The 71,701-nt window shown below is 39.3% G+C and overlaps 5 protein-coding genes across 13 annotated transcripts in view; 4 read left to right on the forward strand and 1 right to left on the reverse strand.

Annotated features, from left to right (window-relative positions):
• Positions 1-1,217: 1,217 nt before the first annotated feature.
• Positions 1,218-5,869, forward strand: slc35c1 (solute carrier family 35 member C1). 4 transcript variants are annotated; one of them, XM_031290113.1, is made up of 3 exons: positions 1,218-1,311; positions 2,128-2,639; positions 4,848-5,869. In XM_031290113.1, the coding sequence occupies exons 2-3, from the start codon at positions 2,159-2,161 to the stop codon at positions 5,429-5,431; spliced, it is 1,065 nt and encodes a 354-aa protein (XP_031145973.1). In that variant the 5' UTR covers positions 1,218-1,311; positions 2,128-2,158; the 3' UTR covers positions 5,432-5,869. The 4 variants fall into 4 exon arrangements, with proteins under 4 accessions (XP_031145973.1, XP_031145974.1, XP_031145975.1 ...); XM_031290114.1 differs by lacking the exon at positions 1,218-1,311 and adding an exon at positions 1,500-1,540; XM_031290115.2 differs by lacking the exon at positions 1,218-1,311 and adding an exon at positions 1,503-1,520.
• A 5,442-nt stretch (positions 5,870-11,311) lies between these two features.
• si:ch211-102l7.3 (inactive serine protease PAMR1) lies at positions 11,312-25,299 on the forward strand. Of its 3 annotated transcripts, none has more exons than XM_031290140.2 (11): positions 11,312-12,568; positions 13,165-13,326; positions 13,602-13,727; positions 15,079-15,193; positions 16,006-16,223; positions 18,789-18,980; positions 19,103-19,297; positions 19,731-19,797; positions 20,392-20,618; positions 22,534-22,874; positions 24,156-25,299. In XM_031290140.2, exons 1-11 carry the CDS (start codon positions 12,463-12,465, stop codon positions 24,726-24,728), a joined length of 2,322 nt encoding a protein of 773 aa, XP_031146000.1. In that variant the 5' UTR covers positions 11,312-12,462; the 3' UTR covers positions 24,729-25,299. The 3 variants fall into 3 exon arrangements, with proteins under 3 accessions (XP_031146000.1, XP_031145999.1, XP_031146001.1); XM_031290139.2 differs by having other exon boundaries at positions 11,313-12,568; positions 20,356-20,618; XM_031290141.2 differs by lacking the exon at positions 19,103-19,297 and having other exon boundaries at positions 11,315-12,568; positions 20,356-20,618.
• Positions 25,300-26,025: 726 nt separating this feature from the next.
• On the forward strand, positions 26,026-53,705 carry slc1a2a (solute carrier family 1 member 2a). 3 transcript variants are annotated; one of them, XM_031290094.2, is made up of 11 exons: positions 26,026-26,224; positions 43,192-43,331; positions 43,963-44,115; positions 45,499-45,749; positions 45,833-45,941; positions 46,271-46,397; positions 46,621-46,854; positions 47,582-47,776; positions 48,880-49,014; positions 49,834-50,041; positions 51,111-53,705. In XM_031290094.2, the coding sequence occupies exons 2-11, from the start codon at positions 43,202-43,204 to the stop codon at positions 51,207-51,209; spliced, it is 1,641 nt and encodes a 546-aa protein (XP_031145954.1). In that variant the 5' UTR covers positions 26,026-26,224; positions 43,192-43,201; the 3' UTR covers positions 51,210-53,705. The 3 variants fall into 3 exon arrangements, with proteins under 3 accessions (XP_031145954.1, XP_031145955.1, XP_035855630.1); XM_031290095.2 differs by lacking the exon at positions 26,026-26,224 and adding an exon at positions 37,742-38,016; XM_035999737.1 differs by lacking the exon at positions 26,026-26,224 and adding an exon at positions 37,743-38,016 and having other exon boundaries at positions 51,138-53,705.
• Positions 53,706-53,822: 117 nt separating this feature from the next.
• On the reverse strand, positions 53,823-57,748 carry LOC116043436 (cell wall protein DAN4-like). Its single transcript, XM_031290097.2, has 5 exons — positions 57,575-57,748; positions 55,024-55,740; positions 54,834-54,905; positions 54,651-54,729; positions 53,823-54,556 (listed from the first exon to the last, which is right to left on the reverse strand). Exons 1-5 carry the CDS (start codon positions 57,669-57,671, stop codon positions 54,379-54,381), a joined length of 1,143 nt encoding a protein of 380 aa, XP_031145957.1. The 5' UTR covers positions 57,672-57,748; the 3' UTR covers positions 53,823-54,378.
• Positions 57,749-70,916: 13,168 nt separating this feature from the next.
• Positions 70,917-71,701, forward strand: part of LOC116043434 (APAF1 interacting protein) — a 23,353-nt gene continuing 22,568 nt past the window's right edge. The window contains exon 1 of one of the 2 annotated variants that reach the window (XM_031290090.2): positions 70,917-71,081. The gene's annotated coding sequence lies outside the window, so the exon portion shown is untranslated. The remainder of the gene's footprint in view (positions 71,082-71,701) is intronic. The other variant, XM_031290092.2, reaches the window with a different exon arrangement.

Here is a 71,701-nt window from a genome sequence, read left to right on the forward strand (position 1 = left end):
GGTCATGTTGTGCTAATGAAGATATTTATTTATTTATATTTATACTTGTTGCAGCTCATACCTTAGTACCAGATTCAGGTTCAGGTTACTTTATTTGTACCCTTAGGTAAATTTGTTGCAGGGCATCCATGAAACACAGTTTCAGACACCACGGACAACATACAATGGGACAATAAATAACAATACAATGGGACAATAAATACAACAGTTAAAATGCTCCCCTGCTAATCAAGATGCTACAATATCTAATAAATACCGATACTAAATATAATGAATACTAACCACACTGCACTACTGTGATGGGTTTAAAGCGATGCAAACAACCCAGAGATCAGCCTCTGCAAAGCATACAGATTTGTTCCAAACCTTTTTTCAAAAACTTTAGATTTTTGACTCTGCTATATGCACTTTATTTGAATCAACTCAGATCTGTTAGTGCACTCAGGTTTTGGTGCACTCATTTCCTGTAGAAATGTAATGTTTGTATCTTGCTGTTTTGTTCTTATGAAATGTCATATTACTGGTTACCCTACTTCTGTCAGGGAGTGATTTGTTCTTTGGGTGAGGTGCAGGGAGTATTTGCTTGAACAAATTATGGTGTGCCAATGCTAAAACACAAATGTCAGATGCTTTGTGACAAACAACTTAATGATATACTATTTACCACTCTTGTGGTTGTCCTTTGTGTTGCTCTCTAGTTTTCTAATATATCACTTCTACTGCACACTCCTTTGATTAAAGTCTGATTAAATTCAGAGTGTGATGTGATAATGTGGTTAAACTAGAACTGGCTTGAATGATGATTGATTGTGAATTGGTTTAAAGAAATTCATACAACCCACAGCGATGTGGAGTAAGGTCTGCCAATGCAAGACTATGCACATACTGAACTGTAGAATACGCCTGTATGAGCAAATAAATAGTCTTATCTAAAATAACTGATCCAAACAAATGCAAATAGACCTCCACTGCATGTTCCTGTCTTTATTAAGCTAGAGTGCACTCTGAGACCTTCAGGTACCCTCCTCCTGACAGAATTTCTGAAATGTTAGCATAAAAGATAAATGGGCCAAACCCTTTAATGTATTGTACTGTATTGTATTATTGATATATAATATAATATTCTCCCATGGTTTGTCCCATGCACCTGTTCTCTGACAGGGCAAATTGTGCATACCAGGAAATGCATGTCAAACAAGCCTGTGCTGTTCCCTAATGGGAGGGGACAAACAGAGGTAAAAAGACAAGACATTTCCTTGTAGACATTCTCCATGCTGGACTCAAATATAGAGCAACCTCCGACAACATAAGGTATGACACCTTTTTAACCATACATCATACCCATCGAGAAAATAATTAATATTTTTTGGCAAAACGACAAATAGATTAGTTACTAGATAAAAAAAGGGGGAAATGCAACAGTTAAATTATAGCTCACAATCTGCAGGCTGAAACATGTAGGCTAGATCTGAGAACTAGTCTGAATAATGCTAGCTTGGGTGTCTACCTTCAAGATAAAAGTGAGGAGGCAATTAAAAACGTTTTATTTATTTTTATTTGAGTTCAACAACCATTTAGTGAAAGAAATGGTTTATCATTGTTGTGGAGTATACCGATGAAATTATATTGAAATATGTGTGGTGTTTTAACTGTTACAGTCAGAGTAAAGATTAGACAAATTAATGGGCAAAAAATGGATCTATTCATTTTGACCACGACCCTGTCAACATAATTCGCCTTGCTAGGCCTACTGCTGAACTGCCCCAGTGAGTACACGTACACTCGTATGTGCCATAGAGTGGAAGGGCAGAGTAGCATGCGTTTTTACTTAAATTTGGTGCAATAAGTGTACGCTTGGCCTCGCTTTATATATACCCTAGTTTAATATATTGCAATGTTGCATTTAGCTGTGGAATGACATTGATTTAGACTTAGATTTGTGGAGATTAGATTTTATTCTGAAAGAACAGATCGGAAGTCGTATTGTTATTGCCGTAAGCGGAACACAGTCGTCATGTTTGTATCGTATAGGTAGCATCATTGCTGGTCTGTAGCTACATATTAGCTCGTGTAAATGCTGCGCGTTTTTTACACAGGCTGTTCTTCTTTCTCTGTAATCATGAACAGGACACAACTGAAGCGGTCCAGTATATTGAGGATGGCTCTAGCCGGTTCGGAAACAATGGACCAGGACGGACATGAAAAGACTTTCATATTCCGTGCTGTCAGAATAGGAGCTGTGGTTGCACTGTACTGGTTCATTTCAATAACTATGGTGTTCCTTAATAATTATCTGCTGGACAACCGAGACCTGGACGCCCCGTTATTTGTTACTTTCTATCAGTGTTTGGTGACTGTTGGACTGTGCTGGCTCATGCAGCTGCTGTCCAAATTGTGCCCGGGACTCATCGACTTCCCCTCGGTCAAACTCGACTTGAAGACGTCACGAGAGGTCCTGCCGCTGTCCATTGTGTTCATTGCCATGATCACCTTCAACAACCTGTGCCTGAAACATGTCGGAGTGGCTTTCTACACGGTCGGTCGTTCACTCAGCACAGTGTTTAATGTGCTGTTATCGTACGTTATCCTAAAACAAACCACATCATACCAAGCCATACTGTGCTGTGGGATCATTCTAGGTATGTTAACTTTTCTTTCTGTCTGGATGTGAATTGTAAAGCAGCATTTTCTCTTATACAAATTGTAAATTATTTGTCAGACTTGCATTTCAAAGTATTCTTACATTTGCTGAAATAGGTCTATAGGTAAAAATAAATCCTCCACTCATATCACATCAATTCAATTCTCAACTAATATAAGCATGCCAAAAGAGCAAGTTTCAACCTATCTCTACATTTTGCAGTGAAATGCTTTGTTGCCCCCTCCAGTACCGTGTGTGCTTGACATAATAAATACCAAAAATACAATGTATACATAAAAAGATAATATAATATGTAATACATTAATAATGTTAAATATTGTGCAAATATGAAATGGATGCTGGGGAAGAGTGAAGGCAATAAACAACAACATTAGATGTGTAGTCTATCAGGAGCCCTGGCAGTGTCCCTCATTAAGGATTTGGATGGCCTGAGGGAAGTAGCTCCTCTTTAGCCTCTCTGTTTGGGCCTTATGACATTACACCCATGTGATCCATGAACACCTTATTTCAAAACCATGGACATTAATATAGTGCTATAAAAGCTTCCTCTCCTTTGGAACATGGCTCCCATTCAGCCACAACAGCATTAGTGTGGTGGAACACTAATGTTGGGGCGATAAGGCCTGGCTAGCAGTGACCATTCCTGTTCATCCTAAATGTGTTGAGATGGTGTGTGCAGGATAGTCAAGTTCTTCTACACCAAACTCAGAAAACAGTTTTTTGTAATGAATCTGGCTTTGTGTCATTTTCATGTTGTAAATAGGAAAGGGCCTTCCCCAAACCTTTGCAACAAAGTTGAAGGGCCCTATCTTGCACCCGGCGCAGCGCAGCACAAACATGCAAAAGATTACAAATAAAAATATTATGGTGCAAATCCACCATCATAATAACAATGCACCAAGGTCCAAACGTGGCCAGCTTTTAAAGGGAATAGGATATGCCACTCCGATTGGTTTATTGCATGTTACGCCCAAAACACACCTATGAATGAATGAAGACACTAAGCACTTAACTCTTTTGAACCATGCGCCCGGCGCACGGACCCTTTTTTCCGTCGTCAAACTAGCAAAAGTGGATTTGGACACGCCCTAAACATGCCTGTGCCACGGGCTTCACGCCGTGCGCTTAGATTGTTAAAATAGGGCCCGAAGTGTGCTCTTGTCTTAACTATCATTGTATGCTGTAGCATCAAACTCTCCCTTAATTAACTTTCAACTTCAACTTTCAACTTTATTATCCCGAAGGAAATTTGATCTGGGCATCAAATCACATCAAGGACCATGACAAACAAAATATACCACTGAAATGTAAACAATATTTATTGGAGCCAAAATTAATTGGAGCCAAGGGGAACAATGAAATGCAGACCCAAAACAAAAGAACACAGGATTGTGTGGACAGAGTTCACTTATTTCTGGCAATATAAGGTATATTGTTTACATTTCAGTGATCAACTCATTCAAAACCTAATATACCTGCATACCAGGAAATAAATAAGCCAAAACCCATTACCACTTGTATAATTTCCCAAAATGTCCTTTGTTATGAAGTCATAATTAATTAAACTATTTTTTGTGAATACATAATTTTATTTTTGTGAATACAATAAAGAGTACCTGATGTATTAATTATGTTGCCACATCCCATCTCTAACATAATTTGACTTTCACGTAGTTTAGAAAGTTTATATATGTATGTTGAGATATGACATATATATATATATATATATATATATATATATATATATATATATATATATATATATATATATATATATATATGATATAATTTAGTGCTGAACAGATCTGTCTGCGAACAACAATGTTTAGTAATTTATCAACCAAACATTTGTCGGTTTTAATTTCACTAATTTACACTGTAACAACTTGCCGATTTCCTCTGTTTTACTTCATTTGCAATAGGGGTGCACCGATCCAATATTAAGATCTCTGGATTTCTGGAGCCCTAGTTTCAAACAATATTTCAATTCTTGGCTTAAAATCTGAAATAAATTTAGAGAAATATAACAGATATTTATTTGCATGACTTTGAAAATACCAGTAGAAAGATACTGAATCATGTCAGTGCTGAAATTCAGCTGACAGCAGCTTGGCTGCTCTATTGTCAGAAATCCTTTGTTGTGTACTGTAATATCACAGTCCTGCAATGTGTCCATGCTTCTCAGGTGGATTCTGGCTTGGTGTGGACCAGGAAGGCGTGGCAGGGTCCCTCTCCTGGTCAGGTGTCTTCTTTGGGGTGGTGGCCAGCGCTTGTGTCTCTCTAAACGCCATCTACACCAAGAAGGTGATGCCAGCGGTGGATGGAAACATCTGGAAACTGTCCTACTACAACAACATTAATGCCTGCGTCCTCTTCCTCCCGCTCATTCTCGTGTTTGGAGAGTTGGGCCAGCTCGCCCGCTTCAGCCTCCTGACTGACCTCAGGTTTTGGGGCATGATGACACTCGGAGGAGTGTTTGGTTTCGCCATTGGCTACGTCACAGGCCTCCAGATCAAGTATACCAGTCCACTCACACACAATGTCTCAGGGACAGCAAAGGCCTGTGCACAGACTGTTATTGCGGTTGTGTACAACTCTTACAGTAAAAGCCTGTTGTGGTGGACCAGTAACCTGTTGGTTCTTTGTGGCTCGTCAGCCTACACTTGGGTCAAAAGTCTAGAAATGAAGAAGCCTTCACCTCACAGAGACCCTCTGGACTCAGCCAAGGAGAAACTGCTGCCAGAGGAAAAAGGCAACTTGGGAGTGTAACAATTGTAACTAGGTTGAGAAACTTTCATTTTTTTTATACACGTGTGGTGAGAGTATGAAATAATGTAACCTTTAGAACATGACTGATTCATGTTTGAGGTGACTATGCACACATGGAGTCAGTGATTTTGGTTGGGTTTAATAATCTTTGGGTTTTATACAGTTGGACTTGAAGCCTGAAGAAATTTATATATATATATTTTATTTAAAGCTTTTCACATGCATTTGGGGCAGTTTAACAATTATTTTAAAATCAAATGACTAAGTAATATAATAATGTGTATCTTATGGTCCAGTCTACAAGTGAAGAAAACAAAATCATGTTTTTATTCATAGGCAGGGTTTTTCCAGCATAGAGACATTTTTGGGCCCAGGTCCCTAATGAAAAATAACCCTTACTATATTATATTCCATTGTATTTCATTATATTTTGAATTGTCACCACCCTCCTGAGTTTTGTGTTTTCCTTTAGATAAATAAAGACAGTTCCACCATAAATTGGTGCATAAAAATGTATCAGAATCCAGTAAATGAAGTGTATGGCGCTCAATATTTGCTGGGGAGGACCCTCGGACCACAGCTTGATATGTGTCCCCCCCAAAGGTCCATTCTGAGCCAGGAAAAACCCCTGATATGGAGGGTATATTTACTCCGATTGAGGGTATTGGTGTCACAGCGAAATAGAAACTTTTTTTTTTTACACAGTATGTTTTAGTTATGTATTTAATTATATCAATATGAAAAGTGCATTAGCGGGGGGGTGAAACATACAAGTGTATGTCACTATCGTGTTAAGGTTTTTAAGGTAGTCCCTGGCTGAGAACATGTCTGCTTTCTCAAATATGAACAAAGCCAAGACAGAAGGATCTGTAATATCCTATAGTTAGGTAACTTAGGTAACCTAACCTACTGTAGGTAATCAGAAACCTCGTGTCAGTGGGACTGACATACGATAGGCCTTTTTATCTCCAAAGAAAGAACTCCTTAAGCATTTTTACAGTCATACACTTGTACATCGTTTGCTACAGCGCAATATGTTTCTGAGCTGGTCACATTTTAAATTGTAAACCCAGGCGATGGCATAAGGTCTATGAAAATATTTTTGCATTTCAAAACAAAAGTGAAACAAACTAAAGAAGAGCCCTATGGAATATCTACTAATAGGTCTCTCATGTCTCACGTGTTGTTCGTACATTTACATGTGTCAGTATATTTACATGTCAGCAATGTAAAATCGCACCACAAGTGAGAAGCCTTTGTTTGCTCTCGTCATTCACTCTTAACATTTGGCAGTTCATACCAGGTACCTCTTTACCAGCCTGAAAATGCCATTGTGTTTCTTCAAAACTAGCTTTTCTATATGTCCTTGGATTGCTGTAAGATTTTAATTGAACAAAAACACAGCCAGGGTGCTTATATAACAGAAAACATTAAAGGTGGTGTACAATTGAACCGTTTCCAAGCTTTCTTATTAAAAGGGAACATTATGGTTTCACTGTTAAACAATGACATAGGGGGTTATTTGTATTTATAAGTGTGATAGGTTGGCATTCCTGTCAAATACAATATGGATGGCTTATATACTGCACATATTTTGTGTCAATCTACATTCTCTAAATGCAGTTTAAAATTTAGAGACTGTATTATATCTTCAAATGTAATCTCATGATAACTCAGAACCAGAACAAATGTAGCAAAGTCTGAGTGTTGACACCATTATCTGTCTTATACTTATGTGTGAGGGTTTGTGAGAAGTTAATGAAGCTGGTGGTTGTTATTTTTGGCATGCTGGGAGTTGAAAATAGACAATAGGCGATAGGCGACACTGAATACGAGAGCAGGCGGCAGCAGCAGGGGGGCAGTGACAAAAATCCGCAGTCAGGTCAGACAGTTTCCAGCCAATTCCAGCAGCCTTCAGGCTGAACAGGAAGTCACAGAAACACTGTGGTCCGATTCCAATTTAATAAAATGTTATCAGACCCATATATCAGCTTGTACACAGTCTCCAGTTGTTTTAATTATGACAGAGTAGCTGTCAAAATGCTCTACATGTGATCTGTTGCTGATGTTAATAAACAACACACTGTGGATGATCTGTAATCTGAACGGATTTGGTCTCTCTGACTTCTAAACATAACTATCAGCCACACAACATGTGTTCTGTACAGAATAAGCCTTTAAATCAGACAAATAGCAGTTAAAATCCCTCCAATTCAAAATCAATAAGCAGTCGGTGAAAAGCAACTGCGCTGCCTGCGTCTCAGAACTGCGGCCGCCTTGATCTCGTGAGGTTATCGTTGCCCACGTGTGCATGACGTCCGAGCAAGTCAGGATCAAGTCGGACACAAATCTAACCGGCATGCATTGGGCGGCGATCGCCGGTGATCGATTCTGCACAGACCTGGCTCATTTCGAACGAGCCTATTGACACACAATGCAGTCGTATGTGGTCTTGATAGGGCAATACTGTGTTAAGTAGTCTGCTTCAAGCGCAAAATCACGAAGCATCTCCACACACACAGTTATTCAGGCGACCAATGCTTGGCGCATGGAACAGTTGACCATACAATGTCTCTAATAAGTGAGCGTATGTGAATATTTTCACACCTGAAGTTGATGTTTGATATGAAGGCGGAAGAATAAAGTAATGACTCCTAAATGAGAGCATTGTTAATGTGTTTATGACCTCCATTATTCAGAGCATTAAGCAAGGTCAATAGCCTTAGACCTGCTGAAATAAATACATAATGTATTAACAAAATAAATAGACATACTTCTAAGTTACTCTATGTAAATCATCCCATTTTTAGGTCACCAGTAGCACAAGGAACAAAACTAGTACATTGTTGGGGATGGCTGTAACTTGTGCTATCTACCAGCAAACTACTAATACTAGTGTTTGAATCACGCAGCAACATCCTCCAGCAAGTCAATGGGATAATAAAGAAAACAAGAAACATAATTTTACCTTTTAATTGTTCGAGAATAAAATCCAAAGAGTTTGTACGATATACTGTATGTGTGTTCCTTTTACTCGGACACTATCAAAATAAACATAAATAGATAATTACTGTATAAAAGCAGTATGATAAAAAATGACAAACGTTAAAATGGAATCATATATTCTTATGATTAAAAATTGTTTTATTACAAAACGTATTCTTTAGTTATTTAATGGAGGTAAGGAGGGTTAGTGGATGTTGGAGCCGGGTTGGATGAAAGTCTCTGGGCTCCAACTGGAATATTTCTCTGAGCAACAGGGGTTGCTAAAAATAGCTGACAGAGCACCATGGGCAATTACATGTACCAAAAAACACTGGTCTCTGATGTCAAGAACTCATTTCAACAGTGAATGTGGCCTTGTGACACCAATGAAAGTTTTATAACTTGTGATAATATGGAACACATAATCCTCCGCCCGGCATCTTTCTCTCTCATGTCTGGTCTGGTCAGGTTCAACGTGACAGGACGAGGCAAAATCTTCAGTAGTGATTGACAGTTCAAAGGCTGCAAGTATAGTTAGTAGTCACTTATGTTTCTTTATACTGTATCTGTCAGCTCAAAGTGATGGTTGAAATGTGGTTGTTGATGCAAGAGTTTATTACTACTGGGATATTTTTAGTTAAAAATAATGACTGCAGTATCTTCTTGCTGTGTGTAGAAACACATTCTCGATGCAAATGCAATTATAGTGGCATACTTTGGACCCTATCTGGCACCCAGCGCGGCGCAAAGCCAGACGCAAGTGTCTTTGCTATTTTAAGACCGTCCAGCTCCCACGTCGTTTAAATAGCAAATGCACGTCCGCCCATCTTTGCGCCCATGGGCGTGCTGGTCTTACAGGGAGGTATGTCCAGGTAAATTCTTGACGTATTGCTATCTTGAGGCAGCAGGAAGTGATTGCCCCATTGACCAACAAAAACCTGGTCTAAAGTCAATAGCACAGCATTTCATTGTTGTTTTAACACCGCATTAGTAAAATGTGCCTAGGCTTATGCAGAGTGCGCACACACTATGCTTGTTAAACAAACAAGGTGAGCCAGCAGCACACAAACATGCAAAATATTACAAATAAAAATAATAAGGTGCAAATCTGCCATCATAATAGCAATGCTCCAAGGTCCAAACGTGCCTGGCTTTTAAATGGAATGGGAGATGACACTCTGATTGGTTTATTGCATGTTACGCCCAAAACACACCTATGAATTATTGAAGACACTAAGTACACCTTTTGAACCATGCGCCCGGCGCACGGACCCTTTTTTCTGCCATCAAATTAGCAAAAGTGGAAACGAACATGCGCTACATGCGGTGCGCTTAGATCGTTAAAATAGGGCCCTTTATGTTTCTAATGGCATCTTAAGCCTGCATCCACTGATTATTTTTTGGCCACTTCAGGGCAGCAGAACAAGCAAACACTACCCTGATACAATATCACCTTATAAAGTTGATATGGCAAACGCGTCAGCAAACAGTTGCTTATATGGAGCAACATTAGCATTTATTTAGAGTTGTGTTTCTGGCCACAAGACGACTCTAAGTACAATACTCACTCTCTTTCTAGCTCTGCTTTAGTCTCCACCAACTCCTGAGAAAAATGTCTTGTCTCTTTAGCTGCTAAATTATGTCCATCAGTTCTTTAGATTAGGAGTTGTTGGAGGATTATTAGTCTCGCATTGCCAGACCTACCTCCACAGCACTGCGGAGGAGGGTCTGGCTAGTCCACACAGCATTGTGGGATGGGAGAAAAACATGCTCTGGCATTTCTTTAAACCAATCACAGTCGTCATGGGCGGCGCTAAGCTCCGCATGGAGCCACTGCAAAATAGCCTCGGGAAGGAACTTGTTTTGGTGGAACGTGTACTTTCAAAAGTTGTTTTAGTCGTGCGAGAAAAAACTCAGATTGGACAGATAGTCTAGCGAGTTGTCTCAATTTACCATGCAGAGCTCTGAGGAGCAGTTAACGATAGTCCTCATAAATCAACTGGAGTTTAAAAATCCAACACAAAGCAGGCGGAAGGAAACATCGGCGAGAAGACATGCATCCGGCAGAATTTCCTGCAGCACCGGAGCAATCCCAGAAGTGGAACGTTGTGGATATAGACTAGAGGTTTTTGACCTGAAACATGTTCGTTATGCAACAAAATATCAAGGGCCAAAGTTGGGTATCCACAATTTTGTTTTGCTTGACCATGTACTCTTTAATATGATTCAAAATTAGATTTTAGTTTGTCAGCCACATACTGTATGTACAGGGAGGAAATTATTTATGTTGACTTGTGGATACTATGGGACATGTCAACATGAAAGAAAACATCTACTGTAAGTCTGTACTTAATTCTTCGAGCACCTTTGGCACTAATTAGAGATTCAATTTATTTGACAAATCTGCAATTTTCATATACTGTATTCTCCCCCATCCCTCCTGCGTGTTTGCTCACACTCAGTCAATCATGACATATTTTCACACCTGCTGCAAACCATAAAACAGCATACAGATTAAGATGAAGAAAGCTTGTATAGAAAACGCAAACATCTAGCAAGCTAATGACCACATTTTCTTTAGTGAATATTCTACTTTTTGTTGTCTCATGTCTGCTAGATGTGTTAAGAGGCAATGCTTTGCTGATATATCGGCTTTAACAACATAGCGAGATTACGTAATGTCAAGGTTATGTTACCATACAATTATTTTTATTTTTTCTTTCACAAATCTTTCAAAGAAAAGTCTAACACAGAAGCTTTTGGTTATTGCTCTAGGCCTGGGGCTGATCAACAATGAAAACACACACACACACACACACACACACACACACACACACATAAAAACCATGTATCTCCAAAGCGTCACATTTTCCTGAGCTAATAAAAACAACCCTGATATCAGCTTTGTGATAATTATTCTTTTCAGATAATCCAATAGGTATATGGTTTATTTAGTCTAAGAGGTAGGAGATATTTCTAAACTCACAAAGGAACACAAAGTTATCCTTTATGTTTTAAAGTTTCTGAAAAATTCATCCTCACCAGATTTGGATAGATCACTGGACATCGATGATATGTAAGATATGTAAGATCTACATGATGTCGATCACTATTAATACCTATGTATTGTACAATGATATGACCAGATTATATACACATTTCTACAGTAATTAGCAAACATATCTGACAAATTTACATTTTAAAATCCACACTCATCTTTAATAATATCAGCATAAAATACCAGATAGTGATTTCATCAAATATCACAAAACGTAACAACAGCCTTTATAAACAGCAAACAACAGTTGAAGTCATTTAAACGGATCAGACTCATATTTGCTTACAACCTGCTGTAATCTAGAAAATGAGAACAGATATGGAAACATGGAAACTCCTACAGTAGGGAACGGCTTAGGTAATGGAAAAGCAACCTTGGGCATGCAACTGGTTGTGACGATCCTGTCAGCCTCGTTGCTCCTGGCAAATCTGTGGAGCCTGACATCATAAACATGCCATTTCATAGAGAGGACATCTGTTATCTGTCTTCTAAGAAGTTGTGAAATTGTCATGTCCTGCATGACAGCTGGTGTATGATGAAGCATCAGTAAACACATTTGGCGTGATACACCTGCAGATAGGCTTTTTTTTTTATTAAGTATTTGGAAAAAAGAATGTTTTTAACTTGCTGCTAAAGAAGGATTCACGTCTGTTCTTTCCTTGAAACCTCTCTCAGTAAACTGACAGATGGATTCTTTTTCCCTTTGGACTTCCTTCATCACCCTTCACTGTTTTCCTCATTAGCATGTTTTTATTCCCCTCAAATGCACTTTCCACTTCCTTTGCCAACAAGTATTTTACCCTGTTACTATTCAGCACGCAGCACTCATTCCAACCCGGACTCACAACGAGAGCAGATAAACAGGAATTATTTGGAGACCTAGCACTGATTTGAGCTGAACAATTTCAAAGCAAATAAATAATACTAAGCTAGTGCTACTTTCTTAGGACGTCTTTGGAAGTGTATTGCTGTGAGATTGGCAGCCAACATGCTCACTTTCCCCAGAAGGAAAGTGCCCAAGTCAACTATTCTGGACCCCAAACTCTACTACCTCCTCCTAAATCTCTTTTTTAGTGTAACAGCTTGGCCACATGGTAAGTAAAAGGCATTTGTTGTTGTTTTTACTGAATGTTGTTCTTACAGTACATAATATTGGAGAGTCTTTATATCACATGGCTTTCTTTGTGAAAAAGATCTTTACATGTAACAAGAAATAAACCTATTGACTTAATTGCTGACTAACTGTGGAGTTATTTTATGACGATGAGTCACTTCTGCCGCTAAGACTTGTCTCAGTTCATGTTACAAACTCTATGTGCCTCAGTGAAATAATGACACATAACTTATCCTGGTATAGCTCGTATACAGCCCCTGCCAATTAATATAGATATTGGACACATTAGTGAGGGTTCAATATCTGGGAGGCTTTTACATTTTATTTAGCACAGAAATCCATAACTATTGAGGGGTAGAAGACCTGGGATGATGACAATTTGTACAAGATTACATAATAGAAACGTACTCTAAAGGGACATGTTTGTACCTCTGCTTTGTTCACTACATTTGTAGAAATGCTGTAATCTTTCACGTTATCGTGTCTACTTTCTTAGAACCATAAAAGGTTCTAAGGTCTTAGGTTTCAGTAGGGGCATATCAAGTTTGATGCCACTGTCCTTTGTTTTAGTAACAGGGGATAACTGCCCAAGCTCTGAGTGGAGCGTCATGTGCCGTCCATGTTGTGAGTACCACCTGATCCAGTGTCGGTGTCCCTCAAAAGGGTCAAGGGTCGGCTACACTGTCCCCTGCTGCCGCAATGTTCTGGATCAGTGTGACCCCTGTATCATTCACCCAGGTACACTGTCATTGTCGCTTCTAGATATTCTTTTATCTGTAATAATCTGCAAGGTGCTTATTTTGTCTCTTGTTCTGCCATCGCTACTCGACATAAACTACTTAACTTCCTGTATATTAGATAATATTTCCTAGGAAAAAAACTACCAGACCCTGGGTGTTTGAAACATTATGGTTTTATTCAGCTGTGACTAAAAGTTGCATATTGACTTTACAATGTTTGGGATGATTGCTTTAATGTTAGTTCTAACTACTTTCTGCTTCTGTCCTTGCAAGGCTGCAGTCTGTTTGAGAACTGTAAAACCTGCCACAATGGAACATGGAAAGCCAATGACGACTTCTTTGTCAATGGAAAGTATTGTACAGAGTGTCGCCGAGGCTGGAGTGGAGGGGACTGTAGAAGTGAGTTGGATTGTTGTAATGCAGTATTGATGTAAGGCCTTACTCTGCCACAGAATTGGCCGAATATTCGGAATCTAATTACTGACATGAGAAAACATGGGACACACGGTGCATACAGTACGTTTCAGAAATACTCAATTATACAATTAGTGTAGATGTGTGCGGATGTGTTCTTCTATACTATTTACAGTATATAACTCTTTGAATGCTTGGTTTTCTTTTTAGATTACCTACAGTAGAGAATATAGCGTTATCTGGCTAGTCAACGTATGAATAATAACTTAAGTGTCATACGCGAGGTCCTCATTCCACAATGATTGACAGAGCTCCTAAAGATTGACAAATAAACCTGTTTAGTTTCTATGACTATACGGAAATACACAATTAATTGATGGAACACAACATGTTAGCCTGTAATCATAATCAACTCTGTGGTCCACTGTTTTCAGATTACTGTACCCAAATTTGTAATACGCCATAAGGACACTTGGTGGCAGCAACGCTTTTTTGTTTGGTTTTATACAAGATACAAATAGTCAGCTGTTAGTATCTAGTTGTAGTTTACATTCACTAAAATACTGAAATATTGCTAAAGATTGAAATCATAATTATCAGCATTGTGCTACAGCAGCTACCATACCCAAAAAAGTTCAAATGTGCACTGATACATCCCACAGCAACATGCTGCTATTAATAGAGAAAAGTTACATGCTTGCCAATCCCATATTCTCTCATGATATTTTTCCATTGCTGTTTTTTCATGGCCCTGGGGAAATTGCCACTTGGATGCCAGTCTGTCACGTACTTTAAGTTTGACATGCACAAAGGAAGGCATGGAGCCATTGTGCAACTTCTGTTGTCCTACATAACCTGTTTAGAGTCTGTATAGGGCCAAGTGGCAAAGCATTCCAATGAAATATGCTGCATGATTTCAGTAATGCTTTCCTGTGGGGTGTGTACAAAAATGTTTGTGAACATTAAAATATTTCAAAACCTTTGGATATTATATGCCAACTCAAACGCTAATTTCAATTTCCTCAGCTGGTCCATCGAGGAATGGCAGCAATCAATTTGTAAAGTTAAACATCTTGTTTTGATTTTTTATTCCTCTGATGTACACACATGCCAGCATGACTACCAGCATGATGTTAACAATCATGGTTTTTGAAGTGGCTGGTTGGAACCCGTCATCTCATACATTTTTTGGAAGTGATCTGCCCTCCTACACAGCATGTCACGTTACTGATCCTGCTTGCAACAGTAAAAATGTTCAGTGCTACTGTGATGTACACACATTTGATGAGACTGTGAATGCACTAAGTGAAAGTGATTGCAGTTCTCTTGTGGGTAGTATGTGGAGGCATCATTCAGCGGGCCCAGGGTGTCATAGCCATGGAGAGTTACCCAATAAACGCCCGGTGTGAATGGACAGTGCAAGTGGAGAGGGACAGCACCATCGAGCTGAGGTGGGTCACTATTTTCAAAGCTTGAAAAAAAAAAAAAAACGTGCATGGGACAATCAATGTCTGAAACAGAAGAAAATGGTCTTTATTTGTGATGGGACCACAAGTCATATTGTTATTAAAGGGACTTCAGGCGATAAATAGTGAGAAAAGCGATTTTACTTTCTGTGCGAGGAGTAATGAACTGAGAATTGAGAATAGTTTACAGGTAGGATTTGTATTGGGCTAAAGTCAGGGCAATATTTACAAAACTTTATAATGCTACTTCTTTCATCTGGTGTTACTGTATGCCTGGGTGCAATAAAAAAAAGTCTCCATGGCACATTATTTATGTTATACACAGTGTCTCACAAAAACAGCTAAAGGATTTAGCTGGATTAGTATGATGAGGATAACCTGACATAAGAAGATGTGTGACTGCACTGATGTTTTATCCAGTGCAGTTAACTCACAATCCTGCTTTTTGAAACAGGCCAACAGGCTTTATTTATGTGCGCTGGATACTACTTCAGCTCAGGTCAGCTGAAGTTGAAGCAAAAGGGTTTGCACCTTTAAATCTAGGCTTTTCAAGAAATAGTTCTGGTGCGTGTAGCCAAAATTAAACTGTTGCATCTCATAGGAAAATTCCATACAAACAGTTAAATATGCAAAAAGTCATTCAGTCATAGAACCACCATCAGCACAACTCAGCTGATGGTAAAAGCAGAGTGGGTAGATAGCCATGCATGAGCCCACATAATAGAAGACTGATGCTAGGTCTTTTGAATTGGATTGAAAAATATGTTAAACATAATTTCTGTTTGTTTATGATGCAGGTTTTCACTGCTCAGTCTGGAGTCTGACCATAACTGTCGTTCTGACTATGTTGAGGTGCGTGACGGCAGCGACCTGAGCTCCCCTGTGATTGGCCGGTTTTGTGGGGATCAGCTGCCCTCTCCAATAAAAAGCTCTGGGAACCTCTTGCACATCCTGTTCACCTCAGATGGCTACAGCAACTTTGATGGCTTTGTTCTTACTTTTCAGGAAAGTTCAGGCAGGTACAATTATTGTTACTAATGTGAATGCTACTTACATAAGACACTATAACAGAAACACTCACCAGTATAATGCAATCTAATGCGACTGCCTAAAAAATAAATACTCCCTTTTAAAAGCTCAAGGTGTGATACTCTGCTCTCCCTCCATTCGTGCAGCACCTCTCTTCGATTGCATACACCATATTTGCTCCAGGAGCTTTTTCTTTCCTATGCTGTGTGAGCAGCAGCGATGTGAGACAGACAGTCAGCGACACAGATTAATCAGACTCATCCCTCTCCATTTGCCCTCTTTGAAGCAAATTATGCATCTAACTTGCATCCCATTTATCCAGTCTTTCACCTCGAGGATATTAAAGGTCCAATATGTAATGCTGACAGCTAGTGTTTGAAATAGTTACTGCAGTACAAATTCAAAACACTGGAGAGAGTCGTCTCCCCCGCCCCCTCCTCCCCAGACTCGAAGTTCACGTTGGTTGCCAGGCTGAGACCACAGCATTCAACAATGTTAGACAGCGGAGTAGCTAACGTTAGATGCTGGCTATATTGACAGTCATAAAAGCCCGTGGTCACGCGGAGCTCTGTACCCAACTGACAGGCACACTTTTTCAGCTTAGAATTACAGTAGGAACCGTTAAAAACCCGACAACCTCGCCGTCCTCTCCACACGCCAGACAGGCCCACTTCCTCTAGCTATATAATTCAATGTGAGTACACTAATGTTTAAATTACATAAAATTCCCATCCATTGTAGCTGTGATAAAGTAGCCTGAAGCTAATGCTTACCTGTACAGGAGTAAATTAACCAACTCGGCGTCCTTTTGGGCTCTAAGCTGTCTCCATCTTTCAAATACATCTCCAATATTTACCCGGGGTTTGTTACTTCTCTGGTCACGCAACTGTTAAAAACATGCCATTTTTTTTAATGTCATGTAGAATCTATCTCCATTGATCCCGTTCGTTTGTTTGCTGCTTTCATGGCTGTACTAACGTTACAGCTGTAGCTCACTGGGTTTACGTTTTTACAGGTAACGTTATATCTGGCAACCCGGCCTGGCTGTCAAACTGGGCAGTTGATAACAACACACAGGCCAAAACACAAACAGAAATTCCGTCACGGAACGGAAATTTCAAAAGGAGAAAATACTGGCATTAGCAATGATGTCAGAAAAGATAGTATTTCAACTTAGCATGTTTCCTTAATATCTGATGACATATCGGGGTCATTTTTGGATTTATTACAGCAATATATATTGCATATTGGACATTTAACTCTTTCTAGTTAACCTGAACATATCATAGGGGTACTGTAACCCACTTGGTACTGCCACAATTGTTGGAACTGTTTGGGTGCTCCTTAGCAATATTTCTGTCAAGATTACTTCAATAAATCAAAGAGGGATTAAATTATTTTAGCGTACAATGAATTATGTGGAGTGGGGGGGTGGGTGCACCTCCGATTCCAAAAGGTTAATGTTATTGGTTTACTCTCCAGTGAACAACAAACTACTTGTGGGGTCTACGAGGGCAGTGTCATAGGGCCATTATTGTGTGAATGCTGATTCAGCAAATGCTTTCTGGTGCTCACGGTGAGGTCATTTTATTGATACCGCATATTGTTTAGGCTTTTTTCAGGCTTCTTCAATGGAAAGTTTACCAGGGCTATTTCAGTTAATCTCAGATAGATGTACAATACTTTGACTTTTTTATCACTTTTTTCGACATACTATACTATGACTGTTTTATCAATTGTTTTCAACATTCTATACTATGACTTTTTTCAACAAACTTTACTATGACTGTTTAATCACTTTTCTCAACATTGTTTAGTGTGACTTTTATATGACTGTTTTCGAAATACTATACTTTGACTTTTTCCGACATACTATGACTTTTTTTCAACATTCTATATTATGACTTTTTATCACTTTTTCAACATTCTATACTATGACATTTTTTATCACTTTTTCGACATACTATACTATGACTTTTTTATCACTTTTTTTCTACATGCTATGCTGTCACTTTTTTCAACATGTTGTACTATGACTTTTTTCGACATACTATACTATAACTTTTTATCACTTTTTTTCTACACGCTATAGTGTCACTTTTTTTAACATGCTATACTATGACTTTTTCGACATGCTATACTATGACCTTTTATAAAAAAAATCTACATGCTGTAGTGTGACTTTTTTCAACATACTATATTATGACTTTTTTATCACTTTTTCGACATTCTATACTATGACATGTTTATCACTTTTTTTCAACATACTATACTATGCCTTTTTATCACTTTTTCTACATGCTGTACTGTGACTTTTTTCAACATACTTTACAAATACTTTTTTTATCACTTTTTTCGACAAACTATACTTTGACTTTATTATCATTTTTTTTTATAAACTATACTATGACTTTTCCATTACTTTATTCAACATACTATGACTTTTCAAAATGCAAACTATGACTTTTCTTTTTTTCTCTATATTAAGTTTTGCATTGCAGTGGAGGTTTGTCTTTGATTTATCACCAGTAAAATGTCTCCACAATTTCAGCCATCAAGAATCCAGTGTGTGCACCTCCAGAACAACCGGTGAATGGATATTTTCTGCCTGTATATGGACCAAAGCAGGAGCTTGTAGCTGCAAACTACCGGTGTCATCCACCTTTTACACTGATCGGCTCCCAGCAGAGGATTTGCCTGCATAATAGCATGTGGAGTGGCACAGTTCCCACATGTATTAAAGGTATTTTTCCTACCTTACTAGCTTCTGGTCTTTATTTATAAGGTTTGTACAGTATAAAACCCACATACTACATGTCTTGTGGGAGTTTGTTTCTTTTCTCTTTCAAAAACATACTCATACAGGCCAAACAAGCAGAGCCCGGTGTTCCCCTCCACCCAAATTGCTCAATGGCTACCACAGACCTGCTCCTGACACAACTGGGGGTGCAAAGGCCATTGGGTTTTTCTGTAAAAATTCCTTCATTCTGACTGGAAACCATCAGAGTACCTGCCTCTCTAATGGATCCTGGAGTAGCAGGCCACCCCAGTGTGTGAAAGGTAGCTGTTTTCAAAAAAACATTTGGTTTGGGAACACACGGTTACACACACAAAGTGGGCTATTTCCCACATTGTTACTATGTGAGGACGTTACTATGTGAGGACGGTACTATTTACTATTTGTTTATCCCACAGCCCAATTTACATATCCTCACAAAAAGTAACAATTTATCAATAAGAGCACTATGATTAATGTATAGTTAACATGGCCATTTGTTTGTAAAGATGAAGCAGTAATGTTTTTGATTTTTTCTTTATAATGAATAGGTTTGTCCCTGATATTTTATGCATGTACATTTTCCTATTTACTCAGAATAACTTAACCTTCTGCTCACAATTATTTATGTTACTGAAGTCGAATTGTGTACGCAATGGAGGCTCCGGAAGTGATTATTGTGCACTAAGTAGTCACCTGCTTGATTTGCCCCCACAGCATGTCGAGAGCCCAGCGTTTCTGGACTTGTCCGACAAAGTGTTCTGAAGCCCCATCTGATATCAAGGTAGCCACTAAGATACCGTGGTGTGTGTATTTACATGAAAGCTACCATGTGTAGACTTGTCATGCAAGCAGCATTTTAGTTTGTATTCTGATCCCTTAATTTTCCATCTAGCACCATCAAGTTTAACTGTGCAATACAGGTCGATGTTGAAGCAATTTATAAGCATTAAACTGAACAAGTGACAAGCCCACAATTTCCTGTGATGAGTTTGTATTGTTCTCTAAAATAAAATCAGGCACCACAAGATCCACCTACAGGAAATTGGAAATGGAGTTTGCTCCCTCCGCTTATGAAGGTGACAAAATGTGGTTGAAAGCTCTGATGAAATTCCAGTAAGTGGACCTTGAGTGGACCTTGCCTTTAAAGCAACACTACTTAACTTTTCCCTCTTCGGTCCCCCTACAGGTTGTCTCATTGGAACTACAGCTCTCGCGGCTGTAGTTCCAATAAGACAACCTGTAGGGGGACCGAAGAGGGAAAAGTTACATAGTGTTGCTTTATGTATGCATTGCTAATGTTTTAAAAGTGCTATTAAGACAGTGTTTTTCTTTTCCACAGAGAGAATCCAGATCAAAGAAACCATCTCTCATCCAGGTACAGCATGGAAGATTTGTCGTCAGCTGGTTTTATTCCACTCATATTGGATAAACAGTCAAAAAAAGACAACACCGCCTTTGGGGAGCTTCCTCGTGGCCTCCACCCAGTCCACACAAGCATTGACTACAAGTGTGCTTCACCACTCTACCGCCACACAGGAAGCTCCCGACGCACCTGTCTGAAGTCTGGCAGGTGGAGTGGACGCCATGTTTCCTGCTCACCAGGTAAGAGCAGCAGCAACAGCATAGACCCAGCTTATGAAGTGAAACCTGAGTTTCTTAAAGACAAAAACCAACAGATACTTATGTTCTACTTAAAAAAAAAGGTAAATAATTATATATAAACAGCCGCACTTGTTCTGGTTTGGCCAATACCTAATGTTAGCAAATGTTAGCAAATTTTAGAGAGAGATTGCTCTATAGGTTAACTAAAGGCCCTGACACACCAAGCCGACAGTCTCAACCACTAACCGTCGGCCTAGTCTGTGAAGTGTGTCCCGCACGGCCTGTTTTTGGGGCCGCCAGCGGTTGTCGGCGTCGGCTGAACAGCCAATTCATCTGATTGGCTGTTTAGCTTGGAAACAATAGTGAGGAAAACAATCAAATGCCTGTGACAGGCACACACAAGGCTGCTTTTATTTTTCATCTCATCTGATCAATCCAATACACATAAGAGCTGTCAAAACGGGTCAAAGATTACATTTGAATGTTCCTTCTAAAAACACACAGGTTCGAACTATTGGAATAACTTTTTTTGCACATGTCCCTAAGATGGCAAACGTAGCATACAACAAGATATAAATAAGTACTTGCTTAGGCATATTTATTTCAACATAACATGTCTTTTAAAGGATCTCTACATACATATTACAAAACACATTACAAAATAAACTAACGTTTAATAAACTAATATCCTACAGCGTGATATTTAATATAAAGACCTAAACAATTAGCCTCATAGCAAGCAAGCTAGCTTACCAGCCAGCCGGCCAGCCTCTAAATTAGTGAAATGTAAGAACTTAATGTTTAATTCACACGCTCTTGTCAAATCTAAGGAAAGCACATTGCTATCGCTAGATGAGTGACATGTTTGTTTGGCTTATTTTACAGTAACCAGTGTATAATGAAGGCATGTTGGATGGAGGAAATTAGCAAGCTAACGTTAGCTATCAAGCCAGTAGCGGGTCATTCGGTCTCTCCGCTCCGCTCCCACTGTAGGGAGACTTCTTTGCCGAGAGAATGGATGACAGCCCGGGAGAGGCACAGTTCAGTTAGCCATCTCCCGGTATCGCTGTCTTCCCGGCGGGGAGTGAAACAGAGGGGCCGTAGGCTCTGTTCGGTTCTGCCGCTGCTGGCTAGAGCAAACTCTGTTTTGTTGTGGGTATATCATAGCAAAGGTATCCGGTTTCCCTTGTGTTGTTAAATGATGAATAGATTACCGCCGCCTGCTGGTATGGGGAGTTATTTCATTGCACGCATGCACAAAACAAACATGGTACTTGGTAGTTGGCTGTAGTCTGTGCCGTTCTCTTAATACATCCATGAGTCTGTGCGGTGTGTTCCAGTGCTAATTTTTGGCACAGACAAAGGCGACGAGTGGTAGTTGGTGGCCGTTTGGATTGGTGTGTCAGGGCCTTAATGTTAAATTGGTGATTTCAAGACTCTTGAGTGTGAATGTTCATTCTTGATCTTGGAAATTGTAGAATGACCAAAATATCTTAATTCAGTTGCAGTTCTTAGCCAATCTCAATGAAAAGATTGATACCACTCTCATGTCTGCATGTTAAATAAGAAGCTATCAGCAACCAGCTATCTTAGCTTAGCATGAAGACTGGAAACGGGGAAACAGCTATAGCCTTAGTAAGCCGCTGTCCAAAGGTAGGCCTAATCTACTCATTTTACTCTTGGCAAGACAACTAATAAGCTTATTTCCCAAAATGCAGGACCTTTAATACTTCAGAATGTTTTCCATGTAAAGGAAAATGCAGAAGAAATATGTTTACCTTTACCTGAGTAATATATCTTGAATTTATATGAAAGGTTTTAACCAATATTGTGCAGCCCTTTTTTCTAGCAGTTTGTTATGAAATTAAATTTTTTGACACACTCTTTCACCTCTCTGACTGTTACATTCCAACAGTTTGTGGCAAATTAGACACTTCCAGTCGACACAACCTCACAGACACACTGTGGCCTTGGCATGCAGCCGTCTATATCCGGTCACCTCCTGATCATACTGCCAGCACCTACAGGCCCCGTGGAGTAACCATGTCTATCCAGCAGGGGGACTCAGAGGAATCCACATTCTGGCACCTTGCCTGCAGTGGGGCTCTGCTCACCCAGCGTGGCGTCCTGGTGGCAGCTCAGTGTGTGGTAGACAAGGACAAGCAGCAGACCCTTCACCCAGCACATGTGAAGGTTGTCATAGGCATGCAGTACCAGACATCTAAGAACCGGCTGAAAAGGCTGCACCACCACAGGGTACAATGTAGTCGTCTACTAGTCAGAAAACACAAGTGAAAATCCATCAGACATTTTATATTGTTTGCTTTTATTAGATGAGAGTGTAAAAAACTGGGCTAAATTAGTTTAAAGGCTAAGGCATTTCTTATATTTTTTTCTTAGAATGTGTAAGGTCCTAACTGCCAGTTGAATTAATAATTTAAATGTTGGTAAACATTGGCTGAAGTATAGATGTCTAAAACACTTTTCAACCACAGTTGTCCCATTTTTGACCTTGCGATTACCAAAACCAATGTTTATTATGGTCTTTTTATTTTAAGGTTATACAGTGCACAAAAGTTTCCCATGACTGCAAAATCTACTAAACAGCAGATGCAGTGATACAGTATTAAAGTGCCCATATTATGCTCATTTTCAGGTTCATAATTGTATTTTGAGGTTGTACCAGAATAGGTTTACATGGTTTAATTTTCAAAAAACACCATATTTTGTTGTAATGCACATTGCTGCAGCTCCTCTTTTCACCCTGTGTGTTCAGGTCTCGGTTTTAGCTACAGAGTAAGACATCTCACTTCTGTACCATCTTTGTTGGGAGTCGCACATAGGTAAGGATCACATCAGCTAGCTAGCTGTTTCTCTAACTTCAGTCAGTACAAGGCAGGATTAGCCGGGAGACTTCTTCTAAACAAGGGCGCACTTCCAACTTTGCGTGGAATACCTGCAGAACAGGGACATGTAAGTAGTTCTTTTGTAGATTATGGTGAACTCGTGTGTGTTGTAGCAGTGTTTTGCCATTGAGAACGAGGGGGCTAACCGCTAGCATGCTAGCGCTAGCCCCCTCGTTTCGGCTAGTGACGTAGAAAGCCCTGCAGGGTACATTCAGAAACCCGTATCTCACTCAAAACAGCATGGATGTTTTTTTTTCCAAGTTTGTATACGTGTGGAAGCACCAGACACAAAATAACACCGCAAATGCCAGAAAAAGTGATTTTTTCATAATATGGGCACTTTAAGCAAGGCCTATTCCTTAAATAAATACAATCTTCTGGATAGGTTATTGTTTGTAAATGGAACAGGAAGAAATCCTTTGGCATTTCGATGTGCACTTAAAGTTTTACCGGGATACAACAATATTTGATTTGGATTTGAAATCTTTGCGCATCTTGACGCGTATTATCTAATCTTCCAAAAACAACAAATGTTGGCACTTTTTTTTATTGACATCAGGCTTTCTTAGGTATTCTAGCTTCTTATTTTCATCCATTTTCACAGACTCTCTCTCTCTGCCTGCCCCAACAGGTTTCAGACATTTTAGTCCATCCAGATTTTTACTCCGCCCCCGACTCCAATGTGGCTGTGCTCAAGCTAAAAGACAAGGTCAAGATCAATGAGCATGTGTTGCCAGTGTGTCTACCCAGAGTGCAAGGTGGAGAGGTGACCGCACAGGAGGCTTACACTGCAAGGTGGATTTTACCAAACGATCACAGGCACCTGAGCCGCTACACTCCCCCGAGCCAGACGAGACTTGTTGAGTTGGGTGATGTCGTTCAGTGCGAAAGAGAATTTGCTCAAGGAGGAGTGCATACTACAGTGATCAGTGACAATACACTGTGTGTCATTAGGAAGCCGTCCAGTCCTCAACGCCCTTGTCCTAATGTGATTCCAGGGATCACAACCATGCCAGCTGTGTTTGTTTCCACAAGTGGTGTCTTGTTGGGTCGCGAGGAGACTCAGGGAGCCGCCAGCTCAGGCTGGCAGCTTCTTGGTTTAGAGAGCTTCAGCTATATGGAAGAGAACTGCCACCAACAGACTTACACAGTTCAGACACGAATAGCCAACTTCCGAGACTGGATAGAGAAAAACATGCAGTAGATTTTTTTTTTTTGTTCAGTATATCATGAGAAGGTGATTTTCTCAGCTTAAATCTGAAATTCTTTTATTTCCAGTTTGATAAATCTCCCAGTGGAAATGGTGGAGATAGAGCAGATAGTAATAACATAACATTTGCGGTGATAATTCTGTACCTGCTATCTGTGTTAATATCATGTAAGAACTGTTTTCCTGGCTCTACTTGGATCTCGTATGTGTGCATGTTATTGTTCTGTATTTGGGCCACCTCCACTTCAAACAACTCAACGTGAGCTGGTTAAGAAATACACCCACATACTCATGAGCTTTGAATGTTACCTTATCATTGTGAGGTGTATTTTTCACAATCTTGAAGATAAAGACTGCTCTATAAAAAAAAATAAAGAAATCCACCAGATGCCATTTTGAGTCTTTGATGAACTGCAATCCACCCAGCTGGAACTATTTTAAATTGAGTTAATGACGTTATCACTGGCAAGATAGAATTCTATACGTCTAGATCCAAGCTTAAAACCCAAAGTTGTTTTTATTTTCTCATTTAATTTCTGCTTCAGTCCTTTACTTTTGCGTTATTATGTCCTTATGTCCTGGTTTGTAGTTACTATTGCTATCATGAGTATAATATGGCATAATATAATATAATAAAAAACTTAAAATATATTCAAAAGCAAGTTTCATATTCAAAAATTGCTTAGTAGCCAAGTTCTTGTGTCCATCCTGCTGTTTGATGAATGTGGAGCACAGTACCTGTGTGTCTGCACCGTGTTTGCATGTGAGGCTATGCATCCCGAGTATCTATGCAGACTGTCCAACGTACTGTCATTGAAAAACACACTGAGAGGATTTGCTAAACTTAGCTCTTACTCCTGAGACGCAGGCACCCGCTTTGCTCTCTTCGGCTTTGCGCAGGATACCTTTTAAGCCCAGCCAATTAAACAATGAGTAGCTCAGTCGGTCTCTGCAACTTGCAAACTGTTTGCAACATAGCAGTTGATGATTTTATTTATACTATAAACCAGATGATAGATCAAATACAGAAGTCAAGAAAATGCATTTGACTGCAATTGTAAACCCATTAGTGACTCTACTGCACATCCCAACATGCTTGGGCCTTAATGTTTTGCACTAGCAGAGGTAGGTCTCCATCTTACTGTATGGGGTCATGATGCTTAAAATGGGGTGAAAGTCTGCTAATTTATTGCTATTTAACTGAGAGAACACCCCACTCACACCTTAGAGGAGGAACCGACCTCCCATCTCAAACCCCCACCCTTCTGTCTGTGCATCAGTGTGCATGTGCAGTGCGTTTGTTGCAAGAGGGAGGTGCAAGCATTTCCATACATCAGAGCAGCAGAGGAGGAACCTGCTGCAACACCTGTATGATTTCTCTCCAAAAACTCTGCAAATCTTAATGCTGCTTTAATTGTACCAACACTTGAAGGAAATTAACATTAACTCCAATCAGGAAAGCCAACAAATTTAAGACAAGACATCCACAGGTGAGCATTTTCCATTTAAAGATGCTAGACAATTATACTATAATTTTCTTATAAGAACGGTTGTACCTGTATCTAACTGGAAAACAGGTAATTACAAGTAATAAAAATGTAAAGCAAAACAATTTGGCCTGTGATTTCCCTCAAGGAGACCCAAACTCCATCCTCTGTAGCGTCATTCCTCGTACTTAAGATGGTTGCTTGGTTAGACATACACTGTATAGTAGGCTGTGAAGCTATTAGGGAGGAGTTGTTACAATGTTGCTAGTGCTGTGACCGAGTTCTACGCATACCTGAATGTAATGGTTGGTGTTGCCTTTTATCGTTGTTATCAGCCTAAAATACTAGAAACCCATAAACTGTTAGTGAATTTAAATATTAATGACTCCACATCTCAGGACATGAACAAGTCAACCCGTGCATTTAATGGAAGTGACAGTGTTTCTTAAAGCAATGCAAAGCCGCTGGCCTTGGGCCACATGTGCATCATTAGAGATATGGTGTTCTGTGAGATTCACTCCCACTACACCCCCCAACACGACACAAGGCTAAAAGAGGATGAAGTTCAAAAGAATAGCCCGAAGAGTTATACTGTAAATCCTAAGTAAAATTCGCTAGATGGGTTGCATATCAGACAGTTTCTTATTTTTGTATGCTTGTTGTTAGGGAACTTGACTACAGACATAATCAAATCCACATAGCATAAACGTAATAATGATTTTAGAAAATTTCAATTTGCAGCATAAATTATTTTTCAGTAAGCATGAATATGTAACAAATCAGAGAGAAGTCCTGTAAAAAAGATGTTGAAGGAAAAGGGTCCCTCGTATTCAATTGTGCATCAAAGAAACTTTCAAGCATCACATCAACGAAATCACTGAGGAGAAATAGCCTTCCATGAGCTCCCCAGAAAATCTCATTTGAGAAATGTAGGGGGAGCTCGAATATCCTATATTTTGGTGCCACTGTTTTTTTTTCTGTGTGGATATGTTTTTCTGTATATTTAGGTTCCTGAAATAAATAATAGGCTAATAGTAAAGCAGTTGTCAACATACGTGTTTATTGATGCATAACAATTTCCGATAATTGGTTCATTCCTGCTGTAGCCATCCATGCGTTGGGGCATACTCACGTTGCCTACTGTTTGATGGTGTATTTGCTTTGCTGCGTTACCTACGGAATGTTTTACTGTGCGGCGAGCATTGGGTGTTGTGTTTAGAGAAGCAGTTGGAAAGGCTATCTTGCTATGTTTGGTTAGACCAACATTTGAGACTGTGGGTTCATAATTGTCATGCAGTGCAGCCTAGGTCTGGTCTGTTTAACAAAGTAACACAAACCATTGCCTGTCCACTGTGCGTTGGCATTTAATTGTTTCTTGGCGGAGAGAATATAATTATTATAATTATATATATATATATATATATTATTGTATATTATAATTATACATTGCAACGGTGAATATGTTTTCTGTTTCTTTGTGGTCCCAGGCTAAATATTCTCTATTAAAATGTGTTGATAGTATATTTTTGCACGTAGGCAGTCGCATTCATGTACGCATGTACATGTGTTTATACCCTCTCAACCCCTATCCCCAACCCCGAAAGCCACGGTGGAACACTGGATAGCATGCAGCAACTCAGAGGTCCTGTCCCAAAAGTTGCCAGCTTGCCAAACTTTCCAAACTTTCCAAACTTTAAACAAACCTGGATGTATTAAGGATACAACATGCAAACACGATTTTGGCGCTGTTTAAAGATGGATTTTTCTTTTTTTGGGTGAATGGTAGCTGGTTCCCATTGCTTCCAGCTAAGCTAAGCTAATGACTTTCTGGAACAATGGTTTGAATGCACAGAGATGGAAATTGATATCAATCTTCTCACCTAACTCCCTGTAAGACAGCCACCTAACATATCACCCATCAATTCATCTCTGATTTGCCTTACTCTGTAACGAAGGACAAGGAGACTTTGTGAAGGGAGTCTGAGTGGAAACGGCATTTCCTTTTCAACTTCATTCCCAAGTGGAGGGCATGATGGCAGAGCAAGTCAAGAGCTCCTTATCCATCCGAAAAATTTTTAATTGTACATTTCCTGCATCAGTAAGAGCAGTTAACTCTCATAATCAGGAGCTGGTGCTCAGCTCTGGCTTAGATCCAACTGAAATATCTGCTCTTACAAGACAGATGTAATTAAAATCATCAGTGAATCAGGATGATCAGCCGTACATCATGCCTCTATGACCCAAAAAAGGGTTGCCATTAGTGGCAACACTCACTGCATAGCCTTCCCTGATATGTGCATCCACTGCGTTGCATTTTTGCATGTATTTTATACTGTTGAAATACAGTATTATTATAATTGTTATTTATATTCTTATTATCTTTATTTACAGCCTGAGCCACCTACTAAAAACAGTATACATTTTCCCTAAAGTTTCCCATATTTCCAACATTTCCAACAAGATTGATTTCTTTAATGTGATTTAAACATGTTAATTCGTATATAAATTCCTAATTTAGTACAGTTGAATGTTTACCCCTATCCCCTCGGCCTGGCATCAATGGATATCAATTGATGTTTTCTTTCAGAGTATTCTAGAGAGTGTTTATGATTCATTCATTCATTTATTTATTGATTCATCCAGTGAGGTTGATGTCTGGTGAGTGTAGGAATGGAAACACTCCTTAAAGATTCTCATCTGTGATTTGTAGACATGTTGTAACTATTCTGCTGTGTTCATGGGCAGCAAGGAGGTCTGCTATTCTGGCTGTTCAACATTTCATAGAAAAGAATGGGGTTTTCATAGAAAAGAATAATAAATATATGAAACACTGCGAAAAGTAACAGCCCTATTTTAAACAAGCACCACCACAATGAATTTGTATTTTTGCCTAATTAGTCTGAAAATACCCAGAACTTGAATGATTTGTCATGATTTTGAGATCTTGAGTGTAAAAAAAGTACCCATCTTGAGTTTACAGTTTGTGCTTTTTTATCTAATGAAAAACTCAATATCACATGCAACAGTACCAGGGAAAATGAAATGTCAACCAACCATCATAAATCATTACTTCTGCGTGGTCCTATAAAACATAAAGCATTTTGAATTAGTATTCCTCTGACTTGCAGATTAAACAGATAATACATATTTCTTTTGTAAAAGTGTCAAGACGACCAATTAACTATATTAGCTATAGACTTCGACTAACACTTGAATTCTTGAAACAATTCTTGTGAAGAAAATTTATATTCTCTCACCTCATTTGCAATTTTCTCACTTATTCTATAAAGAAAAGACGAGCTTTCGGTGGTAATGTTTTGCATGCAGAATAATTACAATGTTTTAATTTAGCAGTCACTGAAGGAACATTTTATGTTTCTGTAATTATGTTCATAATGTCATGAACTTCTGAAATGAAAGTTCTGTGCGTGGGGATTGCATTGAGTGCAAGAAATGGCTGTAAAACCTGGAAAGTGCATTCAAATCCTTTAATTGGCTATAAATATTAGACGATTGATGAAAACTGTTTTTGAATCGAAACATGAATGGCATCTTTCCTAATTGTCAAAGTTTGGTTATATTTTCAGTCTCCAGAGATAATACCCATCTAGTTTTGCAAAATGTGCTTTTCCTCTGCAGCCGATGGAGTTTTCTAAACCTGTAAAGCATATAATATTTATCTGACAGCATGAAATCCCTAAAAGCGTTGACAGTTTGACACTTTGGCACATGGAACCATCAGAGGAGCCCATTAATCCTCTTTGTTTTCGGCCCATTGAATTATCAATATTTTACTGACTGACTGAACCCTGATTGTGGTATCCTAAAGAGACAAAATCTCTGCAGTTAATGGACTTTCCACATCCACAGCAACCAAGAGTCTATGTTATGCAACAGTGGTTAGAGCATACTGGGTGTTGTATTCTTTTTAACATGTATTTACAGTATGTAGAAGGTGTAAACACCTCTAAAGGTACAATGGGAACAGTGCTTTGGATGGTGTGTGATTCCACTGTGAAGATATATTTTACATAAATGAATACAAGAATAACTCTTATTATATTTGGGACACTATCACTGACAAAACCTTTGAGGCTTAAATATATAAGTGTTTCTCAGAAACAGAAAACAAGAACTGGCTGCTATGCCCCTCTGGGCGTGCACGGTAATTAGCTTAACTCCAGGCTAAGATAGATAACCTGTACATCTGAGAACTGAGTTTCCTAGTCTTTCTACTGTACCTGTTTCACTGTACCAGTTATTACTGAGATTTTGGTTAAAATGAAGTATTTGTTGAGGAGGGCTGTGATGTTTCTGTTCTTTATTGTTTACATTCATTCATTTATTCAACTGAAGCCACTATAGCAATACTGCCAGTATAACATTTGCTGCTGAATTGATCGTGTAGTTTTATGATAATATATACATTATATACAGTGGTGTAGTGGTAGTTGATGTGGTGGGTGTACTACTAAGTAGATGAGTAGGTTACCGAGGAAGAAGTGGGTATGGCTTTTTGGCTGATAGGCGGTTATACTGTAAACCACCAGAATAAGAGGTGGGTATACCACTGTGTACTAACCACTACACTAGTGATTATATATTATTTTCCCACTGGCAGCATAAAGAGATTTTAGTCAGTGTCGATATTTACAGTATTTACTGCAGTATCTGTCTGAATGTGCTTGAAGCCATTTTCCCTTGTACATCAATGTGGTCAGCCTCTTGGTTGATAAGTCAAATATATTTTGGTATGAAAATGGTTTCTGTAGGTTTTTGATGACACTTGGTTGTTTAGGATTACAATGTTTCTCATACTGGCCACTCATAATGTGGCCCAGACTCTTTAGTCTCTGTTAGTTGAGGCCAAGGAACAAAAGACTGCACACAACATGCCTCATTAAGGCTCGTTTACTAGCTATTTGGCAACATTAGGTTAGTTACTAACAAATTAGACACCATATACAAAAGCTGGACAAAAGCCTATTTGTACTTTCAGGAGTTTGTATTGAGTATTGTGTCTCTCTGAAAACTAAAACCTACTTATCAGTATAAAATGCGTGATTGTCAGAACTCTTTATACTGAACTTGATTTGTTGATGCAATGCAAGTTCAAACAATGCTACATTTTAAAGTGAGGAAACGGGAAAGTCTTTAAAAAATTTAAAATTAGTAACTAAAGAAAGCTTCACTGGCAAAGAGGAGCCTTAGTGACAAGCAGACATTTAATACAAATCTGAACTACAATATTTTGCTTAAAATTCTACAACATACTTAACACTAGTGGAAGGGTGTAGCATAGGCTGAAGGAGAACCTAGACCACACAAATATGGGTATTTTAAAAATGTTTTTTTTTTCCTTTGTTCGTTCTCAAAAAAGTCCTGTGCATGCAAAAACACAATTGAAGCGCTGTCAGGAGCACGCCAACCCTACAGGCAGCGTAACTCCAATCTGGCAAATAAGAAGATGTTGGCCAATCAGAAGCCTGAAAAAAGCTGTTACCAGAAGACTACCCACTAACTAGAAGTCTGATGAACTTGTCCAAAACCGGCTGCGTTGGCGTCGAGGTCTGTGTCATGGCAGTTTTGGATTCAGTGACCTCCGTAGCGCATTCTGTCGGCTCCGTTCCACAACACAATGGAAGAGTTATTGTACAACTATGTGTAAATATGTAAAAAAAAAAAAAAAAAAAAAAAAAAAAAAGTCCTGGTAGCAAGCCTGTTACCAGTACTATTTTGGCCACGTCTGCCATTGCAAGAAATGTTGCCTCATTTATGACGCCTCACAAAGGAAATAATTGCCCACACTCTGACAAGCCAAAAACTCTGTTTTCCCTGTTTACACTAAAACACACAAGCAGTGTTTCCAAAAGTCTTCACCCTGGCCTGAGTTTTTCAAAAGATACTTTTACAGTGACCTAAAACGCAGCAAAGAAAAAGCTTGTACGTGTGGACTAGGCTTAAGTTTTGGAGTGGATCTAAATTTTGGGGTGGACACACAAAGTATTTTTCACTGTCGTTAACATTGCGAGATAGGGCATGGCTTTGGCAGATGTCTGCGCTCCCCAAATGTCCTTCCAATTTTTTAAATGTAGTTATAGTTTTGACTTGGCTCATGACCTTGTAATACATTTTGTTATTTTTGGGTCTACATATCAGTGATACTCATGAGTAGGATTTGTGGTGATTAGGACTTTGTAGAGCAGAGGTGTGTGCAACAGTTAAGTGTGTGAAGAAGGTTCACACAGACGTTTGCACACCCTGAATCACAGATCAACATTGCTGACTTGTTTCTGTTGCTATCTGTGTTATTTTGAAACCAATATATTATTTGATTGCCACAAAGTGATCCACTGTCAATATCACTATATAACCAAAGCACCCAAAGGATGAGACCTTTGTGTTATGATTTGTGGAAATGTATTCTAAAATATCACAGTTGTATTCTTGTTCTTGAGTGTGTCTGATCCATCTCAGTGTGTATGTGTGCTGGATTAGGATGGCTCAGAACAGATTAGTTAATTATAGACACCTGCTGTCTAAGTGTGGTGTGCGTTGTCAGGTGTTGCAGCATGAGGTCGACTTGATGCTGAGGGGAGAAAAGGCAGTGCAGGCTGTGGAATTGCGTGGACAAATACTTTGCCACGCGCTCTTAGATTGTCTTTCTTCTCCCTCCCTAAGCTCTGAGAGTAGCACAGCAATGGGAATCTTCACACACTTCACGGATATAAAGTGTCACCTCCTCAACAAACTTACATCCAGTAACTCTGCAAACTGCAGGGATAATATGCCTATTTCCTACAGCAGCTATTTTGTCTTTTAATGGTCGATCATCCTGTAATCATACAGCTGGCATTCAATTCTTTATTGATTCTGGCCAAGCAATTCTTTAATTGCAACATCCTCACACCTAAACAACATTATAGGTTGATTTCCAAAGACTTTACGACCGTTCTATTTACTGCAGCACGGTGGCGGTTTAGTCATGTGACCGTAATCATGTGACTGTTCTATTTAATGTATATAACAGGCCAAGTTTTAAACATATAGTAGATAGTAGTAAATCTTGTGAAACTGAACTATTTCAATTTAGGCGACAAAAATACTTATTTAGGATTAATAAAACATCAGGGATTGGCTTTACATGTGAATGTCCAATAAAACTACTACAATGAGAAAGTAACGGGACGTCACGGACGTCATTGCATCGAGGACTAAAGTCCGTAAAACTTGGTTAGTTTGAAAATGACAGTTGACTTTTGTTTTCATACGAAACACAAACCCCGGTCTGCTGAGTGAAAGTCCCTTACCACCCCAACCGACATCCTTACGTGGAAATTGGCGCTTTCGTACTATGTCAACTCACTTTCTCGTTTGCTCTCACAATAATGACTACAGCCACGAGAGGTCGCCGCCTAATCAGAAACCTTATTGTTGGCAGTTATGAGCTGCTTGCAAAAGCGACCCATACAGTAATTTTCTGGGTAAAGACGTTCTGATGATTGCCACATCAAAGGATAAAGTAGTATCACAGTCAACCTGCATAGCCCCATTTAACAACTAAATTATACCGTGGATAACAATTGATGAGGCTTAATGCAATCTTAAGAGACTGCACGTCATCATGACTGACCTATAATGAGAGACCAAAGAGGGGCATGATGACTGTCAAAATGTTAAAATGGCTCCAATGACACCAGACACCTTGGTAATCATCTTGTCTACATAAAAAGTCCAACCATAACATTAAAGAATAAATGCTGCCATGGCAACACCATCACAATGACTGCATGTACCACAGCAATTCCACACGTTGAAACTTCATAAGATAAGCTGCGGTCTCAGGAAGAGTATAATAATATGGAGACCACTCAATGACTAAACACCACCAACAGCTGCACCACTGCAAATACCTCAAATCAGATCAAGATTTAATGCTGGCAGAGCGGGGAGAGGGCAGAACGGGAAAACACTCAGAGTCATATTATTGGAATACAACAAACACACAATGTATACGTAAAATCATGAAAAGTTTATATTTGGCTTGATTTGCTTTTTATTTGCCTTCATCCAAATTATCAAGTCATCTCAAGCAATCCAATGTAGTTTAAGATGAGGAACAGAACTGCCAAAAGCCACTTGAATGCAGAAGCCTCCACTAAAATAAATATAATTATAGTAATAAATATGAAATAATATCCAAATATAAGCCATAATTGATGTCTGATTAAATACTCAAAACTGTGTAGAGGAAACAGCTGCAACAGATTTTTTTCTGTTTTGCGCTCAATTAAGCTTTTATTTTGCTAAAAGAGTTCTCCTCAAAGCTTTTTACAGGTTAATTCGGAAGTTATTGTTTATTGTTAAAATTGTATTAAGAACCTGATATTAAACCTTAAAGGTCAAATGAACCTAGGAGTTAATAGCACATGTGTACCGAGTTTGACCGTTCTCTGGGATATGTTTTCATGCTAATCAAATGTGACCAGTTTATCGCAAATCGCTAATTACCTTATAACGGTAGTCGTCGGGGCACGGGTAAAGTAAAAAGAAATCGCTATTTCTATTTAGATTAGATTAGATTCAACTTTATTGTCATTGTGCAGTGTACAAGTACAAAGACAGTGAAATGCAGTTTGCGTCCAACCAGAAGTGCAAAAAAAAGCAGAAAAGTGCAATGCGATATATAATATAGACAAGTGTTGCATATGCAGGATAAGAAATATATTGCAGTGTTGTAAGAGCAGAATAAATATGGCTATGTAATATGAACAGTGTATGAACAACATGTACAGATATGTGCAATGTAGTAGCAGTGACATTATACTAGTAGTAAGAATAATGTAGATATAGATATATGCATTATATTAACAGAATATATAATAAGAAAAACTGAATATGGATATACTGAATGAACCATACAGACAGATATGTACAGTATGTACAGCTATTTGGGGTGTTATGTTGTGTCTCTGGTGCTTCCACACACATACAAACTTTGAAAAAAATCCATCCATGCTGTTTAGAGTGAGATACGGTTCCTGAATGTGTCCTGTCTTCAGTCTCTGGGTGAGCTGTTCAAAATCGGCACGGCTTGTGATGTCACAAGCCGAAACGAGCAGGATAACCGCAACCATTAGCTCGTAGCGTTAGCATGCTAACGCTAATGCTAACACTAGCATGCTACCTCTTTCTCAATAGCAAAGTACTGCTACAACACACACAAGTTCACCATAATCTACAAAAGAACTACTTACATGTGCGCCCTCATTTAGAAGTCTCCCAGCTAATCCTGCCTTGTAACTGACTGAAGTTGTAGAAACAGCCTTTCTTTTACTGTCTATGGAGCTAGCTAGCTGACATGATCTACATCATAGACTGTATATAAGAATGGACCAGTGAAGGCCTTTAGAAGCACTTTTCCGGTGAGCGCTGAGCGTTACTGCGCAGCATCCAACTGAGAGAGACGACGTAAATGTGACGTGAGCAACGTGTCTGAAAGTTGTAAGTCTTCTGGTAGCTGTGCCAAGAGAAATCTCAATCATATATATATATATATATATATATATATATATATATATATATATAAAATGCGTTAATCGCGATGCAATTAAGGGTCGACGCGATGCGATACATTTTTTTTAATCGCATTAATCGCATGCCAGCATTTATTAATTGAATTTACACTTCTTTGCGTTGTGCCTAACAGGCTACTATTTTGACCCTTTGCAGCACCGTTACTTATCATCAAGCTGCCACTTCCTCCTAACACAACCTGCTGCTGCAGGCTGCAGGCATGATGGAGAAACACAGCAGCAATGAAATCCTGAATTGCGCTTTTTATTTTCCAAAACTCCCGGACGGCTCGCAGACAAGTCGAAAGCCATATGCACATTGTGTAAAGCCGAATTAAAATATCACCGAAGCACATCAAGCTTGAGCTACCACCTACGGAGCTAAACATAGTAGTACAGTTAACGTGACCTCCCGGCATACCTCCGTCATCCCGTTATTGTGGCGCGTCCCCAGCGGCCATCCCCCGCGGCCGTCCCCCGCGGCCGTCTCCCAGCGTGTAAGGCGTCCTTTCTCCGTAGTGTTTTTCCTAAACCCAACCTCCGCCATCCCGTTATTGTCGCTCGTCCCCCGCGGCCATCTCCCGGCATGTGAGGCGTCCTTTTCGGCCGTCTCCCGGCGTGTGAGGCGTCCTTTCCCCGTAAAGTATTTCGTGCTGGCCACCACGAAAAAAAACGAGAAAAACATCCCCGTGAACACGTATCAATAGATTAAAAATTACGTGACATTTACACAAACTGTCGTGAGACCGGGTTAGATACACAACCTGTACAACGCGGAGAAAGCAGCCACAGTGGAACTGCTGCAAGGTGATTCCCAATCAAGATACACTGGTAAAAATTGCTTTCGATTGTTAATATGTATTTAAAAACTGTTCTGAAATGCAAAATAATAGAATTTTAATCATGTGATAAAACACGCATTAATCGCGATTAACTATAGAAATTCAGCGATTAATCACGATTATAAAAATTAATCGTTTGACAGCCCTAATATATATATATATTTTGTATGTCTAACTGTCTGGACACTTACAAAGTTCTCAATGCTTTGGTTTACATGTAGGGACGACTAGCGTTATAAGCTAATTAGCGGTTTGCGATAAAACTGGTCACATTTGATTAGCATGAAACCATATCCCAGAGAACAGTCAAATTGGGTACACATGTGTTATTAACCCCTAGGTTCATTTTGCGCCGGATTTGTACTTTAAATGTATGCCTTTCTCTTTACTGGCTCACATATTAATGAAGCATGCAAATAAACCCATTTAACATTACAAATAAATCACTTAGTTTGCAAGAAGCCTAGTCATGTTTTGAAGACCATTTTATCATGTTTGGCTTGCACACGAGTAGTACTTAATCATTTTCAAATTCCCCACATGGCGGCACAGATGAACAGTACACATTTGATCAGCCATTATAAAGTGTTACCTGACTGATTAATAACAGGAAAGCCACATGAGACACAATATATGTATAGGCAAGGTGGTAAAGCTCATGGCAACGTTTTTTTGAAAGGGCTGTACAAAATAAAAGCTATGCAAACCATGCACGTTGTGGCTCTTACTAAATGTCTGTACTTAAGTTCTGCAATTGCAAACATGTGGACACTTAAAAACTTGCCCTGATGAATATGCATTGATTTGTTTATTCTCTAATTTATGAAATCTAATGAAATAAGCTGTTTAAAGCAACCCAACAAAATGTGTGCGTTTAGTAAAGTATGACTAATCAAAGATCACAACTCTAAGCATTTATTTCTACTCATTCAGGACCTCCTGAGACTTTATTTCTTTGGAAGTCCAAAGCAACGCAAATCACTCTTGCTGGAAGGAGAAGTAAACAAATAAAACCAAGCTGAGAAAAAGAAAAGACAGCAACAAGGATTTTCGCTCCCTTGCTAATCTTAGCAGGTTGACTCCACCCTTCGTGTCTGGCAGACTCCTGTCAGACATCCAGGATAGTCAGTTTACCTTTACACACCTCCCTGAATCTGTGATTGTGGATATACATCCAACGCTGAGGAAGAAGTGATCTGCAGATTTTTTAAGGACTGAAAAGCCCTTCCTAAAGGGACAAAAAATACTTGTTGGAGGTTCTTACTGGATTTACTAATGCATGAGCCATGACTCCGTTATATTCTTCACCGACGCAGATGGCTGTGTAGTAGCTCTGCACTAACACAATTTCAATCCAAATCAACATACAAAACAACTGGTAAGCATTCTAATTTGCATGTAATGATGTGGTAGCAGTTTATGAAATGAGTGGTCAAAACATTTAAGAGTGGCCATCAAAATAATATTCTGCAGCTCCTGTGCAACTTTCCTGTGAAAGCCGAATGATGCATCAATGATGCAATAATAGATATTGTCTATTGTGTCTAGAAATAACTGCCATAAGGGTAAACTTCTGTCAGTTTTACATCTGTAGTAATCATGTTGGCGATATATTGATAGAGGAAGTAAGATGTTTTTTCAGATTTCTCTATCATTGCTCTTTAAAGAGAGCGCATACACTCCGTCATGTTCTGCCCTTTGACCCTTTTGCATCAGCCTCACAACCAGAGATCTTTAGAAATTAAATGACCAGCTTTCATTGAAAAATATATTAAATATTTCCTTTGTTCGGTACGAAAACTACCTCAAATTGCTTATTCAGGAATATTTTTTTGGAGCTAAATGATTTGTCCAAGGCTTTTGGAGTATATAGCTGTAGAAAAACAAAGAGAAATTGAAGTGAACACTCAATTTTGGTGTAGTGTGTAATTAGTAATATCCTGCATAACAGTCGTCAGGGGGGTATTGGTGACACCTTGACTTTTCCTGGGAAGCCCCTTTTCTGTTGTATAACTCGATCACTTGAGGTGCTAATTTTATCCTCTTTAAAAGGCTTAAGGTTTATTAATGCTAGAGCACAGTGCATCAGACAGGCGTAATTGACTTGGCAGTTGTTCTGTCCTCACCCTATATGTTCCCTGTTCCCTTTCATGTCTGGTACAGAAGCTCATTCAAATATTTAATTCTCAAACATGTTATTGAATGTGGGAAGAAGAGTGCATTATGTTTCTATAGTTCCTATAAGCAAAGCTTTGTAGCCTTCAGACTTTCTCTGTACTATGTATTGTCCTGAGGGCGTCCTTTTGTTGGAGGAAGGTTTTCACATAATTCACCACCTTTGCTGAAAGAAACTTCAGTATTTTTCTGTTGGGTTTTATGCCAGAATTAATAGTCCAGGTGTTAAAGTCATGAAGGTCAAGAGTGTCCAAATGACACGGGCATTCACTGTTACATAACTGTGCACGTCTGTGCTCTACAGAGGATTTAAAGGCTGCACAGGGGAGAGCTGATCTTTAAGTCAAAGAGGCTTTACGGCGGACCACAACAAACCCGGCATACTTGTTGCTACAGTGAGATGATGAGGCAGTAAGAACAAGGACTGGATCGTAGGATGGACAGAATCATCATTTGAAATCAACATCTCTCAGCAATGAAATAACAAAATGCTGGAAACTAATAGAAAACATCATGCCAAATCACTGACTACAAAACACACACACATACTTTATGTGTATATATCGTTGCTGTCGGGTGAAAACCTTGTATGTCCAAAACCATTGTTTTTCAGGAAATGGAAATAAAGGTTAATTTGAAAATATTTTATTGAGCTATTTACCTTAGATGAAGTCTGACGAAATGGCCTTGTGACTGCTTAAATAGTTGTAAAACCCACAGAGAGAGAGACGTAAATGGTGACTAATATCATTGATTTATTAAAAAAATAAAAATGACGAAATATGGAGATACAAGGTTTCTGTCTGACGGCGACAATATATGAAGTATTTGCTTGTGAAAAAAACACATTTATTTATTTAATATTTAATTCAACACAGAAATAGAATATCTCAAATTATCATAAATGACTATGCATAGACATCGGACAGAAGCAACAGCAACAGCAACAGAAGCAGAGGGGAGGATATGACTAACAGCTGGTGTTCTGTTTATTCAATTTGAGTAAAACTGGGATAATTTATTTAAAATGCAGATTATAAACAGGCTCTTTATTGATTCGGTGCTAAATGTTTGCGAATGTCAGTCACTAATTACGAAAGACTATCTGCAAACTTTTCACAACTTTGCATGCATTTAGAATGCAAAGTATGCAGAATAAATTGAATTGAATCATGTCTGCATGTGCCCTCATTAATTACTTAATGACAAGTGAACTTTTTTGATCCAGTAATCTTGAATGCAATATTGTGAATTCAATCACTCATGCAAATTGTTTTGTAGCACTGAAACTCAGTGCTATCATAACTCCATTTTGTGTTGGGGCCCCCTTTTCTCCCCAGTTTTGGAACCACCAAAACCCTGTGTGTTGCCATCTTGTCACTGCTATCTCTACTGTTGGTATGGTGAGGGTATTAGACAGACATGTGTCTCCTGCAGTGCACATGGTCGCACTACTCAACTTTTTTTCACCTGCTAGCGAGGAGCTGCTGAAAAGGAGGGACTAATATGTGGGAGGTTCACTTTACTCCCTAGGATCCCACCCTTACCTGTGCAAGTGAAAACATTGTGATCCCTCAATGGCTTCCCACCAACACACACTGCCAATGATGTATGCTTGCACAACCAAAACGAACGTTCCTAACTTGGGATGTAACTGTACACTCAACTCACGATTCTATACGATTCACTATTTTAAGTTGACGATTCGATTTTCTCAGGATTTTTTTGACAGAATGAGCTGCAGACAAATGACTAAAAATATTCCTTTATTTATATAAACTGTGCAAAACAACAGATGTGTCCTCTTATCAAAAGTGCAACTGAAATTGTATTTGATCTTAAATAACAAATATTAAATAAAAAAAAAAAATAGGAATTAGATTTTTAGAACAAATCACATAAATAAATAAAAAAATATCTCTTCAAATAATTAAATTTAGAAGATGCAGTGATGTCTAAAGTCAAACAAGTGAAATCTACAGTAGATTACACCCTAGGCTCATTAATTTTTTTTCTCAAGCGGTTGTAGCTAGCGAAGCTGCGAAGCACCATTAGTGATTCTACCTTTTCTTATTATTACACATCTTTCCTCTGCCATGGGAGTCTAAGGCAGCCCATAGAACCGTACAGTAAAAAGTTGTGAAATTTAGCACATTGATTCGGGACAGTCCCATAATTCATTTCACCAAGTTTTAGGTCTGCACCACAGGCAGTCTAGCGCCACCAATGGGTCAAAGTTGTTGTTGCAGCCATGCAATTAACTTTTGAACCGTATGTCCAATTTTGAACATCGAGATATAGTTGGAATCCTTGGATGACGCCAAACTCAACGCACCCCATGATGTCAATATCCGCCATGTTGACCTTCCGCCATATTGATTTGATCAAAAACACTAAAAAGTTTTCACAGGTCACAAAATTGGTCCGATTTTCACGAAACTTGGCACAGATGATCTGCAGACCATGCCTCACAAAAGTTATTCCATTGGGTATTGATATTCAAAAGTGTTTGCCCGTCACAGCCAATTGAAATCGACGGCAAAGCCGCCAATCAGGAAGAGAACTCATATCTCGACAAGTCTTTCACATATCAACACCAATCTTAGTACATAGGTACAGGGCCCAATTAGGAAGAGGCTCAAGAAATTTGGTTACCTTATAACTATAGGGGGAGCTGTAATTAGCAAAATTACGTTTTTGCCTATAAAGTTTGATGTGTTTGGAATTAAAACTTACTAGCAGTGTCTGTTAATACTGTGGGAGGTCCTAAGGCCGATACATGCCAATTTGTGACCTCAACCTAATTGATCCGGCCGCCATATTGGATTTCATCAAAAACACTAAAAAGTTTTCACAGGTCACAAAATCAGCGCTCCGGTGAGCGCTGAGCATTACTGTGCAGCCTCCAACTGAGAGAGACAACGTAAATGTGATGTGAGCAACCTATCTGAAAGTTGGAAGTCTTCTGGTAGCTGTGCCAAGAGAAATCTCAATCATTCCCAATCTTGCAGAGACGGAGAGCGTAGGTATGTAAGGAGATAACATAGGCACAGGCTGATTATTGCTAACCAAAATGCTAGTTAACATTAGTAATTAAACTTAAACAGCTAATGTAAGTCCAAACTGCCTGCGAGCTTCTCCTGTACTATACGGTAATTCCTCTACTATGCAACAGAAAGTCCCATGGTTATGACACAATCGTTAGCCTTTTTCATTTTTACAAAAACGTCTACTATGGAGCCATAACGTGAGATACAAGGTAATGGAGCCTTTTATACATTGTCGTGTTTCTTTAGAAATAAACAATGGACAAATAAAGTCTTTAAACGCTTCAGATGTAAAGTTATTCGCTATCAAAGTGACATCAAAATGAATGGCAGTCAATGGGATGCTAACGGCGGGTGAGTGCTTGTTAGCATCAAAATGGCGCCATAGGATCTACGGGTTGTGAGGAGAAGCTTACCCCCTTGATCAAAACCAATCTCAATACTTGGACTCATGACCCAATTAGGAGGAGGCTCAAGAAATTTGTTGACTTTTGACCACTATGGGGGCATTATAATCACAGGAAGTAGGCTCACATCTCAGCAACGCTTTCACGTATCGAAACCAAACTTGGTACATGGACTTGGGACCCCATCCTGAGGACGCACAATAAATTTGGAGTCTTTTGACCAGTAGGTGGGTGCTATAATCACAGGAAGTAGGCTCATATCTCACCAACGCTTTCATGTATCGAAACCGAACTTTGTACATGGACTCAAGACCCAATCCCAAGGATGTAAAAAAAATTTGGTGACCTTTGACCACTATGGGGGTGCTATAATCACAGGAAGTGAGCTCATATCTCAGCAACGCTTTGATGTATGAAGTCCAAACTTGGTACAGGGACATGGTAGCTGATTGTGAGGACGTGCAAGGAAAGTGGTGTCATTTGGCCTCTAGCGGCACTGTAACGAAGTAAATGAGCTGATATCTCAGCCATTCTTTATCCAATTGCCATCAAAGTTGCTGTGAGTGCTTGCTCATGCCATGGCAACGCCATTCCTGCTAGTGTACTGCTTGGCCCCCTCATTGCTGCTTGCAGCTATATTTATATCTATTTTTGACCAATTCATGGTGCATCTTTACATCCCTCTTCCTAACGTTTCATGCTCAGTAATCATGGAATACTTCTACTAATATGTCCCACTAGACTCTTAATCCTAGTGTAATCAAACCTCTAGTCTTTAACTCTTAATGGCAACTAAACATCATTTTGATTACTAAGCATGTCTGCTTCTTTGTAATGTATATCATAGATAAATTCATCATAGTGCAACTTAGAAATCGGTCAGTAATTAACAACAGCTCTTCTTTCTTCTTTTTGTTCTTTCAGTGCCAACAAAATGCAGAAGCAAGTGGAGGTCAGGATGGATGAGACCCAAATGGAGCCCATAGTGGATGCTCCAGAGGGTTGGTGTAGCAGTTTTTGCGATAAAGTCATGAAGAACATGGTTCTCACTCTCACAATCCTGGGTATGTTTTTGGTCTGGCTACTTTCATTGACCATTTATCCATTTGCTACCCCCACTCAGGGGGAGCTGGAGCCTTTCCCAGCATACATTGGATAATCCACCCACCCATACACATATTCTGAAAACAAACAAACTTCATCAAACTTCACTCAGGAACGCCCCCCCAGTCTTTCAAACCCAGTATCTTCTTGCTGAGAGGCAATAGTGCCTCACAGCTTCTGTCTTTATCATTTAGTATTTTAAAGAAAAGGAGTTTAATGATATTCTCTCTCTGGGTTCATGCTAGATTTAAATCCCACTGTGATACACTGAAGTGCCATACTTTAATATTTCATTTGAATGTACCAGAGGCAAACTAAACAAGGGAAATGTTATCTTCAGCATTGTTTTCAAGTCGTTTTTTTCTATGTTACATCTGTTGACAGAAGTTATATTTTAGTGGTGTCATTTATTTTTTAAAGGGTGAAACATAATCGCCTTATGAAGATAAAAGTTGTATTCCTTACACAAGGATTGCAGTATAGGTGACACCATGGCACTGTGACTCTCATATGAGTTAGATGCATAGTTAGTATCTCATGGCCCAGAGTCACCTGGCTTGGTCTTTGATTTGTGTTTTCTCGCCGGCTCAGGTGTGTTTCTGGGTTCCATTGCTGGAATGCTGCTGCGGCACATATCGCCTCTCCCTCCGGATGTTATTATGATCATCGCCTTCCCTGGAGAGATTCTGATGAGGATGCTGAAGATGCTTATATTGCCTCTTGTTGTTTCCAGTCTGGTCACAGGTGGGTGAGGTACAGTAGCTGCTGCAAATGTTCTGCTCAATTTGCTGACATCTGTTTTAAAAAAATGAGGTTGCATGGTGTGACTTGTTGCTACCTGAGAGAGGAGAGAGTGGGCAGTTTTTTTTTTTTTTTTTTTTAGCATTTTGTTTATAACCAAAAGCGTGGAGGATGGGAGCCACAGTTCCTTTGCACAAGTACACAGATATTATTGTTTTTAGTAGACCTGTTTTAACAAACTTGATTCAGTTGTTATATGTTTTTTGTCTGAAATACCTGTGGTCATAACTCCACACGTCAAATCACTTAGAAGATACTGTACAACTTTGATTTTTGGACTCTGGCCCTAAGATGCATGAGTGATATTTGAAATATTGTCTACAGTACAGTGTGCCTCTCCACAACCTTGAGAGTGCACATAACTTCTAGTAAGCCTTCCTTACCAATCTCAGTTACCCTCAGTAAACAATTTATTTTTTAAACAGGGGCGGAGCAATGGGGTGGCCTAATGTTTTCTCAAAAGCCCCGCATCATTTAGGTTTTTAAAATAACTTCAACTCTGTGTCATTTCCCCTCAGTATCTCTGACTGGATTGGCAAATCAATGCAGCAAATGTTCTATTACTGGGGAAATATCACCATTCATTCTTTGAACACTACTAAAAACATTCAAGATTAGTAATGCTGTTTAAGTCACATTCCTACCCTATCTATCTTATGAACCTTAAAAATAGCCATCAATAGTTTTGTCATTTAGGTGGCTCGAGTGAAATGTAGTCGTCCTTAACATTTGTAGTGTTCTGGTCTCAGAATGATGAAGAAAATTGGAAAAAAATAACAGGATGATTCTTTTTCTTGGCAAATGTCATGTTTTTCCTAAATGACGTTTAGATTTTTAGGCATTTTATTATCAAATGGTTTGAAAAATAGTGCAAATAGCTGCCGTAAATGGAACATAACCCCAGACCCACTGAGCCATCTCACTTTGAAAGCAAGTCATGACATTTTTGGGTATAGAATTAGTTATTCTAATATATTTGCACAATATGTCCTCACAGCGAGAACAGTAACAATCACACTTGTTTAAATGAGGTAAGCCTTGTGTGTGGAGGCTTCACTGTTTAAATGCTGTAAGCTGGTCTGACCAGAAGGACATTAGTAAGTTTGCAGTTTGGTGAGGGGAGCTGGTCAACTTAATTGTGATGTTTTAATCTTAGTTAATTCATAAACACCTAGAGAACAGTTCATATTTACTATGTATAAATGCGTAGATTATAAATGTATTGACTCAAACCAAATCTAACTTTATCACTATCTGTTAAAGAGAGGAATTGCAGCTTTTAATATTGGACACTTTATTTTCCTGTAAAACATACTATGCCAACAGGACTAGCCGGTTTGGATGCCAAATCCAGCGGCCGCTTAGGCACCAGGGCCATGGTGTACTACATGTCGACGACGGTGATTGCAGCCGTCCTCGGAGTGATCCTGGTGCTGCTCATCCATCCCGGTAACCCCAAGCTGAAGGCTAATCTTGGACATGGAAAGAAGAACGATGAGGTGTCCAGCGTGGACGCTTTCTTCGATCTCATCCGAAATCTTTTCCCAGAGAACTTGGTGCAGGCCTGCTTTCAGCAGGTAGGAGTCTCACCCACCACATAACCTTTGCTTCATATGTCAGTTGCTCCAACGGTTTGTTCTTTTCTTTGCTTCTTGTCCAGATCCAAACAGTAACCACCAAAGTACCAGTGCCCACTAACAGAACTAAAGCACCTCCACAATTCACAGTTAAAAGGTCGCTTCAGTTCAAGGGTGGGATGAACGTCCTGGGTAGGTAAAAAGTCTATAAAACACACCCACTACAGAAGTGAAAAGAAATAGCAGTTGTTGAAGAAAAACACAAGTTATTTTTCATCCTCCACCAACATGGAGCCAAAAACAAAACCTCCTTCATGGATGTAAAAATGAATTAAATTTTCCGTTTTACCACTATATATCACTTAAGTACTTTTACTTTTTAGAATATTATCTTTTTCATATCATTAAAAACACATACCGAACAAATTTACATTTCCACGTGGCTTTCAACAAGTGATTCACTCTCATTCTATGCTATTCATTTTCTGTAAGACTAATTCAACATCACTGTATTCTTACAGGTTTGATTGGATTCTTTGTTGCTTTTGGAGTTATTATGGGGAAAATGGGAGAAAAGGCCAAGCTGATGTTGGAGTTTTTCAATGTCCTGAATGAGATTGTTATGAGGCTTGTTGGCGCAATTATGTGGTAAGTGTTGTCCACTACAGGCATCGCTCCACTCAATGACACTGCCAAATCATTCCCTCTGGTTTTTGTTTCCACAAAAATGATATTGACACAGAGTATCCAAAAGCCAACTTTAACTATGTACCAATATATTCAAAATACTAATGATATACCTGCAGGCATACACGTAAATAACATCATAATCCTAATTTTAATCACAAACATATCCTGTGTCTATCTTTAGGTACTCCCCTATTGGTATTGCCTGCCTCATCTGTGGAAAGATCATCTCCATTGCAGACTTGGAGGTGGTTGCGAGGCAGCTGGGGATGTATATGGTCACTGTGATAGTGGGTCTCATCATCCATGGAGGCATCTTCCTTCCGCTGATATATTTTGTGATAGTAAGACAAAACCCCTTCACGTTCTTCATGGGAATATTCCAAGCTTGGGTCACGGCACTTGGAACAGCGTCCAGGTATGAGGGATTTCTGTCTCCATTCCTGTTTTATATTCTAGGATTCAGACTGTATGACCTGAGATGTATGACTCTAATTCCAATTTCCTCTCCAGTGTGCTGCATGTTTTTGTGAATACCCTAATTTTCCTCTTCCTCCATGGGTTCTGTGTATGTTCTTACATAGCAAAAGTAACCTTTATTTCAAATGGTAATGATAAAGTAATCTTGCCAGCAATGGCTTCTATTTGCTATGTGGGATAACTTTCCTGTACTTAATGAGGTGAGCTCACTCCTCTAAAGTTCCGGCCTGCTCACTGCTCCGCTATCAGCGAGAAACTTATTATCATGCAAAAACATACATAACAACTGCTGAGTCACAACTGCTGTTTTCTCTGTGAGAACTTAAAATCGCATAACTTTTAGTTTTTTTGTGAAACTCACAAAAAGCTTTGCATAGTCTATTTTATGTAACAAATTAACAATGAATAAATCACCATTGTTCAGAGGGGATTAATGTCTGTATGAAAAGAACAATAGTGTTATTAAGTTTAAAAACTATTGGAGCATCAAGGGTGACCCATTCTGATTAATTCTCAACAGAAAATCTATAATTTATTGTAGAGTCCCTTATTTCTGCAAGTTTTTAGTGCCAAATTGGGTGCAGTTTGCAAACTGACGCTCACTGCATGTTGTTCGTGACTAACCTAACCTAACAAAGCAATTCTTCCTGTTTTATTTCCAACAGTGCCGGTACCTTGCCTGTCACGTTCCGATGCTTAGAGGAGAACCTGGGCATCGACAAGAGAGTAACACGCTTTGTCCTCCCAGTGGGTGCCACCATCAACATGGACGGCACGGCGCTTTATGAGGCTGTGGCTGCCATCTTCATCGCTCAGATGAATGGGATCAACCTCGACTGGGGCCAGATTATTACTGTCAGGTGAGAATGTGGCTACGGATTCAGATATGACAACACATTTGCAAGGTAAACTTTTGGTAATGAATTAGCCAAATTCTCAATCAAATCTGCCTGAGCAAAGGAATGAAAGTAATATTAATTAAAATATTATATTATTCTGTAAATACTGACAAGTCCTCCAAACCATACACTCTAATATGACCCACCAAAGCGTTTAATAAATGAGCGCTCTTAGTGGTGGCAGGAAATCCAACCCACAGGAGAGTTTTCCGTCGTCGTATCTAAACCAGAGAACAAAACAGTCATGGTTTCAAACATGTTGTTAACGTTGTGAAACGGTCGCAGTTTGGTTAGGTTGAGGCACAAAAACTTCTTAGTTAAGTTTAGAAAAAGATCGTTGTTTGGTTTCAAATCGTTAAGTTACTTCATCTCCGGTCACGCCCGCTATGCAGAATGTGGCGTAGTTCATTTTGTTCCGTTAAATTAAAAGAAAACTTGTCGTTTACTCTTATTTTCAAACAGGACATGAACCCCGGTCTCCTGGGTGAAAGTCCTGTGTTTGTTTGACCCATCCACCACCCCAACCTGCGTCTTACACTCCGTCACCTTACTTCCTGCTTTGCTCCCGACATATTTACTGCTGCTGCTAGAGGAAGCTGCCACTATAAACGTAAATGTGAGTGGTAATTGCTGCTGGAACGAACAACTTGTGGGCGTTTTTCAGGGTAGGACAGTCTCGTAAATACTGGTGAAACATGCGTAGGTCTACATTGATTTGTTTTTTTAAATATAGTAAACCTCGTTAACATTTTATCGAACAGTTTATTTCACATAAAGAAGACTAAACTATAGTTTGGGAGTTATAGTACCATTGTGGATATGTTTCTTACAATCTGTCTCACAAACAACTTAATAAAGATAATTTACTTGATTATCATTAGGCACTGAGGACTCATATACTTTGATTGATTAGTCCTTTCAAGTATTGAATTTGTTGTCAAACCAGTTTGATTAGAATCACAGTAACTGCATGTTAAGTACATAGTGAGTGGCAGAGGAATGTTGGAGCCTTACCGCCTGTGGTTTGTCCTCCTGCTGAGAGTTTGAATTTGCTTCCTATTTAGTATGACAGCCACCCTGGCCAGTGTTGGAGCAGCCAGTATCCCCAGTGCTGGACTTGTGACCATGCTTCTGATCCTCACAGCGGTGGGTCTGCCCACTCAGGACATCAGCCTCCTGGTCGCTGTCGACTGGCTGCTGTAGGTTCAACATCAACACAAAAACTAATACTGAAAACATACAGACACATACCAACACCATGCAAGGGTTTCTTATCTTCAGGTTTGTTAAAGTAACTAAAGTGAGATAATTTCTGAATATTTCATTTTCAAATAATGGTGACTACCCCCAGTGCAAAATCTTTCATTATTTACTTCTGTGTTACTTTTAATGTGCACATTTACAATCCAATGCTTAGATTGTTTGTTTTTACACCCCAAAAAAAAAGCCCTGAATAAGATCAAATTCATATTTTCTTTCTTCAGAATAGAAAACAAGAAAACAAGGAAAATGAGAAACATATAATGCTCACTGGGTTTCTAATGCATAGCCGGTAACCATGACAGCTTCAAAGAATAACTCTGAGCAAAACACTTCTGGTGACAGCTTGCTTTCTGTTGCTTTACAGTCTTAATGATGTAAATGGCATTCAAAATAAACCCACCACCATCTTTTTTTTTGAGATGAGACATATACTGCATATATTTCATTTTCCATTTCCATTTCATTACATGTTTTGCACAGTGTAGAGCTAATCCACGAGTGGCCAAAGTAGCATCAAAACAGCTGCTTGACTTTAATTTGAATGTGCAGTTTTCTACCGGTCTCTAACATATGTTATGAGGATGTAAAAGTCTCAGGCTTTGATAACTTTTCTGTAGACATAGAAGTTTTACTCTACATACGCCCACTCATTCAGAAGCATAACTAACAACATAAACTTAAAGTTAGAACAATTTCATTCTTTCATTAATCATTTCAATCGTGTCTTTCACACCACTTTCCTCTTCAACATGCAGGGATCGTTTCCGTACCTCAGTTAATGTGGTTGGCGACTCCTATGGAGCGGGTATCGTGTACCACCTTTCCAAGCACGAGCTGGACTCCTTCGACCAACAGGCCCGGATGGATGAACTTGAGATGACAAAGACACAATCCTTCTATGAAAATAACAGCAACCAGAATGTTTACACTAACCACAACTCAATCTTGATAGACGGCTGCAAGGTACATTTCACGTTAACGGACATAGAGACTTGTATGTAGAGAATCCTACCCCGCTCTGTCTGTGTGTTCGTCTTTCTATTCCTTGTGTTTGTGTTTCTTTTCTATGTGACTTCTTTTATTGGTGTATTTGTTTCTATGTGATTGTGAATAGTACATGTCATATTTTCATTTAAGAAAATGTTTTTTTAAAAGGGGTGAAAAGCCAAATAAATATTTCTATATTTATTTATTCACCTGTTACTTATATGAAAAAGCAGTTTTTGTGGTACCAGGTTCAACAAAAGCAGCAAGTTTTTTTTTTTTTTTTTTTTTAATTATACTTTTGGTTTTTAGCATCTTCGAAAACTCTGTTTTACTCTCATGAAATCCAAATGAAAGTGTTTAATTTTAAGCATCAACCATTCCTAATGTGTTGTCTTGTACACAATTATATTTGACTTGTATTTTGTTGTGGTATGTTTTGATTTTATTAAGAAACTGTTCTTTTTTTTGTCTACCTAATTGGACATGTATTTGTGGCAGCCCTTACCAAATTACAGTTTTCAATCATTGGCCATCTTTTAAAAGAGTTTTTGTAGCCAGTGGTATACATAAAGACTGCTGTTTCAATATGTTTCATCCATTCCTGAAAATACATTCCTGAAATGCCAAAGATCCTCTCCTATCCACATTGTAGCTAAGAAACAAGAGCAAAAGTATTTTAGTGTACTAGTAGAATTTTGTTGATATTTCATTGTCTGTATAATGTTGCTTTTGCATGCTGTTGCTAAAGTTGCATTCAGATTATTGATGACTGACTATTGTAATTAGTTTGGGCAGAGAATCCATAAAATACATGGCCAACTCTGAACTATAATTATCCTTGTTCTCATATAATCGTGTAACTGACCAACTACATCAGCAGCATCACTGTATCATTGTATCAGTGTATGTAGATGACATGTTATTCAATGGTGGGGATTAACACATTAATTCTGCCCCAAAGTCAATTGCCTGAATGTAATGACCCAATGGCTTCTCTGCTCCCAACCATTGACAGTTTGTTAATGGCAGTGCCTTGGCCCCATAGTTAGATGATCTCGATAATTGCTTACAGGTCACCATGGGCAAAAATGGCAACACTGCAGGGTTCTCTCTTGTTGAGGAGGGACCATGGAAATGCGAGTGAAGCAGATCCAGTGCTGCTGCGCCTTACCCTGAGTTCCAACAACTTTTACTTTCTGCCGACACAACTATAAAAATCAACAAAAAACATCACAAAAAAAACGAAGAAGAACAAGTGAAGAGTCTTTTTCTTTCAGTTACCCATCCGGGTAGCTACTGGAGCAGACTGCAGATGACTCCCCAAGTTGTATTAGATCTTGCATTTGCACAAACTGTAATGAACTGGTGCATTTCATGCACTTTGTACAGAAGAATAAATCGTTCGGTTGACTACACTCAGGGCCTTACTTAGCTTCCTGTTCTGTCAACGAGAACAACAAGAACTCTTCAACCTTGTGCAACATCTCATTTTTCTTTTGTATTGAAGCATTTTCTTTGTAGCTTAAAGGGCAGAGAGATGATGTGTGGATGATGGCCTTGCCAGTTACATTTAAAACAAGGACCAAGTAAGAGAAGATGTAAAGGTTGGTGTAAATGAGTCTGAACAAATGTTACAGCTCAGCTTTCGTTACTGGATGGTTTGTGACTATCAATGTGTATTTGTGTAATTGTGTATTCTGTGATGCTCTGTGTTCTTATAAAATGCCCATAAACACTGGACCAAAGGTTCAAAATAATGCAAACGGGGTTTATGAAAACAGAACAGTGCTTCCTGTGGCATTATGATGTACGTGATGGTTAAACACTGCGTTACCTTTGACTGGTTGACTTATGGGATTACATCTTGATGTCACACACACCTGGCCAAGCCTAAGAAGCAAAGCTTAGGACTTAGAACATAAGAGCAGAGGGTGTGACCTCTAAATGTTGCAACAAACAGTACAGGGTGTGTGGCAGAGAGCTGTAAGGCAGAAAATATGTATGTGAAGGGTGCCCCTGCAGTTATTTATTATTATTTCTTTGTATGTATGTTCTTTATGTATGAAGCACTGAGTTTCTATTTGTAGTCAAAACGTATGCCTGTGTACTGGGATTTCTGTGTGTTCATGTGTGTTTCTGAGAGGAAGAGAAGGATTAACAGGGAAGAACGTTGGAGGTTCAACAAGAGAGAAAAAAAGGGTGGGCGTCTCTCAAACTCTCAGCAGGCTAGTGCATTGCTCTGTGTTTTCTTTCAAACTGTTTATTTCTTTGCTATATTGACAACCTTGCCTTGACGATGTCAACTGCAGAGTGCAGTCAGTGTGATGACTAACACATTTCCGGATAAAAGTTATCACTATTTATTTCAATAGAATATTGGGACTCACATTTTAGTAGAAGAAGTAAATATTCTCCACCTACCAGCTTTACTACACTCAAAGCAAGGACGGCTGGGCCTTCCTCACAAGATATCACGTAGATTTTGCAGAATGTAGTTTTTACACTGCGGATTTACATATAATAAATAAAAAGCTTGTAATTACATGTATGAGTTAATTAGCTTTGACGTCTGTTTAGCAAATGCACACTAAATTATGCCTCCAGCACTCGCATAAATCTGAAGCCGTGACAACAAGGTCATTGGATGTTGGCTGAACATGTTTTTGAGTTTATCTCCACGTAGCAACCAAGCAGTAGTTGAGTGTAGTTCAAACCAAGGTTAAAACAGGATAATTGATTTCTTATTTTCATATAAGCGACGGCTTATATATTCATGTTTAAAGTGCCTCCTTGCACTTTGTGTATATACTCTTCTTAGATAAAGTGTATAATGTATAGGGTTTGACATGTTATGTCATCTATCAGACTTGTTTTTGCTATGCTAAAAGTTTCTATAAAGACTATAACTATATACGTATGCAATAATGTTAGTACAATGCTAATTTTCTTTTAATGGGCCTCTCGTCCCAATAGGTTGTGAATTTAGGGTTATTTATTTACATACAATGCATTCAAGTGATCTGTTTTTTAAAGAAACTCCTGAGCATCAAATTTCTGTCAAGGAAGAAAGTCCAATATTTCTCCCCTCTTTGCTGAGTGAATGTTGTTACTGATTATTTAAGGGTTATGAGCACATTAAGGCAGTTTTGTGCAAGCCATCCAGGCTCAAGGACCACCTTCCTCTAAAATGGAGTCTTCCTCAGTTATCAGCATACCCTGATTCATGTCAAAATCCTGTTATCTATTAATTCATCACATCACTTTTCCATCTATTGCATCTGTTGTTGGGCCTTGAGCTTAAAGGAATATGTTCTTAGACGACTGGCCTAGTGAAGCAGGTGTTTTCTATGAGCAGGTGAAATTTTACAATCTTTAGATAATAAAACATATATTTTCTATCTTTATTTTTGATTCCATGCACATATCGGTCCGAGAATGTATTCAACGTTGTCCTTGTGTCTGTTCCTTGTGATGCAGAACGTCTAAAGTGACTAAATGCAAGCAGGATTGAATGCACTCGTACTAAATAAACTATAACAGAGCACAAACCATATTTGACAGCCAAATGGACTGAAAGTGTGTTAATGTTTAAATACTTGTGTGTAAATATTAATGGGAGCAAATAAATGTTTATTGATGAGTTGCCGTTGTGTTTATTTCTCAGATGATGGCGGGTGGGATACAGCATATGAACATACAATAACTGCATGTTACAAGTGCTGTGTAGGTTGTCAAGAGAAGATAACGAGTTAGTGGGCTGTTTAGTACTTTAATGAATGTGGGCTAAAGAGTAGCTTCATATAAGTTACAATCGACAACATAGTCATCAATAATGTTTCTACAAAGTGATTTAAAATACAACAAAGACACCTTAAAAAGACATTTACACCAGACTGCACACAGAATCATGTTCATGTGTCCACTTAGAGTTAAAAAAGACATTGATTATTTACAATAACAATAAAAAAAGGAAATAAAACACTGTGAGATTTTGTTTGAAATAAATGGCATTTGTGATTCTTACCCAACCAGTTTTGTATTTTATACTTAATACAATAGTAGATATGGCAATACATTCATTAACCAAAATATTAGTTTCAAAGTAAAGATATTATAAGAGTTCTTGAAAGTCAGCAGGAAAAGCAAGCTCATGATTGTGGTTCACACTGGGCTCAGAGCTGTGAAAGTCCACAGAACACTTTTGCTCAACAGCCCTGACAGTTTTGTTCCTCTGATCAAAACCATTTGCTTCCAACACAGTCTTGTGGTTCTGTGATGAGTCTCAAAGCCTCCAGAGGGTCTGTTTCTGAACCTCAGTGTGATGAATGTTTCTCTGGAATCTCATCCAGGCTGTTGACTGTGTAATCTCCTGCCTTTCCATTCACCATGAGCTCGTCTTTGTGCAGGAATGTCTCCATCTCTAGCTCCCTCTGCTGGTTTGCGAAGTTAGTTTTGGTCTCGATCTGGGATGCCTGGCGTGGTCCACGCCATCTGTGCAAAAAAAGGAACAATGAGCATTTAATTCTACATTCAAAAAAGTATTAGTCAAAAGTAGTGTTCCTTTTTTCTTATTTTAAAGTCTTACTTGTCTCTGGTAGCGAAGGCAACAAAGACCATTACCAGTGCTGCAAAACCAACCATAAAAGCAAGGATCATGATCCAACCTGGAGATATGAGAGAGTAAGAGTTAATAAGATGGACTGTCTTAAGCCAGAGTTTAATAATGCAGAAATCTGGTTTATTTAATGCCGTTTTTTTCTGAACTCACCTGGCGTACTGTGTTCTTTGTTCTTGGGTGCCAGAACAATGTCTTGTTGTTCCACTTTGTGTGGTTTTTGAACTAAGAACAGATAAACAGAGGCTTAAAATCTTCCATAGGCAACCGATAAAGACATTATCATAGTGAGTGAAGCCTATGTCTAACTAAATAACTATTGCGACATGTATAGGATATTTACCATCGTTGAGTATTGCATTCATTACAGCTCTTAGTTTTTCACCAGTACTGGTTGACACTGTACTGAACTCCATTCCTGATCCTTCGTCTGATCCTACACTTCCGGCAAACGTTACTAGAGCCTTTGGTCGGATAAAAGCTGCTGTGGAGGTTGATGATGCAGTGCTAGTGTCTGTGTTGGAGCTAGACGTCGTACTGGTGGTTGTAGTAGAGTACTGGCCAAGCATTTCTCCATCTCCAGACCCTAAATCCGAACTCTGGGTGCTCAGGAAGTCAAAGGTGGAGACAGCGGGGTAAGTAGTTTGAGAGACTGAGATGTGGTCTGGGGTGACGCTTGACTGGGCTTTACTTGGCACTGATGAAGAGGTAAAGCTAGACTGATGGCTTTGGCTGGTGGATGGATCTGGACTGGAGTGGACAGTGTCCCTTGGCAACACTGTGGAGGTAGAGCTCTGAACGTGTGAAACACTCGGAGTTGTGGTTGCAAACTGGAGGAACGTGGATGTCTTGTCGTTGGTGTCCCCCGCAGCACTGCCTTCAATCATGCCCCTCTTTTTGGAGTCAGAGGACGGCTGCTGGGTGGATGCCTTAACGGTTGTGTTTCTTTTGGGTGATTCAGTTGTGAGCGACATGAGGAAATAGGGTTCTACGAGATAGCCTTCTGTCATGGCCTCTTTGAAAACTTCATCCTCATCCTTGGTGGGGCTCTGAGTTACAGCTAGGACAAGGAGAGACAAATCCACAGGTCACTTTGAGTGTTTACGTACCAAGTCTGGCATGAGCCTTTTTGATGTATTACAAAATCATCACACAGAGCTTAAGTGCTTCACTTCAATTTCTTGTATAAACTTGTGTTGGGTTCGTCTTGGATGAGGTGTGTTAAGGGACAGTAATAATTAACTTGGGTGACTAATGGTTTATGAGTGGGTTCACAAAGGAGAGGCAACCTCATCAAAGCATCAGTTTCACAAGAGCATACAACAATTTTGACACACCCGGTCCAACAAAGTAACCCATGACTGTTATTTTGCCCTGTTTAAGTTGGAAGGAAGCCATTATCAGGATTTTGTGCCATTAAGAAAGCAGAAGCAACAGGACAAATTAGGCAATGTACTGTATAATTAAAGAAAATATTCATTTTGTTATATTTCATAGCATACCATAACATTTAATGCTATTTTATAGTTCTACTCCACTAAATTTCAGTAGGAACAACACAATACAGAATAATACAATACAGATTAAACCTGTGGTTTCCAACTGTCTATGAGTTTACAAAACTCCTAAGATGGGTTCAATTAAATTAGGGGCCCAAAGAGGAAAAATGATTCAATATTTTATTTAAAAAAAGTAAAGAGTGTGGCCGGGTTGGATCAGTGGTAGAGCAGGCGCACATATACTGAGAGCTTTATGCCTTGACGCAGAGGTCCAGGGTTCGAATCTGACTTGTGATGATTTCCTGCATGTCTTCCCCTTTCTCACCTAGCTGTCCTGTCAAAAATTAAAGGCGGAAAAGCCCAAAAAATAATCTTGAAAAAGTAAAGAATAGTAAAACAATTTACCGTATAGGCAAATTTGTGTGGGATAACTTTTTTTTCTTATCTATGACCCATTATTAATCACTTCATGACCTCAGATTTATGTTATGACCTTTTGGAGGGGGGACTCCCCCTAGGTTGGAGACCACTAAGCTAAGGTATAAAGTTGTTATCATCTCGAGCAGCTACAGCAGTAAAATGCTACTTATACATTGATACAACAGTATTAACAATCTAATAATATAACGTATTTTTCTACAGAATAAGTACTTTAACGTTTGCTAATTTAAATACATTTACTGAAAATACTTCTTTACAATTACTGAAGCATTCATTCATTATTTAGCTTAGCACTTTAAACACTTGACTTGGACATCTCCACTCTCCATTTCTGCACAGTCATGTTCAGCTCTGGTGTTCCCTATGAAGTTACCCATTTGCCCAAACTTGTGTAACAGCTATTTTCTCCCTTACTCCAGACTTAGACATTAATGCACCTCCTGGAACAGCTCAGAACATTTTACAAAGATCTCTGTGTGTAATCTGGAGGTGCCAGTGAAACCCGTGCACAGACGATGAAATACTACTCTGGAATTCAGAAAGAGTTAGACCTGAAACACAAAGAGCATCTTGGCGGGGGGGGGGGGGGGGGGCTGACTCATGTGGTAAGAAAAAAGACACCATGGGAATAAGTGAAATTTCAGAAGTCTGTATAATATAGAATACTTTTTGTGTTTGTCAGACTGCAAAACCCATGACTATGGCCTCCAAAGATCTTAAGTGGAAGAATGTAATTTTGCCAAATAATTTTATTGACCACATGTCACAGCTGAGGATATGTGCAAAAACAAATCTACCTGGATTTGCATTGGAATTTTACAGTTTAATCCTAAATGACAAAATCACATGGCTAATAAAATCACACTCAGCTAAAATAGAAAGTGTTGGTGTTTAGGAAAGACACACTGCGAAAAAAAACTAACAAACAGATGAAATAAGAACACTTTCACTTACTGTTAACAGGTGTTGAGTGGACAACAGCGAGAAGTCCAAGAATAACCCCAAAAAGAAGATTCCTCATCATTATACCAGAAACTTGTGAAGGAGCCATTGACTGAAGTTGACTGTTAGCGAGTCGGAACTATTTGGAACACAGAACTGATGAAGCATTTTATACACAGCAGCAGGTAGGTGTTTCATCAGGACAACAATGGCTGGCGACACAGACACTCACAGGAGGGCTGGCGCACGTGTGCACACACCCTCTTCCCCACTACGGTGTACATTTTAGGACTTCCTCAGCCCACACACTTTCTCACACCTTTTTCTCCCTCTTCCTCAAACACAGCAGACACACACTCATTAAAATGAATAAGGAAGTTAATTGGTTTTCAGATACTTGTTGCTGGAAGATGGCAAACAACAGAAAAGATAACATCAGTTATTTAGGACAGCATTTCTCAATCACATCAACTGTGAGGACAGCTGTCCATCACGCACCAGGGTGTGTTTAACCAACGACAAACCCTGGTTCACAGTCAAACTCAGACAGCTCAGAATGCTGAAGGAAAAGGTGTTAGGAGTGGGCACAGGAATGGGTTTGAAGAGTCAAAGTGCAGCTCATGCCATGTACCAGCCAGCTTCAAGTCCTCCACCATCATCCCTGTTCCCCAAAAAACAAAACAGATCACATACCGAATAGTCTATATCGGCGACGTTTCATTTCCAGGATTGTTCAAAAGGAAATGTCCGTCACCTTCCCCTTTCTTTGTGTTGGCATTCTAAACTCCGGTCGATTTATGAAGACTATGGTTAACTGCTCCTCAGATCTCTGCAGGGTAAATCCAGACAGCTAGCTAGACTATCTGTCCAATCTGAGTTTTCTGTTGCACGACTAAAACAACTTTTGAACACGTTTCACCAAAACAAGTTCCTTACCGAGGCTATTTTGCAGAGGCACCGCCATTGTGTCCTTTGCTTAGCACTGCCCAGGATAATTGTAATTGGTTTAAAGTAGTGTTGTCAGTTAAACGCGTTATTAACGGCGTTAACGCAAACCCATTTTAACGCCGTCAATTTTTTTATCGCAAGATTAACGTTCTTTTTGGCATAGCAAACTTTGTAGTTTTTTGCACATGCTGTTGCAACAACTAGTAACGTTAGAAAAACTACAACACCACACCGGATCTAGCAAGACCGGAAACAAAACAACAGGCACGCCGCACACAATTGTTTGGGCTTGCGAGCCAGCCAAGTAGGTAGGCTAATGTTACGTTTTGAGTGGATGGCAAGTGCAAGACGCCGAAATGGATGCCAATAAGATTCTGAATGGAAAGTTTACTTTCAAAAAGTTGCCAAATGGTTCCATCCATTGACAAGACCAAAGTGATCTGTGTGTTTTGTCGTTGTGAACTGAGCTATTATCGCAGCACGTCCAGTCTGAAATACCACTTGATGGCCAAGCACCCTCGTCAAAGCCAGGCGACAAAAGCACAAAGCGAGCCGATCCACTTTTCCATGTTGATAAGAGCATTAAAATGAGAAAAAATAATTGGACAAAAAGAAATCTAGGGACATTTAGAATAGATAAAAATGTGCGATTAATTGTGATTAATCGTGATTAAATATTTTAATCGTTTGACAGCACTAGTTTAAGAAATGCCAATAAACCAGAGCACATTTTTCTCCCATCCCGAAATGCTGTGTTGACTAGCCAGACCTTCCTCCATGGTGCTGTAGAGGAAGGTCTGGCATTGCGAGACTACATAGTGAATGACGGACCCGTCGCTCTGACCTCTGTGGTTATGAAGTCTGTTGAGCGCCTTGTTGTGTAAATGTGTCAACAATGTGGTTGAATGATCACATTGACCCCTCCAAATTAAGTTAAAATAAAATGACAACAAACACCGTGGATGAGGCTAAACCTTATGTTTACTACACTTTAATGTTAATAGAGACCATAAAACAATACATGGCAGACAGAAACATCACTACAACAACAACAACAACAACAACAACAACAACAACAACAACAACAACAACTAAGAAGCACAAGAAAATCTAAATGTCTTCTACTTGTCTTCTACCATTCAACTTTCAACTTCAATTTTCAACTTTACTATCCCGAAGAAAATTTGATCTGCACAGGCATCAAAGCACATCAAGGACCATGACAAACATAAAATATTAACAGCACAACAACAACAACAACAACAACAACAACAACAACAACATTCCACACCACAATGAAAAACAAGGTACAGCTGCCACACTGAACCAGAAGCTAAAAAAACAAGCTACTAAACATTAGAAAAAGCACAGTAAATGCATACATGTTAAATGCTGCAGAGACAAGTAAAAATTTAATGGAATAATTAAATAAATGATCAACCCAAGCTTATCCAGCTATCTAACACAGATACGCATAAAAACAGCAGTTAATTAAGTAAATTAAGCTTTGTAATTGCCACAGGGATAAAAGAAGCCCTGGCATGCCTTGTTCCTGTTCTAGGCATTTTAAAACGGCAACCAGAGGGCCAGAGACCAAACTCCTTAAAAAGTGGGTGGTTAGGGCAGTTGAGAATTTGTTGAGCCTTGCAGGAGACACGCTTACAATATTTATTTATTACAACATTCCTCAGATACATGTTGTACGTGACCAGACTCAAACCCAAACAAACTGTGGACCTAAGAAAAATGGAAGGAAATAAGGTTGGATGTAAACTTTAAGTATTAAAATAAAAGTATGGTTGTAATATCTGACTGGTTAAAGTCTCATACACCCAGTAGAATATTTATCCATACATGCAGGTGTACTTGACCAGTAACATGATGCAAATAAAAAAAAGTCAAAAGGGGATGAGCAAAATTTCAATATGCTTTGATTTTCATTTTCTATTTCATATAACAAAAAAATCTTACATCACTAGAAAAAAGAAATGAAAAAAGGCCTGTTTATTTTTTCATATTCTTAGACCTAATGTTGTAATTTCCAAGGCAACAGCGCCGGTGTACCAGTGTTGTTTTCAGCCCAGGTTAAAATGGCTTTGGAACCCTACTCTTATGATGCTTGAGGGGCCTTTTAAAGAGCCCCTATTATGCATTTTTGGATTTTTCCCGTCTTTTTCACATTTCACTCCAAATGGAGCTTTTCTCTCCCACAGACAGCACTTTCCCAACTGCCTGAAAATGGCTCGCCCACTTTCCTGTTTGAAATTCCTCAATTAATGATGTCATTGATTGAGAACGCCAGCCCGGTTTTCATATTTGCTGCCCATAGGTGCTGCCTGAGCAAGCACAGCCCGCCCAGTGGCTTGTTTGAATTTGGTTGACCAATCACAACAGAGTGGGCCATCTGACCAATCAGAGCAGACTGGGCTTTTCAGGAAGGCGGGCCAAGAGCTCAGACAGAATAGGCTCGTTCGAGATGAACTGCGCCTCACCTGTAAAGTGGACGAGAGCAGGTGGCAGCAGCAGGGGGCGGTGACAAAAAACAGCGGTCAAGTCGGACAGTTTACTACCGTATCAAGCAGCCTTCAGTCTGAACAGGAAGTCACAAAAACACTCACATCCTGCCATTCTTGATCTCGTGAGGTTATCGTTGCCCACGTGTCCATGCCGTGGACACAAATCTAACCGGCATGCTTTGGGTGGTGATCGCCGGTGATCGATTCTGCGCAGGCCCGGCTCATCACGAACGAGCCTGTTTCAGACAGAGGAACTGCAGAAATGGCCAGTATGTGAAACATAATGTTTTTTGAACATCAAAGCATGTAAACCTATTCTAGTAGACCCCAAGAGGACAAATATAATGCTGAAAATGAGTATAATAGGGGCTCTTGAATTTATAATGTCACATTTATTAATTTCCCTATGCGTGGATACCAGCTCAGTAGACAGACTTTCAGTTCATGGCTGTAACGTAGCAGCGCTGAGTTCCGATCCCAGCAAACTTTCTTTTGCTGCCAATCTGCTGATTTTGCTCGGGATCAGATCATGGGGATCAGACTTCCGGTGCTGAGTCTAATGTTGCTGCCGTTTTCTTCAAGTAGCAGCTGGCTAGCAGCTAGCCACCAGCCCGTTGTGACCATAGGTTGTGACCCAGGACCCCTTTGCTGGCTCTGGTCCACCTGTGGAGCTAGTGTGACCTGCACTAGCTAGTTAGCCTGGGAATCGGACGAATGACAAAAGATGCCGTTGCCTTGGAAATGACAACATCCAGTCTCAGAATCCAGTCCTTTCTTTTCTTCTTCTTTGTTTTCTAGTGATTTTATTTTTTGTTATCTGAAATAGAAAATGAAAATCAAAGCATATTCTAAATTTCTCTCATCTCCTTTTGACCATGAAAAGGAAAAAACACCCTGTATTTAAATTAAAAAAAAATTGTTTTTTAATAACCCTTCACAAATGAAAATCGATTGACCAAAAGATACAAGGACCCTTCAACCATAGAAATAAATGTAATGATACAAGAATCTTCATTTTTGGTCTTGTTTCAAAATTTTCCCACGCACGTTTAGACTTCACCAAAGATTTCGCCACACACTCAGCTCAGTATGATCTCCCCACAGGCAGTGTGTAATGTATACAGTGACTGCTGTGAATGGATGCGTCACTGCAGACCTTTGAATTCGGGCCATCTGGCTTGTTCATGAATTTGAGACAGTTGTCATGAATTGATCAGAGTGCGTGTGGGTGAGCACTTGCCCAGTCTTGCAATCCACACCCAGAAAAGGCTCATTTCAAGTGATGATGCATGACAGGAATAACCTGAAGGCTAAAGTGCAAATCGTGCATTCACAAGTGTACAATAGTCAACTTCCCCTGGCTGGGCACTGCTAATGATTGAGTATTGAAATTATTCTCACGGTGTGGTTGTCTAGTAAGTGGGGAGGTAACAGAAGGTCAACACATTATATTATGGAAGAAGTTAAATCCTATGAGGCAAAATGTGGCGAGGGCAATTTAATTTTTAATCAAAACGCTTTGTCAAAAGCTTTTAATATAGATCCAAAAAATCAAACCTTTAAATTATTATCCCTTAAACAATATTATTGCCCATTGAATACTTGAGTTATAACAAAATATGCATTTTTTGATGGAAATTCTAGACAGGATTTTGGGGCAGTATAATAACGTCAGTGATTTTGGGAAAAGGCTGGGATTTAACTTTAAAGGCTAACTGGCTATTTATTTCATCATCCTGCAAACTTCATTGGCATATCCACTAACATTAGGGTGAATCAATAATGACTGAATTCTCATTTTTAATGTTTTCCTTTACGTTTAGAGATATTTTCACTCAGTGCAGTATTTCACTTTGGTTATACTTTTTTTTTTTTTCAAAAGCAAGTCTTGATATGAAGCCGACAATATGTGGGCCCTAGTGTAAGAGTTTTTCTTCAGAATTACAAGTGCATTTGAATCTTGAGAAGTGAAGCAGAATTTCAAAAACATGTTCTGAACACAAGCACTTCTGGCCAAATGCCTCACACCAGAGGGAAATTCACGGAGATCAATATTACTGTTCTTATTTTTTCAGCATTATCAGATTTTCAAACTCTAAAACATGATACGGGATTAGAGTTTAGATTCTTGGCCCAAGCCCGAGCCCGACCCGAGCCCGACCGGACCTCGGGTCGGGCTCGGGCCGTTATTTTCCGCCACATCCTCGGGCCGGGCCGGGCCCGGGCCGGACCGCGCCTGGGCCGGACCCTTGATCAAGCAATTTTTTATTTATTTTTTTATCCATTACCTTATTATCCTATTTGGGTGGGGAGATAGCTATGCCATAATCAGAAATATAATAAATATATATATAGGCTATATAAAAGTAACAAATGTGTACAAAAGTTAGGCTGCAGTTACAAAATGCAGCACGTGTCATGTGCGGAGTCTCCTCCTCTCGCACGCATCACACCACGAGCTTGAAGATGTAAAGAAAAAAAGAAAAACAGGAGAATTAACTTTGAGCAAGTGTGGAGGAAAGTCGGAGGTATAGAAGCAGTTTAAAAAAGTCCTGGGCAGTGACAACAATATGTTGTTCATCATTGTTTCTTTTTTTTTTTTTTACGTTTCTTCATTCGGATCCACTTGCGATCCGTTCCATTCTAAACAAACAGCGCAGTTTACATGCTTCGTCCTTGTTGTATTATTCTAAACAGATTTCTCCAGTTCAAACAACTCTGAATTGTAGTTGAGAACGTCAGTTATAACGGCCCACGTATTAAAAAATTGTCGGGTTTAAATCGGGCTCGGGCTCATAATTACAGTTAATGTGTCAGGCCGGGCCGGGCTCAGACACAACGTGCTCGGGCTCTGGCAGGTTCGGGCTTGATTTTTTGGGCCGATCTAAGCTCTATACGGGATTCTCTCTGTTTTCATGTACAATTGAATGTATGAATGGATAAACATTAACAAGTAGTAAGTGCAAGTTCATAGCTTTAAATAAGCAAAACTACAAAGAGCCATATGAAAGTGCAGCTTTAAGAATATATATACTTTATATATATATTAGCACCGAACTCAGAGTTCGGGTTCGGGTTCGGCTGAACTTTGGGCTTTTTGAACCGAACGCTACCAAAGAGAAGTAACAAGAGGCAAAACTCGAGAAAAAGAGGCTAACGTTGTGTTGAGTTTCTGCTCTTGTCAAAGAGTATAGAAGTAACGAGGCAAAACTCCATTGCAACAAACTTGGACTGAACGCAACCCAACGTTCCATTGAGTTTAACCTCTTGTTAGTTCTATACTCTTTGAGCGCTACGCTGGTCGACGTAATGACGCCACCGTTGATTACAGGAAGATGTTTACGTTGGTGGGCTGTTCAATGCAGAAAGCTGTGAGAAAGTGAAAATGGAAAAAGTGTTGTTTGGCAGTACTTTCGGTCAAAAGAAGGCGATTCAAGTCGAGCTACGTGTTCAATTTGCAATGCCGATTTGTCTCGTGGTGGCAAGGACCCTAAATAATACACAACATCGCCGCTGTTAAGACATTTGCGTATGAAACATCCGAAAGAATACGAGTTGTGCATGAAGGAATCTACAGACAGCAGCCAAAATGCAGCAACTTCAGGTATGGCAAAAGAAGGACAGTCACAGCTAAAAACTGTTAAGCAGACGACCATTACCAGCTTTGCTAGCCCTACACCGAACCAACAGTGAACAGTTCGACATATCTGATGTTCGAACGTTTAACAGAACAAAAATGTGATGCGTGCAACAAATTCATGCACAGGGGTGGACTCTGATGGAGGATGTTCTCAAGGTGCTCAGACCCTTCGAGGAGTTGACTAGCGAAATAAGCGCAGAAAATGCATGTATATCCACTGTCCTGCCAGCTGTGATGATGTTGAAGCGCTATATCCACAACGAAACAGACGGCTGTGGAATTAAGCAGATGAAAACCTGCTTGATGAAATCTCTGCAGGATAGGTTTCAGGAAAGCGAGCAGAATAGCCACTTTGTTGTGGCAACAAGTCTGGATCCCAGATACAAGACAAACTTTTGGATGAGTGACACAGAAAAGTGCCGATCAAAGTTGCTTGTGCAGGAGGCTATATCCTGTGTATCTAAATCGGATCAAGACGCATCTGCTAGGCCTACTTTCTTAAATTGAATGAAGGAAAAACTGAGGTGATCATTTTTGGAGCAAAAGAGGAACGATTAAGAACTAGCACCCAGCTTCAAACAATAATGTTAAAAACAACAGACAAAGAAAGAAGTCTTGGTGTACTTATGGACACTGACCTGAATTTTAGCAGCAAATTCTTCTGCTGGTTTATAAGTCGCTAAATGGTCTAGGACCAAATTACCTTTCGGATCTACTTGTTAACTATGAACCGCAGAGGCCTCTAACTCATCAGGGGCAGGTTTGCTTGTCATCCCCAGAATCAGAACAAAAAAGGGGGAAGTTGCGTTCAGTTTCTATGCACCACGTATCTGGAACAAACTTCCTGTAAACTGTAGATCAGCACCTACGCTCAGCTCTTTTAAATCAAGGCTGAAGACCTTTCTTTTCGATACTGCTTTTGTTTATTTCTTTGCACTGCACTGTATTGGGAATTTTTTTTTTTTTTATTCCTATATTGAATCTGTTTTTGATTAACTGTTTTTAATTTTGAATGAGTTGCTTTTAATTTTGTATTAATTATTTTTAATTTTGTATTAACTTGTATTAACTTCTAACTGTGTTTTAATGTTTTATGTAAAGCACATTGAATTGCACCGCTGCTGAAATGTGCTATACAAATAAAATTGCCTTGCCTTGCCTTGCCTTGCCTTACTACTACAGCAACTGAACAGCCTGAGGAACAAGGCCCGGAGGTTTGCACTAAAGGACACTGTTCCGGAGGAATCTGTACCGGCTGGGGCGATCTGTACCGCAGCAATACTGAGGCAGTCACATCGGGTGCTGATGTGGAGATAAGCGCATTTTTCAGTGAGTCTCTGATTCCTCTTAGAGAGGATCCTCTTCAGTGGTGGAAGACAAACCAGCAGCGATCCAGCAGAAAGATCTACCTCTGTGCGCCACCAACCTCTGTGCCCAGTGAAAGACTTTCCAGTACTGCTGGGGACATTTGTTCCCACACTCGCAACCGGCTGTCACCTGTTAATGCCGAGCGTCTTGTTTTCCTGAAAGGAAACTCTCATTTCATGTGAAAGGTTTGATGTTATAAAGTCACCAAATATATTATGATAAAAGAAAAAAAGCACTTTTCTTTGCATTGTTGCACTTTAATTGAAAGGTTTTGGTTTGTACTTGGGGGTAGCCTACTTTATGGGATTATAAATCTAAAAGGCTAATATTTTGAGATCTTGAGATAGGGTAAACATTGACCTTGTCAAAAATAGTTTTTCCCACTTGTGTGCCTGGCATAATGTTTCCTATTCTTTTTTTTTTTACAGTTAAAATAAAATGAAAAATGCACTGCTGTGGACGTTGTTTACTTCATTAATGTGTTTACTGTATTAATGGACTGAGGATGGGAGTAGGATTTGGTTCGGTTCGGGGTTCGGCAGAATCTTAATCAGTTGGTTCGGTATTCGGCAGAACCCCAAAAATCTGGGTTCAGTGCATCCCTAATATATATATATATATATATATATATATATATGTAGTTTAGATGTGAGATGACTAGAGCCTGAACCAGAACCTGCGCCGTCTTCTGTGTTAGAAGGGGATGTATCCTTCTGATGTTATGCAGCATTTATCTACATGATCCGGTAGTTGCAGCAATGTTGGCAGTGAAGGAGAGTTGTTCGTCAAATGTCACACCCAGGTTTCTAGCAGTTTTGAGTGGGTAAGGTTCTGAGATAGATCCTCTTCAAGTAACCCGGTTGGTTCGGTCTGCCAGGTAAAATGTGAGCAAAGAGAGCGCAGAGCCTGAGACACCCAGATCCTGGAGTGTCGAAATGAGGATCTGGTGGTTCACTGTGTCAAAGGCAGCAGAAAGGTCCAGAAGGATGACAACGGAAGAGAGAGAGGTTGCTCTAGCGATGTGAAGCTGCTCAGTGACAGCAAGGAGGGCAGTTTTTGTTGAGTGGCCAGCCTTGAAGCCAGACTGGTGGGGATCAAGAAGGTTGTTCTAATGGAGATAAATAGAGAGTTGATTATAAATGGCACGCTCAAGAGTTTTTGATAAAAATGGAAGAAGGGAGACTGGTCTGACTTGTAATTCAAGTCAAGTCAAAAGACTCCCTCCCTATTTCTCTCCACCTCGCTGTTATCTCATGTTTCTTGCAGACACAATTTTTCCCGTCTCCAAAGTCCCAAGGCAACCAAGCCATGTGACCTGTGCACTGCAGCTTTCACATCCATTACCACCATGAATAATCAAGAGAAGCTAGTCAGCCCTTATCACTGCTATTCTACCATGGACAAATATCCACTTCAGTTTGCAAATTTCTGCATAAGATTCAGAAAAACACATAAAAGCGGTGCTCATTGCTGCCTCAAAACAGTATTGTATATTGCTTGATGACAATCCAATTTTGACCATATCAGTGAAATGTGAAAATGATTTAAACAGGGAGGACAGTAAAATATTTCTATTTACAAGGAAATATTACATTCCCTGGAAGTTTGGAAAGTGTATGCACCATGTAATCTGAAATAAAACCATGAAATGCATATTTTTATTTCCAGTCACTACAGTGATTAGTCTTTATTTACAAAGTGTCACAACCCGGCTCTTAGACTGGGGTCGTCACAAAAGTCCTCTCCGATACAAAAAAGGCATACTTTAATTGTAACATGAGTGTGCATGTTTTATATCAGTCGCACAAATGGAGAGGCTTACCACACTAAAACTAATATGCTTCTTCTCTCCCCTTTCACCTTTCTTAAGGAACCAAAATCAATGTTTTTTCCTGAAATCAGTTCCTAGGTTAGCGGCAAGTGAATAACTGTACAGTGAATTAATAATTAGGGCACTTATTAAGTCCCATGTTAAAGGTATAATATGCAATGATTTCCTCAAAAACAATGTATAGACTCATACAAATGTAATCAATCTAAATCAGCACTTATGACCCACTAGAGGTGTGTGTTGGTGTCTGTATCTGCAGAGATCATGCCCTCTGCCTGTATTTTCTCTTTTCTTCTCATTTTGGAGAGTCAGGATCATGGTCAGGAGTCGGTACGCTTCTGGGCGTCAACAAAGAGGTAAAGAAAAATGTCTTATTTCTCTGAAGGTACCTTTTCCATGAACTTCTCACATGACACTTAATATAACCATTTGAGCCTGTCAGTGGCAAAAACAAGCTCTTTTAATGGACATACATTGATGGTTCGTAATTGCCCCGTAGGATTACATTGCAGGCGGTTTCGTGGTTGCAGCTGGGCTCTCGCTCAATACTGGACATGTCCCCATTAGTCACATAGACCATAAAACGTGAGAAAATAATGCAAAACAATTGTCTGGTTTTAAGCCCAAGTGTTTTGTACATATATACGATGTTTGTACATAATTTCTCTCTGTTGATAAGGAGTTTTACAAAGGTGCAATATCTTTATCTTAATATCACGTTTACGGTAGATTACTGTGATTCTGAGTCTGAGTTTCTTTTCCTGGTTGATTAAGTTGGAATTATTTTTGCTGGTTGAAAAGAATGCAAAATGCAGCTGCCAGACTCCCAATCAGATAATTTAGATATACTGTATTGCTTTGAAATATCATAGTCATTGTTACCATTCTGAAATGCATGATTATTAGTTTGTTTGAATTAATTCTTTTCTAATAGTCTTTAAAGCCTATCTGCTTATATGCCTGCTGTTATTTTTGAAAGTCTCTTTTGTTGCATTTAATCTACTCTCAATTATAATTAATGCCTGCAACACATTTCATGGCATTCTATCCAAAAGTTGTCAGGTATGAACATAAATGTCAACCCAATGATGGCTCCAGATAAAAAGTAAGTAAGTAATAGTTGTTTAGTAAAGAGCTCTACAATTCAAGTAAATTTCAGAAAGCATTAAAATCAGCTAAATCTACACACAGAGCAGTTCATAAGGGATCAAAAATATAGTAGTAGGCCTACTGAAGATTGTGGGTCTGTTTCAACTCGTTTTATACAAGCCTGTGTTTGTGCCACTAGTGCAGTTGATGAATGTAATGACGCTTGATTCTTACTCTGACGAGCACTTTCACCAACATCTGAAAAACGATTGACCAAAAATGGGAACCTCCACATGATACTTACAGTTACCCTTGGGCCTTTCCGATAGGACTTGGACTTTTTTCAACAGGAAACAAAGCCAAGCTGTGAGAAGGAGTGGCGTATGGAGCTATTGTGAACCAAACAACAGATTGGCCTACATACAGTACATAGGCCTGCACACACACGCACACACACACACACACACACACACATACACACACACACACACACACACACACACACACACACACACACACACACACACACACACACACACACACACACACACACACACAAACACACACACACGCAGTCTCAAACCCATCTGTGAGCACTTGTTAGCTCCGATATTTGTAGGCCTACATTTAGGCTGTTTTGGGTGGCCATAAGCAAACGGCATGTTACTTTAATTTTGATAAAACTCCCGCACACTATCTTACTTGCAAAAAATATATATATATAATATATATATTATATATTAATTAATAATATATTAATAATATATAAGTTTTAATAATAGGCAATCTTCAGGCAAAAAGCACCATTCAATAAAAATGTGACTGTGAACAGAAATAATACAGCACATTGTAGTTTCTGTATTTATTACCAACAATTAGTATGCAGTTAAAATGGGGAAAATGTGAAAAATTGCGTTGCAGGTTTAAGGTGTGTGCCCCTGAATTTTCTGCCTGTGCCCCTAAAATTGCTCCTAGTAAAAAAGTTAGTCTGGAGCCCCTGGTAAATAGGCTACATACATACATACATGCTGATATATGTTCAGACTAAATGAACACTTTAACATTCATGACTTACTGTACTTTGAATAAAATCTCATATGTGGTGTTGGCATTTATGGGTTGCATTTCATATGCAGTAGCCTACACATGTTCATATAACAGCTGTTAGGCTATCTAGGCTATTCGATTTCGGTATGGTCTCAACTTCTATAGATTTAGAGAACGAAGAGGAACATCATTAGAGGCAAAGATTAGCCTCCTACTTGTATGTTGATAAGAAATCATGGTAAATATTTACTCCAACATTCTGTACCCTACCATACACTCTTGCACAACTTGTTCCTTGGCTGTCTAAGCCCTCTGGCATGTCATCAACTTGAAATCCAAGCATTGCTCTTTTCATCACAATATAACAGTAGATCAGAATCATAATCTGTCAGAGGGAGCAGAGCTGCAGTGTATGATGTTACACTTGACTGCACAACATGGAGATGAGTTATATACACATGGAGATGAGTTATACACATACAGGAGACGGAGGGGAAGAGACCAGGATGTAGATCGCTGGTAACAAATCAACATTTTGTCATTTACATGGCATCTCCACTTTCAGTGTTAAAAAAAACAATCTAGTATAAAATAGTAGGCTATATGATGTCACCGTGTTCCTAACCTCAACTGTAATATGTAGCCTACAGTAGATGTGGTTCACAACCTTAAAGACACTACTGGTTCTTGTGGGATCCAAGTCTTATCAGCTCATACAACAGCTGATCATACAAGACATACAGCACTACAGCATCTGTGCTCTGTAGGCCATGTAGGCTCAGTAGTATACCATAACACTAAATGTGATTTATTTAATTAAGGAACAATAATTTCTTAACTGTGTTCGTGCTTCGGGCGTCATCAATAAAACAATATAAGCCTCGAACTTGATACGCGCTTCACAGAAGACTTCCTCAACAAGCCTCAGCACAGTACGTAACTACAAATCCCATCCGGCAATGTATCCTGTTTGGATGTCGCATATTGATGACGTAGTGTTAGCAGCTATTGGGTTAGATATCGTTAGCTGTTTTGGCATCGTATATTTTAACCACAGACTGACTTCACAGCATAAGTAAGGTAAGAAGTTGTGTTTTTTATGCATATTTTGCTGGTCGTAAGAGTAGTCAAACTACCGTTGCCACGGCGCAACACAATGAGTTTGCAAGCTTAACTAACCTATTTTCAAAGTTAGTCAAACTGCTGCAGGTTATCTAACGTTACAGCTGTTATATCGTTTAGCTAGATGAGGCAACATTAGCGCAAGCTGCACAGACCTTAACCTGGATTTGTAGCATATTTACTTAGGTAACGACTCAACCTTTTCATGCTCCATAACTGAGACAACAGTAACGTTACTGCACGCTGTCTGACTCCTCTTTTGGTAAAATACATTTGCGTAATTCAGTCTTTAGTGACACCTGTGGCTTGTCATCCAACTATTCGTGCTGACATGTAACTGTTAGGCCTACAGGATTTCCAGACAACAGTTTTATAACTGGAAACGGTCTTCAGTTGTACTAAACAGTACGTGGGAAAGCAACCTTAAAGTGTATCTTATCATTATTATTGTTCTATGGCTGCAGCAACTATAGAGACGTGAGTCACAAACTGTAACTTCAGTAAGTTAACTTGGCTAACTAAACATCTGGCCATATGTTGTAGTCAAATGACATACATAATGACTGCTACACAGGTTA

Source organism: Sander lucioperca, chromosome 3 (genome assembly GCF_008315115.2).
Source record: "Sander lucioperca isolate FBNREF2018 chromosome 3, SLUC_FBN_1.2, whole genome shotgun sequence".
Lineage (NCBI taxonomy): Eukaryota > Metazoa > Chordata > Actinopteri > Perciformes > Percidae > Sander > Sander lucioperca.

Bases quoted from the DNA above. Each gene is read 5' to 3' on its own strand.
- slc35c1 (XM_031290112.2), top strand. From the start codon at position 2,075: ATGCTGCGCGTTTTTTACACAGGCTGTTCTTCTTTCTCTGTAATCATG. The intron at 2,640-4,847 runs GTATGTTAACTT...CATGCTTCTCAG, and splicing joins GTGCTGTGGGATCATTCTAG to GTGGATTCTGGCTTGGTGTG.
- si:ch211-102l7.3 (XM_031290139.2), top strand. From the start codon at position 12,463: ATGCTCACTTTCCCCAGAAGGAAAGTGCCCAAGTCAACTATTCTGGAC. The intron at 12,569-13,164 runs GTAAGTAAAAGG...TTTTAGTAACAG, and splicing joins TGTAACAGCTTGGCCACATG to GGGATAACTGCCCAAGCTCT. The intron at 15,194-16,005 runs GTGGGTCACTAT...TTTATGATGCAG, and splicing joins GACAGCACCATCGAGCTGAG to GTTTTCACTGCTCAGTCTGG.
- slc1a2a (XM_031290094.2), top strand. From the start codon at position 43,202: ATGCAGAAGCAAGTGGAGGTCAGGATGGATGAGACCCAAATGGAGCCC. The intron at 45,942-46,270 runs GTAGGTAAAAAG...GTATTCTTACAG, and splicing joins GGGTGGGATGAACGTCCTGG to GTTTGATTGGATTCTTTGTT. The intron at 46,855-47,581 runs GTATGAGGGATT...TATTTCCAACAG, and splicing joins GCACTTGGAACAGCGTCCAG to TGCCGGTACCTTGCCTGTCA.
- LOC116043436 (XM_031290097.2), bottom strand. From the start codon at position 57,671: ATGGCTCCTTCACAAGTTTCTGGTATAATGATGAGGAATCTTCTTTTT. The intron at 54,730-54,833 runs GTGAGTTCAGAA...TCATATCTCCAG, and splicing joins CAAAGAACACAGTACGCCAG to GTTGGATCATGATCCTTGCT. The intron at 54,557-54,650 runs GTAAGACTTTAA...TTTTTTGCACAG, and splicing joins GCCTTCGCTACCAGAGACAA to ATGGCGTGGACCACGCCAGG.